General features: G+C 43.1%; 1 protein-coding gene across 5 annotated transcripts; it reads left to right on the top strand.

The window, feature by feature from the left end:
- The first annotated feature begins 24,539 nt into the window (after positions 1-24,539).
- Positions 24,540-70,310, top strand: FAM124A (family with sequence similarity 124 member A). Of its 5 annotated transcripts, none has more exons than XM_075421318.1 (5): positions 24,540-24,594; positions 34,023-34,117; positions 35,275-35,306; positions 53,082-53,821; positions 66,305-70,310. In XM_075421318.1, exons 3-5 carry the CDS (start codon positions 35,291-35,293, stop codon positions 67,106-67,108), a joined length of 1,560 nt encoding a protein of 519 aa, XP_075277433.1. In that variant the 5' UTR covers positions 24,540-24,594; positions 34,023-34,117; positions 35,275-35,290; the 3' UTR covers positions 67,109-70,310. The 5 variants fall into 5 exon arrangements, with proteins under 5 accessions (XP_075277433.1, XP_075277405.1, XP_075277415.1 ...); XM_075421300.1 differs by lacking the exon at positions 24,540-24,594 and adding an exon at positions 24,905-24,994; XM_075421310.1 differs by lacking the exon at positions 24,540-24,594 and adding an exon at positions 25,474-25,673.
- The last annotated feature ends 1,608 nt before the right edge of the window (positions 70,311-71,918 follow it).

Here is a 71,918-nt window from a genome sequence, read left to right as displayed (position 1 = left end):
TGGAGAAATCGGTTTCCCAAGAATGAAGATGAAGATTTTTGTTTGAGTTGATTTAGATGTAAATACAGTGAAACATAGAGGTGTTGCCCATGTCAGATTTAACAGTGACCTTTTTTTCTAAGGGTACACTCTTGAGCTGTGCTGTCACCCAGGCAACACTGAGCTGCAAAACCAGCTGAGTCAGAAAATTGAGGCTCCTGTCAGAATATGAATAGAAATTTTTGTAAATCTGAAACATCATCTTTCAATGTAATCTAAATTTGAATCTAAGTATTTCCATTTGACTTAGACCCTGCATATTCTCCATAAATTTTCACCACATGCAAAATTTGCATTCATTGAACAGGTTTTATTGCAGCATAAGCACTGATTGCTACCAACCACAGCAATGACTGCATTCCCATCAGGCATGAGAAGATAAAGAAATGCCATTCATGTACAGAGAAATGCTTAGGAAATGATTACACAAATGAGATATCAGTCAATTTTTTTTTTATTTTTTATCCTGACATCACCGTTGGGAAAAAGTTTTGTGTGCATCCTATGACAAAGCCATAAAATGCACCCTAGTGAAACACTCCCTGCTTCAGAGCTGTTGCCTGGCAGCATTTTCAGAGGGTGAGAGGTTACCACACTTATCCCCTGCTGCATCTAACCTCCTCTTTCCCTTTGTTTCCTCGAATAACTCTGATGTCATTAAAAACTCCATCTCTGTGACAAGCTTGACAAGGGAACTTTGTCTTGGCTTCTGTCACACAGGGTCAAGGGACAACCTGTTGGCCTTGTTTGTTTCATTGGAAGAATTCATGTCCTTTTAGTAGAAACATTGTTAGGATCTTTCAAAGCTTTGTTAGTCTTTGTTGAATTAGTCATTGTCTCGCCTCTTGAGTCTTTTGTTCCAAAGATGGCCGAAGAATTATTGTGATGTCTAGCTTGTTGCCTGTCGCATCCATCACCCATTGATAAAGTCTTTGCCAGGAGAATGTGATAAATAGCTAAGATTCCTTCATGATAGCTCAATGAGGAATGGATGTTGTAAGCAACAGTTCTTCAAATTAGTTTATAGAAGACAAATGTTTAAATGACCTGTCTGTCTTGATCTTTAACTGGATCATCTGTTTCTCATCTCAGTTAAATTCTAACACACAATCTATCTTTCCCACAAAGGAAGCCCATAGGAGGATTTATGAGAGGACACAGTCTGGATCTTTCAGTAAGTCACAGAGTTGCCAGACCATATCAGTCACCTCCAGGCAAGGCCCACTCGCAATACCTAGAGGCATTTTTGTAGGCACCCTTGAATCCCTACTTCCCATTTTCTATCTCCTTCCTACTCTTCTAAACCAATGACACAGGGCAAAGACTAGTTAAACTGAAGCAGCAAAGAAGGAGCAGTCTGTCTGGGATATCTGAGAGAGACTCTGTACAAGTGAGATATAAGCACTAGGGAGGATGGAAAGAAAGAGAAGAAATAAAGTCTTGAGCACTTCCCAACAGTGTTTTTGAGCATATTAACTATTTTTCTGCTCAGATCACAATGTCCCTGGGGAAAAACATATCTCTTTGCAGCCTAACACACAGTGGTCCTGCCCTGATCCTCCCCATGCTGCCACGATGTAATTAATAAAAAGGAATTAATTTCTTTCCTGCATGTTTCTTGAACATATTTCCTAGTACATCTGTTTCAGCACCTGCAAAAGCAGTTCCCAATTGGAGCAACTCTGGTTGTGCTAAGGAATACAAGGAGCCAGTCACAACCCTTTCCGCATACACCAGCTACAGCCATTATGACACCCTGCAAGGACTGAGTCCTACAACACCATCATTACTGTGACTGCACATCACCCACTGTCTGCTCCAACAACTTCTGTCATCACTCCATGCACTGTCGGAATGGAAAAGGTTTTACTGATAACAAGTAGCTCTCTGAAGGGGAGCAACCAAAATATGCAGGATGATTATTAACCAGGATTGTCAGGAGCAGGGTTTTTTGCCTTTCTCCGAGTGGTCAGCAAACAAGCAAGAGAATTCAAGTTCCACGTTGTTCTTGCTCATTTGCCATTTCTAACAGGAAGTACTGTTGCTGGTAAACATGAATTCTTTCTCCCAGTCTAGTCTGATCTTCTGCTTCTATTCACTTCCCACCTACCCTTCCATTGCCCTTGTAACACAGCCCTGCCAGTCTATAGTCAATAAGACACATTGAAAAGGTGGAGGAAGGAGAAGAATAAGTGGTTATTCAGGCTTGCCTACCATTTTCAAGCTAAACTTCAAAAAGCATTTCCCCTATATCCACTGTGAACAGACAAATCATAGACTCCTTCAAGTTGTGGCTATCTGCCAGAGCAAAGAGAGTTTATTTATGTCCTCTCAGGAATTTTCAATCCATTAACATCATCTTCCATAGTAGTTGATCCACTATGTAGGATATTAAATACAAGGGAAAGAACCATCCTTCTAAAGCTGCGGCTGCACAGTTGTAAAGACTTGCCACCAGCCTGCTGGGCACAGTGTGGTGCTGCTGGAATATCCGGGTTCAAAAACGCTGCATGAAGCCCTTCGGCAACTTGCAAAGGTGGACACTTGGGGTGTCCCAGGACTAGACATTGCTTGCAGTGGTTTCAGAAGTTTTAAGAAGCTTTGAGATGGCTCACCAATAATACTAAAGGAAGTAAACCAAAAATAGCTAAACCTTTATCTGCTCATGTTCTTGGAGCAACCTGAAAAGTCTCGGGAAAGGTACCAAGGTAAAACTTAAATCAGGTCAGAAAAAACACTGAGAGAGATAGGTGCAGGTGGGCATGTATGCTGGACTGGGTTTGCAGTAATCTGCAAAGGGCAATGACACTTTCCAGGCTACTCATTAAACTTACAAAGCCTGCAAGTCAACTTAGACTGGGCTCAAAGGAACGTGGAGATTTATGCCTGTACTCTGAAATCAGGCAGAATGCGTGCCTTTGACTCAAGGTGGGAAAAATATGGAGGGGCTAAATATGTTTTTCTCTGAGACATTCAGGTCAGGCAGGAGGGAAGCAAAGCTAGGTTACCTGAAACAGAAGGAATTATTTTTGTGAACTCTCATGAACTGAAACAGCAGAGTCTTACACGCCTGTGATCTGAGCATCAGCACAAACTGAAAATTACCATCAGAATGGAAAGGACTGAGATAGCCAGCATTCCTCTTGTGATTTTTTTCTAAAACCATTATTAAGAAGCATCTCCAGGAAACTGTGGTAGTTACAGAAGTGCACAGGGCAAAATAACAGCTCAAATCCTGGCCAGAGCTTGCAGCAAGCAAAGGTCACTGCATTTCTAAGTCAAAACACAGTCAGCAAGGACTTCGCGGAGGACCTTTAACACATCCGCTGGAGTTAAGTGGATACAACAGGAACATCCAGAAGAATTTCCTGCTATGGAAATGAACTGCAATCTGTCATCCATAATTCTTTCTGCATAAAGAGGAATCCAATTGTCTGAAAACATGAGACAGCAGAAATTGAGTTAATATTTCAATTTAATTCACTTCAGTTCACCTTATTGACTTCAACAGTGTGCAGAACACTATCTTTTATCATTCAGGTGTCACTGTTCTTCATTTTTTTGCATAGTGAATATGGTTATGGCTACTGATGTGTTTATGAAATATGCACTTAGATTCCTCCACAGTGTGTCTGGATTTGTGTCTGTGGATATCAAGAATTGTCTTGTGATGATTGGGTTGTTGCGGATTTTTTTGGGGGGCATTGGGTCGGGGGGAACTGCGGTAGGCTAATCTTGCAAAAGCAACCTCCACAAAGGTCGCAGAACTCTTGCTTTACAGAGTTCAATGCTATTACAGAGCCTATAATGTCATGATAATTTCCAAGAAGGGCTCTATTTGTTCCATTACTTTGGCTTATCCTTGCAGAAGTGATGATGAGCCAGTTTACAATTCTAAACCTTGTGAGAGAAAAGAGATTATCAAGAGCTCTTGATGGGATGATCATAACCTGGATAATGTCATTCTCCTCACCCTCCATGACAGACACTTTTATTCTGAAAAATGAAATCTGAAAATATAGATTACTATGCAGAGACCCGGCTTTGCCTTCTGCCATGCCTGAGGCTGTGGATCTGGCTCGCAGCTCATGTAGTAGACCCGACTACTGCTGCTACACCTGCAGAATGGCCTGCCTGGCTTGAAGTAAACAACAACACCCACGCTGGTGAATTGTCCTCCCGTCCTGCCCGACTTACACTGCTCCTCCCAAATCTTGGCGATGTTCTGGGTCGCCTGGCTTTTTTTTTCTCCTTTCATTTTCTTGCTCTTCTCCTTAGTCAGCTATGGTTTGGAACAAGAAGGAAGATGCTCGCAAGGACCTCAGCCGTTCTCATTCCCATCATCTGCTCCTTTTGCACCTTTTAGTTTTACCACTAGATGGAAGTCTTGACCTCCAGAGTTACTCCTTTAGATTCCTGACCATTCCATTGCAAACCCGAGCTGCTTGGTGAGCTCTGTATCTTCACGGACTCAGATTTTTAAGTAACAATTCGCTCGGCTCAGGCATATCTGTAGCTCACTGATTCATACACGGAAAGTATAAAACAGTAGGGACCTCCCACGTGTAGTGGCATTCTCCGATAAAACTAGAGATTAACTAGGGCTACGTAAATCTTTACTAACGATATGGAGCTACATTTCATCGGCCATGGATAAGCAAAGGGAAGAGAACCGGATCGCTGCTTCTCACCAGTCTCAGCACAGGGAGTAGCAACCAGTGGTATATAGTTGGGGTTGCAAAGCCTGTTGAAGGCTACTCCCTTCCACAGCACTGAGCTCCCCAGCACAGTACTGATGTCCCAGGACATAACATAAACAGTGGCTATATACTCTTAGTTTCTTATAACATTTCTGGTTGCAAGCACCACATGACTGAGGAGTAACTTTTCAATTGTTACTGTAAGAAATTGCTCACCAAATACTTCCTATGAATGAATATTTTTTAATATCTTATTTCTGAGCAGCTCAATGTGAATTTTTATGATCAGAATTCAAGGTGTTTAGGACATACACTCTCATGGGATCATTCTCTGACTGAGGAAGTAGCTCTCAGTAATGAGCACCTGCTGAATACTCAAGATTATGAACTCAGAGTTTACTTTTGGAGAAAACTCATGTTGGCTGTTAGCCAACATCAATGAGATCAATGAGAGATATTTCTGCTCCCAAGTGCCAAGTCAAATGCTGAGAACTCTACTGTTTTAGCAGACAGCAAATTCATTTCAATACTTAGACAAAGCAAACAGGAAATACAATTTATAGAAATTTGCTTAGAAACTCAGAAGAACTCATGTATCGTTAGTCCTTACTTTTATAAGCCTATAGAAAGCTCCAAGGGCAAAGGGGTGAAGTTTCTTGTTTCTTGGTGTTCAATTATTTCTTTAATAGAAGTGCAAACATCTAATCTTGCTGTTTATCCCTGTGATTGTTCTCACAATGACACTTCAGAACATGGTTTAGCAGACATGGTGGTGATGCATTGATGGTTGGACTTGATGATCTTGGAGGTCCTTTCCAACCTTAATGATTCTATGATTCTATGATTCTAACAGTAATACTACAACTGTTACTTCTGTAGTGCCACTAAACTGCAGAACAGTTTAGATTAGACAGTGTGCATGTCAAACAGTGGCATGTGAAGGTACATCAGTGCGCGTACACCAAATAGTGAAAGGTCAGACCTCTGGCTTTGAGGGCAACAGAGACAGCATGGATCTACCTAAATAAATTCGTTTTTTTCCCCCAGAATATCTGGCTTTGTCTTTAATGCCAGCTGGAAATATTGTGCTGTTGCCCAAATTGTGATGGGCACTGTTTGATGAAGCACTGGTTGATGCAAGGTAAAACTGCGGAAAAGCATGTAGTCAGTGTGGACAATCACAGGCTAGTCATGATTCCATAATTCCTGTTTCATCTACCACGATATGCATAGCTCTTAAAGTCTAGGCCCTGAGCTGGTATAGATCAGCTAATTCAAAGAATTTGCACACATTCACTCTAGTCAAGGATTTGGGACACACTAGCACAGATCAGTACAGGTTAGAAAAAAAAACTTGTCTAGGCTTGTTTTCATCATTGAATTTCACATTGACATTTACCATTGCAAATGCTTTACGTGGAACACAGATAGTAAAACCAGCCCTCTCACGGGCTTCACAGGCAGCTCTTTTCTCTTGGGCTCTGCTTGGTGTTAGAATGGTGCTGTCATTACTCTAGATGCCTTTAATCTCTTCTGTTCGTTTGAGTCAATCTGTTTCATAGTCCTGCTTCGTTTTATTGGGTGTCTTTTTTGTGGATTGGGGCAGGAAGGGGAAGATGTACCATCTCTGTGAAGAAATTGCATTGTAACAAGCAATACTACTGCTTACTACAAGAAGGATTATGCCTTATGTCTATGAGGTAGTCCACACCATATACATGTTATCTCAGAGGGACAAATGAATCAAAGTCCAAACGTAGTATGTCTGAATCTCAAAAAGACACTGTAAAAAAATTACTGTTCCAGGAAAATTGTTTGTTTAGTGTTATCACAAGTAACACTAGGGATTATTGTAATTGAAAGAGACAGAAAATCTTGGGCTTGGGCATGGTTTCTTTGTGTACCTGTTCCCTGTTCATTCCTTGTGGAGCATACTGCATGGGTTAGGGCATGGTCCTGCAGCAGCTCGAGTTTCTGGCTAAGCTTACCTCAACTTCAGCATTGCAGGACTGTAGCCTGAACTAACAATATTCAGCTTGTATGCACCCCTTATATAATAATGAAGAGGGGAAGAAGCTATAGCTGAATGCAAAAAAACCCAACAAAAGTACCAACTGGCAGGAATCATGAGTGGCTGTACTATCTGAAAATACTTTGAATTCATTTCTGAAGCCAAATACATTTCAGGTGGCCAGTGTCCCTTTAAGAAGTGTCATTTAATGTGAAAGCCATTTGGAGAAAAGAAGCAAAAGTCTCATTGATAATGGTATCAGCATGGAATGAAGGGTGATGTCACTGTATTTCATCACTGCATTCTGTGGTAAAGCTTGTGTTTACTGAATGGAGAACAGTAAATAATAAATATGTGGTAAGCTTCTATAAATAGCACCTTTTTGTTATACTAACATTTTCCATGATTTGCAGATACCTTGGATTTTGTAAGCAGAAAATGCATGTACACAGAGTGGACCCTGCTGTATGGGAAGAGGTAAGAATGCCAGTCTGATGACTAAAATTTGAATTAATGATTGATTTCAGTTTTATTTTAATCCATCGTTAGAACACAGTCATGTGAACATTCATTTTATGGGCCGAACGGCTTAAAGCTTTTCTTCCATTAATAAGCCAGCTGCTGCTGAGACATTCACCAAATTCAATAGATTCACAATCTGTTCCTTAATCTAATTACTAATAAAGGTGCCCACAGAAAACTTTTTTTGGATTGCTCAATTTTACAAAGTTTAATGTAGTTTTACCAGTGAGAGATAGAAGTCAAAGGCTGCACTGGCTCCAGTGTCTGGTACAATAAGGTTAATGGCATGAAGCCACTGAAGTGTGGAGATGCAGGCAGACTGCTCCATGCCCATGAGTCAGAGCTATGGTCATATTTGCCCTTGCTGTCAAAGAGAGGAGAACAGCAGTGACAACAGTGGCTAGCAGGATTTTTATAGAAATAAAAACTGTCAGGCTCTCCTTGTATTCTCATGCCTGTAGGCAGCTGTCCTACAAAGTACTTCAACTTCCTAGAAATTTCAGTAGGTTTTTCTGGACATGGACAGAGAACTTATCACAAAAACCCTGAAGCACTTGCTCTAATGAAGGATGTGAACTGCTGCGCTCCTCAGGTCTGAGTCTTTCCTTACTTAGGCAGTAGCATGAGAACATAAGGAGAGATCAGAATGAGTTCTCCCTGCAAGTGAGAACTCATCTCAAATGACTTGAACATCGCTGGAAAAGCCCCTAACATGTTAAACTTCTTGCAGCAGCCTTCCTAAGTACAGGAGTTTTCTCCCCATTTTCTTCCCGCTTCTTGCCTCCCTTCTTCTGTTTTTCTTTCCTAGTTTTTATCAGCCTGTTTCCAAGTTGTGTTTAGTTCAGCTGTAATAAATTCAACATTGGAATGAGCAGCATACTGTCCTCCTTGGTCATCGTTCTGGCTAGATAATGGCTTACCTCACTCACCCTTGAAGTTTGTGATCGCAATCAAAGATGCCAAGTTTGATGTCACATCTATGCACTCCTCCCACAACTGTTTCTTTTCTGCAGAGGTATAGATACAGGCAATTTCCACATTGAACAATACCCTCTGTCATGGACTTGCCTGTGTACTATGTGGAAATCATTACTAAGTATTACTGAGAAAGAACCTAGTTTATACAGACATGAAACCTACTTTCATTAGGGCAGCCAGATTTCAGTTATTTATAGACTGGCTCTAGCTTTTTGTTTTCTCCTCAGAAAAAAAAATTACTCTCAATCACAATCCTGTTCTTGTTTCATGTGGAAAAGGAGGTGACTGGGAGGGATTAGAAAAGACAGAGCAGATTAGGTGGAACATTCTCATTAGTGAGACGGATGATCACCGTATGACCACCCATGCAAGAGTCAGACTCTGATTTCCCCCTGGGCCTGAGGGCCAGATTATCTGGTCTGTTAAAGATGTGCTACGCTGCATAAGCATGATAAAACCTCAGTCAGAGCCTTAAAGGAGCTAGAGACTCCTGGAGATAACCCCTTAATATGAACCAGAAGTGCTGTGCAGGTGGAAGGAAGGCATCTGGATATGATGCTGCTCAGGTCCAAAAGCAGTCTGTGTTCACGGGGCACTGCACCCAGCTTCACAACCCTAGTTTCAGATGCACCGTTATGCAAATTCATTCAGCATAATTTGGGACTTGAACTGGCAAGTCCACCTGGCTTGGGAGCATCCCCACAAGTTGGGGAATCACTATTGTGCTTCATTCCCAGGTAAAGACATCCCTTCTGACAAGTCCCCTCTACAGAGACAAGGACATCTGCCAGAACCACAGGAGTGGAGGTCACACTAAGGACATTTAATTGTGGAGTGGGAAAGAAAGTGCTTGATAGTTTTTTAGCACATAGGCCAAGGCTCCCACTAAGAAACAAAAGCTAGAGTGGATTTCTAAAGCTCTACAAGCAGTCCCTTGCCTATGTGTAGATTCAAAGCAATGGAAAGAAAAAGTCCATCACAGAAAGAGAGATATTCTTACAAAAGAGCTCTTGAGCTTCTGGAAACTTCTACTGTAACTTGAGTGTCTCCAGGAGTCCTGAGGCACAAAACTTCTAGAGATTTTATTGTCAAATGGAATTCAGATAAACACCAGTAGCACCTCGCCTTCCTTGCGGCTGCTTTCTGTCTACCCTGACCATGCTGCCAGAACTGATCGGTGACCCATAAAGAGTCAATGAAGGATCAGGAATAAGAGTACACACACTCACAGCTTGGTATCCCAGCAAATTGCTTGTTTGGTCATTTTCACCTAGATCACATTAATAATGTGAATTTTCTGGTTCAAGGCACGAAATCTGCCTTGCAAGTACATATATGGGCTACTGATTTCACTAACTCGCAGCAGTGAAATTTGGTGTTTAAGATACCAGCTACTTGCAAAAAGTGTGCTGCCTAGTACTTGGAAGGGAACAAATTCCTCTGGAGGTTACTCAGAGGACCTATTTCTCTTCACTGGCTTTGAAGGGAGTCCAGAGACAAAAGTTTCCAGGAGTCTAAACTTCAGCAATCTGACCACTTGCCCACAAATCTTCTCCAAGAACCTCTGCTACATGGGAGTGAAGGAGATCTCCCAGAGCACAGCCACAGTCATCCAGCACCTTGGCACCTGTGCAGGGCAGCAGACAGGCATCCCATGGCCAAGGGCCTTACTGCCACATCTGTAGCAATACCTGATCCCCTGTCCCCTAGGCAGGGCACTCAAAATCAGGGGAGCTCCTTTCTGTGCGAGGGCTTTTGCTAACCGGCGATACAGAGGAGTAAGGTCTGGTCTTCGTGCATTTCTTAACTGCATGGGAAAAAAAAAAAGCAAGCCAAGTTGTAAGTGAGGAGCAGCCCTAAAATTAGCTCATAAAAACCAATGCGACAAATATCATGGAAAGGTTTCCTCTTATAAGCAGATCTGTACAAATAGTGAGAAAAGCAAATAGCAATGTCTCTCTGATACACACTAAAATATTCTGCTACTGAGGATGCTGCTGAAAGTAGAACTTGCACTTGGCAATTAAAGATTAGATTAGCAGAACGATTCGTAACCTTTTAGATTTACTAACATACGCAAAATAACAAAGACAACACTCTTACAGCACTTCATACCTTCATAGCATTGTGTAAACATCAGCTAGACATATACCCCAACAAACCCCTGTATCTTCTCAGTGCCCCAGCAAGACCTAGCTTTAACCAGACACTTGCCCCGTGGGAAGATTAGCTTCCCTATGCGTCAAGCCTTTTGCCTCCCCTACAAGATGGCTAGACATGGCTGTGGCGTTCTGTCACTCACACTAGAACAGAAACCTACAGCAGATTAATCACTATACAGTTATTGGACTGTAAACCACTGCTATTTTTTGTTGGCTTGTGAAATGATCCAGAGCCCACATTCAGCTCCCTGAGCCATCTAATACCCTTTCCACAGCCATTGCAAAATTGGTCACAAGCTATACCATAAGCTTCCACCATTATCACCCATTAAAATTCTTCCTTACAGAATGTTTAAACATATGTTATTATATCATGGCTGATACGATCATGGCTGACGATGTGGGTGGGGAGGTGAATAAGCCTTTTTTGGTCCATTTACTTCTTCCAGTGCCCACAAGGTTTGCCAAAAATGTAAGAAAGGAAGCAATCACTCAAACAATCCAATAAACATTTTCTTCATGTGGGTGATCTCACGATACAGCAACCACAGTAACAATAATAGTTACTAAAAGAAACTTTCTACCCCAGATAAATGATCTTATCCCACAAGAAAGGTTTCTCTAGCAGAAATAGGCAGTACGCTAAGACAGTTACAATAACTGCAGTTTATTGGTTAGTATTATAAAGCTCCTTCAAGACTTTGGAAGAATCTGGAGAATACTATCTTAAGCCTGGACAGTTTCCCTGCCACCCACGTGTAGGCTTCTTCTCTAAGAAGAGAAGATGGAAAGTAGATGACTAGGTCAGCTAATCTCCTCACCTAACAGTGCTCAGAAGAGTGCCTAATATTAAGCAAAGTTCATCCTGTCTGATACCTGTTTGGTATGGTTGCTGTTCCCCAGGAATACAAAATGGAGCTGCACACAGGTTTTCACTCAATGAACTTGCTCCCTGCTTTGACATAGAGACAATCTCCATTCTTCTCTTTCAAATCTTCTTTCAGACAAATCACCTGCTTTAAACTTTTCCCCAAGTGGAGACTTTCCCCCTAGACTTGTATGCTGGCCTGGTGACTAATACATCTGGCTTTTTTTACCTATCAGTTAACACTACGAAGTTCTCTGAACAAAGATCTGTTTCTCTCATACATTCATCACAGACTTCTGAAGCGTGAGAGTGGAAAGGGAAGATGACATAGCCCCTGTTTATAGCAGTACAGATTTTCCTGTACTCCTGCACCCCATTATATGAAATATTCTACAAACTTCAGCTAACTGTCTGAGGACAGTAAACAGATGCTGGAACTCATAGTAAGAGGTATTTTCGATGAGGTTTCCTAATAGCACCAGGAAAAAAGTGGATTTTTGAGGAAAATGAACAAATAGGCTAGGGATCCTGAAGAGAAGCCAAAGGAGGTCAAGCTGTGGCAGTTAAAACAAAAGATACTTCTAAGAAAAGTAATCCCCTTAGGAGTATGAGCCAAAAGACAGGGTGAAAGATGGCAATTTATATGAAAATTGGAGGAAAATAAAGGGATGGTGTAAACCTTGGGTGGGATGAGAGGATCTTCTGCTTTCCTATTAATCACTCCATCCCTTTCTTACATGCTCGAGAGCTTCATTATCCTCTGGAACCAAGATTTGAATTAATGAGTCAGATTCAGAGCAGTAACAGAGATGCAGATTTTGAAGAGTGCTGAGCATCTGCATTGTCCGTGGACAGTAAGCTCTGAAAATCTTGTCAGTTATTATGCGGGAATCTAAACACAGATGTAGATACCTAACTTTAAATGGACAGGCTTGCTAGTGATTGTCTAAATGTGGGATGAGTTTTTATTTGATAAATCCCAGGTGAAAAAACTTGGCACCTGAACCATTACTCCATGCACAGAACCTCTGGAGAGTAGTTATGGGAGCAACTTCTGGGCAAGCAGAAGTAACTTATAAAACTTCTTCTCACATTCTTTGAGGAAAGGCAAGTGCTTAAAATCATGTATTTTCTTCTTGCTTAGACAGTCTTGGAATAAAAGTTTTACAAGTTTTTAGGCCGTTTTTTTTTTCCTCTTCAGTTTTTCTACAGGGTTTTTGTGGCTCTTATAGCTATAGCATTATCGTGGAAAATAACTGAAAAGGAACTATTTATGAGATCAGCCCTGCAAATACAGAATACTGCCCATAGCGCATACTCCAAAAATACTGTGTAGATCCATACATACTATGCAGTAACAGGCCACAGTAAATAGTCCCAGAAATGCCAACATGCACAGACACATAGAAAGGTATAAAGGATGTACATATTCAGAATGAAATTTAACATTTTTACATAGTAGTGCCATTTGCTGAACAGATAAAAATAATGAATAGGGTTGCCTTAGAGTTAAGATTAACAGTGCATTTTCAATGAACACAACTGTTCTATTGGTTTCACGCATTTTTATTTTGCCCAGAACCCATATCTAAACCATTTCATGAAAGTCACACACCATTTCTTAGAACATAAACAACATTCCTCACTCACAGACAAGAACATGCTGATCAGCTTCCTTGAATAGCTGGTTAAAGGAGAGATGATGAATTTATTCCCCATTCTCTGTGGAGCGGCATTTTTTTACATGCTGACATGCTGTGATGAGCATTTTATGATGCATAGCTGACTGGCTCTAATACCTGTTGATCCTTTATCAATTAGGAGGCAAGAGGCTGCAGCCTACCATGTCACTCCATTACTGGGATTTGGATTAAGAGTGTCTTGCGCATGTTATTGTCTTTCTTTTTGTTACTACGTCAGGTGCCTTGAGAATAGCTTTTGGAAATCTCTTTCTCAAGTTGCCCTTTTACTGCCCATCTGGGCCCTCTGAAAGCATCTATTTGCCACTGAGCTGCATGGGACCAAGTCTGGGGGAAAATCCAGCAATCGACAGAGACAAAGAGTAAGTTTAGAAAGAAATGTTTCGATTTCAATTCCATCTGCATTGCAAAACCTGATCCTGGCCACAAGAATAAATGCTTTTGTTTGGAAAATTATTTCTATGTTCACCTTAAAAAGATTTTCCCTGTTATACTGTGGCAATGACCGTTTTCCCAAGGTATCTGTTGTAGTAGGTATAGCAGCAGGTAGAATAGCAGTTAGGCCTTTTCCTTTCATCTTCAAGAGTTGGTGGGTTTTTAAAGCTTAAAGACAGTTTGCTTGCTCCTGTGTTCTCCAGGGGTATGGGGCTTTCTACTGCAGCACACCCTTTCCGCCCCAAGTCACACAGCCCTTGTATATCCAGCAGATAGGTCACGTGGAATTTTATGGGAAAGAGTATCAGTAACTGGGAGGAGGGAAATGAGAGTTTAGACCTCCTCTTCCCCTCTGCCACAACAGAGAAGCCAGACTGATGCCATTATTCCAGCTGTGACCCAAGGGAAACAAGGCAGAGGGCCAGTGGGACTCGACAGGGCTGTGCAGGTCCAGGCCAAATCTTGTAGCATGATGGAGAGAAGATACATTTCAGACTTATTGTCATAAGGACATCACCAGGACCTTCTGCTTCCTGAAAGGCAGAATGTTTAAATCCAACTGGGTTTCTTCACACTTGCAAGCAGCTTGGCTTGGTTTGTGCATCAAATAGCTTGGAGCTAAGCATTGCAATTAGCAACTTTGATAGTTGGACATTGTCTCTTGACACGTCTTCCATGATGTTTAATCCTGTTACCTTTATTTTTCCAGACAATCCTTTTCTTCTGTATTGGGTTTGCGTGGCATGCAAACCCAACTGATCCCCCACTAAATCAAACCAGCATACTCAGAGAGGATATAACCACCCAGCTGTGCACAAGATAACACCTATAAATCACAAGAGGCCAGCTCCAGGCAGTAGCACTGCCAGCCACTAGTGTGGAGCTCTTGGCAGATTCACCAAGAAGCTTTTGCTGCATTACAAAAGTCTGACTGAGGCATATCAGAGCTGCGGACAATAACCGCTCTGTCACCTACACAGCACAGCTTTCCAGGGGCAATGAAATTAGAGTGTAACTTCTTCCAAGACACCTTTCCCACTTGTTTTAAGATTTTTTTACCCATCACTAGCTATGTGATGCTACTACAATGCTACCAGAATGTGTAGCATTCACAAAATCATACACATATTCTCATAGCCAAACTGTCACCACAGCCAGACAGAGGTGGGCTAAGTGTACTTACGCTCTGCTTCGCTTCATACACTCTTATGATCCCTGGCCTTCTTAAATATCAAAGCTGCATCTTGAGATAAATCAGGGAAGTATCATTAGATGTTTGTCCTGTCTTTATGCTTTTCTTAAACATCTGCTTTTGGCCACTGAATTAGACTGATACTGGGCTAGATGGATCCTGGATATGACCTAGTACAACCATTCTTACAGTCTCTAACAAATGAAAATTGCAGAGCAGCCAAGGATTCCAGGAGGCACTGCTGTGCAAAGGGAAGACACTCCCACGCTCCAGTGATGGGCAGCCATCCAAAACGCTAAGGTAGATGGATGGCAATAAACTCCAGAGATAAGCAGATGGCTCCCCAGCTACAGGACAAGTTCACAACAACAAATACTAATGATCTTAAGCCATTTTACGAACTTCTCGCAAAATGCCAGAGCCAGCTATTATATATCTGAGCTTCTTAAATATCAAAGCTATTTTCTTAAAGATGATTTATGCAAGTCAAAAGAAGTTATGTAATTTTCAGTTAAAACTTGCAGACCACAGAAACAGCATCCAAACTTTTTTCCTAATAATCTTTTCTGGCTAATGGATTTTTGGGCCACATTTCTACCCTTCATACTTTTATATAGCCCAGTTATAGTTTTGCGACTCTTTCAATGCAGTTTGAGAACAGCAGCTGAAGTTAAATTGAATCCGGGCTGCTGCAGTCCTGTCCTCTGCCCTGGAGGAGCCATGCACTGCCAGCTGTGCTGTTCTGTCCCTATCTGTTGTCTCACTGCTGGTATTTGTGCAAGCAGAAGGTGAGTCTCTCCAGGAAACTAATTCGGTTGAAGATCATAGAATCATAGAATGCTTTGGGTTGGAAGGGACCTTTATAGGTCGTCTAGCCCAACCCCCCTGCAGTAAGCAGGGATATCTTCAACCAGACCAGGTTGCTCAGAGCGTCATCCAATCTGGCCTTGAATGGTTCCAGGGATGGGACCTCCACTACTCCTCTGGGCAACCTGTCCCAGTATTTCACCACCCTCATGGTAAAAAATTTCTTCCTTACATCTAGTGTAAATGTACCCTCCCTTAGTTTAAAGCCCTTACTCCTTGTCCTGTTGCAACATGCCCTGCTGAAAATATTTTCCCCACCTTTCCTATAGGCCCCTTCAGGTACTGAAAGGCTGCCACAAGGTCTCCCCGGAGCCTTCTCTTCTCCAGGCTGAACAGCCCCAACTCTCTCAGCCTTTCCTCACAGGAGAGGTGCTCCAGCCCTTGGATCATCTTTGTGGCCCTCCTCTGCACCCACTCCAACAGCTCCATGTCCTTCTTGACCTGGGGGCTCCAGAGCTGGGCGCAGGACTCCAGGTGGGGTCTCACCAGAGAGGAGCAGAGAGGCAGAATCCCCTCCCTCGCCCTGCTGGCCACAATTCTCTTGATGCAGCCCAGGATACGGTTGCCCTGCTGGGTTGTGAGCGCACACTGGTAGCTCATGTCAAGCCTTTCATCCACCAGTACCCCCAGGTCCTACTTGGCAGGGCTGCTCTCAATCTCCTCATCCCCCAGCCTGTATTGATAGTGGGGGTTGTCCCGACTCAGATGCAAGACCTTGCACTTCACTTTGTTGAACCTCAGGAAGTTCACACAGGCCCACAGACCCAAGATGAACCACTTATTTCTTTTTCTGGGCTGGTTTTCAGTTTGCTCAGTTGCTTTAGATTCTCCATGTAGTGTGGAGATAAGGAGGTGGACATGCGTGGTCAGGGACAGGAGAGAAGGGCAGATTTTGCACCCCCACTTTAGCTGAGTATTAGCCGCTGAGGAGCTCTGCTGCTAGCAAGAGTGTGAGACACCCTGGTTCTGCAGGTCATTGGATGATGCAGTTTACAGGTTTAGTTGAGACCTTTAATGTGATCCATAAGCTCTCAGAAAAGGCAGCCCTGGTACAAATCGATCATCCAGAAAACTGGGATGGTTTACATTCTTTCAGTGATTTCCCTGCTGTGAAAGGATGTTAAAGAACTGCTTGGCCCATATGTCAGGGCAGAGTGTTCCTCCTCCTTTTAAGTCCCAGTGATGTTCTTTCTATGGTTCCTGTACAAGACTCTGCTTTCATTCCTTGCCAATTTTTAACTGAAGCGCACATTTATATCAAGCACAATTTCTCTCTCTCACCTGCCTGTCCCCATGCTGACCATCAGCGATGATGCCTCTGAAGCAAACCACTCTTGACTCACACTTCACTGGCAATCATTGCCTCCTAATACTTCCAGCACAGGTAGAGACATCACGTATAAAAGTTTGCTCCCAATACAAGAGAAAGAATATTTTAACATTTCTTCTCTCACCATAGCAGCAAAAGGAGTGGTTATTACCTCAGTCTAATGAGGGAGGAGAAAGGAAGGCTGGACACAGAGGCTCCTACACCACACAGAGCAAATGGGAGATTAATATCTCCCTCTAAACCAGTAAATCTACTCTTATTTAGAGATATCAGAAGTGGAAACAGAAACAAATATCTTCTAGCAAAAATTATTTAAGTTTTAGTTCTGTGATCTACTTCAGTATGTTTACCATTGTTTAGATTGTGCATAAAAAAGGCAATCCTGCTGTTCGCTTGATAAATCAGTTGCTACCACTCAAAACTACCGGATGAAGAGTTGTAGTAAAAATATTTAAACCTAATAGGACCATCTGATTGTCAATATTATGATTAAAAACTTATATTGCAGGTAATTCAAAACTGGATTTTTAAAAATGTGGTAGAACAATTAAGAAATAAAATCTCCCTTGGAGATCCAACAGTGTGTTTTAAATGTAGCTGCTTTCCAGAGTAAAATGTTTTACTGTCACGATCAGCTGCAAAGGAAAAATCCTGAAGACCATTTTCCCCTTCAGAAGAGTGTACACATAAAAGCTGCTATAACGTTTACTGCTGCTGCCATAGGAGTTTAATCCTTCCTCTTTGAACATCAGTGGGTACAGGATTGGTCCTCAAAAATAAATGTTTCCTCTGCCCTGTAAAGCACACTATTTCACAAAAACTTCATTTAATAGGAGTTGCCATGGCTACTATCATAGAAGTGCTTTTGTGACTATGATGCTCATTCACTGGATGTATGTGAAGGGCTCAAGATGATCACAAGAAACCAGAACTGTCTCACTGACCTCAGAAAAGTGACACCAAGACCATTGTCTGCTTTCCTGGTAAACTTTTCACACGTGGCACCACATGACACTTGCTAGCACTCCTAAAGTGACAACCGAAACATTTCTACTGTGCTTTAATAGATGTGTGCCAATACACTCTTAACGCTTCCATCAAGGGAGAAATCAAACAGAACTTTCAGCATCACCTAACCCCAACTCCGACTCAAGCGTTGCCTCCCCACCTCAACAAGTCCACAGAAGACAACTACATTCTCTATCCATTGGCCAGCACAAATCCGAGTAGCCTCTAGCCAAGCGGACTAAGAGTACCTGGAAACAGGTGCAAATATGTAGGTGTACATCCAGCCATTGAGATCATGAAAGCACCTCTCCAGTCCCAGTGGTGTCCTAGATAGCCTTGTTTGGATTGTGCAGGTGCACTCTCTTGCAGGGCACCAAAGGAGAGGTGCAGTGTGACACCAGCAGCTGGTGACCAGAAAAAAGAGGAATTCACCTGCATGACCTCCACATCCCATCACGTCATAGTGGCATGTAGCTCTTGTACACCAGGCTTTCCACATTCAGAGCTGCCCAAACTGTCCAAACTCTTCTAGGTTCTCTCACACCAGTGAGGGCTGGATCACCTTTTATACTTTGTCTGGGATGTCAGTACCAATCAGTCCACTCACAGAGCCTGGGGACTGATTCATTATTGCTTGGCACAGAGCCACGGCCCTAAAGGCCAAGCCTGGGTGATGATCCTGACACCCACATGCAGCAAACCCACTGATTACATTCACTGAAAAGATCTGACTGAAAGGGATCATTTGCAATGTGAGGGTAAGAGGAATTATTCAAGTCCATGATAGGGAGTCACCTTGACTTTATGTCCACTGAGAAGGACTTTTCATTGCCCAGCTTAGTCAAACCTCCAACTAGATGGTTGCATAGAGATGGGGTGCAGTTCTGCTCACCCTGATACTCCCATTGAGTTCCGGGCTTCAAGATGATACAGAATGGGACTCCAAATACTCAAGGTTTTATAGCAGTTGTTACTGAGTGCTAGAAGTTTTCAATAAAAAATTTAATATACTAGAATTCAAGTAAAAAAAAGATCAATTTGCTTATAAAATACATATTTGTTGCACTGTACCATGAACTTTGGTAGGAGTGTACATGCTAGGGTTTTCAAACGAAACTTAAAAGAGTGGGACCTGGGAATCAAAATCCCTGAAACTCCACTGAAAACCATTGCCTCAGTGCTTTGAAGAAACAGCTTTTTATTGCATAGTTGTATTTTACCTCAAAATTGTAGAATTTTAGGAGGTTGGGTGTCTGGCTTGAGACCTACCACAAATGAAACTGACCTCATCGTAACCCTTAAAAAAACCCAACAACCCAACAGTCTATGTGAGAAACTGCCACAAATATTTTGGCAACATTTACCAGTCTGAAAGTCAGCCTTTTAGGGCTGACCTAGCATGAAGACTGAAACACATGCCAAGCCGTAACTCCCCTCCGCTTTCCAAAACTGCAATTGTCTCAATTTTTTGTAATCCACAACCCAGTGTCTTAAGTCCAGTAGTGAATGTTAACGAAGTCTTGACCTGCAGAGTGCTAATTTCCTCCGGGACCACTAAGGGAATAAACCTCTTCTATAAACGCCAGATCCTGTAAACTGAGAAGTTCATCACTGCAACACCTAGAGTGGGACAGAAAGTGCCAGGAACGGAATCCAGAAACCCTTAGTAGGGGTGAAATTCTGCCTCCAGAGTCAGGAAACAGAGGATGGAGACAGTGTGATTATAGTCCGTTTTGAGAAGTTTTGGTTGGGCATGAAAAATCCCATCCTTTAACATCTTTGTCTTTTCTTTGTCTACAGTCCTGAATCCTCTGCTAAGCTAGGTCTGTCTTCTGTCTCTCAAAAACCAGCAGGACTCCTTAATTTACATTATAATGCCAGAAGGAACTGCAGTGGCATCTATCCTCTTTTCTTCTACAATTGCACAGAAAAAGGGAGAGATCCAAAATACTGCATGAAAAGAACTGAATTGAGTACTCTTTTTCCCAGCAGCGCAACCTTATCACCAGAATTGCTGTTACGTAAAAAGGGACATATTTTTCTCCTCTCTCCCTACCCTACAGTGAAGTTCTGCCACTGCATAGACAGAAATATAGGGGGGAGGATAGAAATATCCTGTAAGTGACACCAGAATCTGTAGGACATTCACATGGGGCAATGATCCAAAGAGCCACTTCTTTTCGCTCACTCCCCTTTGGGCTGGAGAGCCAAACTCACAATCTTCAGCTGGTGCAGGAAAGATGATAGCCCAGCAGGCAGAACTCAGGGAGCAGAAAAGAGATTGAAATTTGAGCCCAGGTGTGGATTCACCAGGGAAATTGATGCGTTTGCTTCCTCTTCTGTTTTAGCACACATATGATCTGATGCGGTTCGGCTTTCAGCTTTCCGCTCTGCCTTTCTTCAGCGCGAGGCTGCAGCTATCGCCCTGCTGCACCATGTTCTCAGTTACTCAGACCATTGGGCAAGGCATGAGGAGGGGGTTCTGCTGCCTGTGTTTCCTTCTGCGAGGACAGAAGTTACAGCACCTGGAGGCTGCAGTTAGGTGGTGCTTAACCTTGCTGACATGAGCTAAGACGGTTAACCTTGTGCAGTCTGGACATACAGCACTAGGCATATTGAAAGTTTCCTTTGGGAGGGAGACACCTCCCAGTTAGCCACTCTGTGGGATTTATCAGGCTAAAAGATTTGAACACAGTCATAAAAATTCACTTTACATCCTCTTTTAAACTACCTTAAGTCCTATGTGAGATCTGGCCCAAGGCAACTAGAAGCAAGAGAAGTTTCTGCAGAACTAGGATTAATTTAATGTTCTCAGTGTTAGTTTGTTTTCGGCAACAAAGTAGTTTGCTAGTTTGGCTTCTTTGAAGAAGTCTCCTGCTACTTTTGTGTCCGACAGTCTTTGTGACCACTGCTATGAAAAACTATTTAAGGAAAGGCTTGAAATTCTGGGAAATTTAACCTATGAATATTTTCGCTATATCGTTATCTTTAAACCAGTATCACAGCCTCATAAGCATAAGAAAGGAATTAAAACTTGCCTTCTCTTTTCAATAAACCCTATAGAGGAGCTAATGTGAAGCACAGGTAACAGAGATAACCTTAGTAAATGCCTGAACTTAACACCTCATTCATTGAAATCTCTGAAATGCTTGGAATTTAACACAGCGAAGTCTCCTTGTCACCATAATTATGCAAAAGACCAGAACAAAACAGAGTCAAATGAGACAAATATATAAAAAGAGCCTAGAGTTTGTGGTAGCTTTACTTACTATCTTAATTATATATTTCCTTCAAATGTTTCTTTTTTCCCTCCCTGGGACAGATGGAATAAATTAATCTTAAATGCAGCATAAAATCTATTCCAGATCCTCTCATATGCCAGTGCTTAAACATAACTAACCAGAATAATAAAAGTCAGAGATGGAAAAGATCTATTAGCTGACCACCTAAAAATTTACATACAGAAATGTATCAATTTAACTAAACCTATTTCTAAATGTTTAAGGAGGTTTGGTTACATCTTAAATCAGTTCAACAGCAGCTAGAGGCAATTTATTTCACTTTGAAATTGCACTTAAAAGCAAATGGAAGTGACTTGCTTTTAAGCACAGTTGCGCTAACTAAATAAATGCCTGTGGGTAAACTAAGAATCAGAGAGGCAGCAAGGTCTGCCCAGTCCCAGTAACACATACCACCAGTACCAACTTTGGGGGGCTCAGGGTCCTCCGTGGCCATCACGGTTGATGGAGAATAAATATTGACTCAGAGGTCCAAGCTAGGAATCAAGATATACTGAATTGTTGCCGCAGTTTTGCCTCTCCTTAGCCTTGGATGAATCTCTTAATGACACAACGATGTCTGAAGACATGTTAATGCCCCTTACCTGAATACAACGATTCAAATATGAGCAAGCTGAGAACCAGCTCATGCCATGGTCACTTTCACAGCCAGATACAGCATTTTTTGGTCCCGGTCCTAAAAGAAATCATATGCATTTAATTTTGTGAGTAAATTGATTTGAATGACAGTTTATCAGTCACAAAGGACAGAAGAGTTTGTTTCCGTGTATGTATATTTCCGAGGGAAGCGATCGTGCCCCTGCTCTCTGCACTGCTGAGGCCGCACCTCGAGTACTGTGTTCAGTTTTGGGCCCCTCACTACAAGAAGGACATTGAGGTGTCCAATGAAGGGCAACAAGGCTGGTGAAGGGTCTAGAGAACAAGTCTTTTGAGGAGCAGCTGAGGGAACTTGGGTTGTTTAGTCTGGAGAAGAGGAGGCTGAAGGGGGACCTTACTGCTCTCTACAACTACCTGAAAGGAGGTTATAGTGAGGCAGGTGTTGGTCTCTTCTCCCAGGTAACTAGTGGTAAGATGGGAGGCAATGGCCTCAAGCTGTGTCAGGGGAGGTTTAGATTGGATATTTGGAAAAATTTCTTTACTGAAAGAGTGGTCAGGCAGTGGAACAGGCTGCCCAGGGATGGGGCCAAGCTCTTTTCAGTGGTGCCCAGTGACAGGACAAGGGGCAATGGGCACAAACTGAGGCACAGGAAGTTCCGTCTGAACATGAGGAAGAACTTCTTCCTTCTGAGGGTGACGGAGCACTGGAACAGGCTGTCCAGGGAGGTTGTGGAGTCTCCTTCTCTGGAGATATTCAAGACCCGCCTGGACAAGGTCCTGTGCAGCCTGCTGTAGGTGACCCTACTTCAGCAGGAGGGTTGGACTAGATGACCCACAGAGGTCCCTTCCAACCCCTACTATTCCGTGATTCTGTGATTCTGTGGTGGAGTCTCCATCCCTGGAGGTGTTCAAAAAACGTGTAGCTGTGGCACTTTGGGACATGGTTTAGCAGGCATGGTGGTGTTGGGTTAACGGTTGGACTTGATGATCTTAGAGGTCTTTTCCAACCTCACTGGTTCTATGATTCTGAACTACTGTGTAGGTGCCTGTACAAGGACTGTTCCGTGTGAGCAGTTTTTATAGAATTTTTTCCAAACTGGCATTTAGCAACTTGCTGGGGGAAAAAATGGAAAAGGGATTGTAATTAAAGGGGCTTATTCCATACCTAAAGCCTTATATTTATGGTAATGTTTATGTGTAATCCTCCACATAAATTGAAAAATCATTTATACTGCTTACAAAATGACATGCATGCAAACCTAGCCAGATATTCAAAACAGATTAAATACTTGTACTTTCCCATACAATGATTTTTTTCTAATTCTTCGTGAATAGTACAGGCTGAAACATTCTTCTAAAGATCACTGGAGACAAATCGTGGATGGACTTCCTGTGACGCCGAGAGGCCGCAGGACTGCACACAAGCCCGGCATCTCTTCACAACAGAGTGGTGGGAATTCACCAGTTTCATAGTAAGAATTTCTGGCTTTGGTGCCCAATTGTTGTTCCTACAATATGCTAACAACACCTTGACAGCTCTTCCCAAGGCATTCTCCTTTCCTTTGATTTTACAAGTGTCCTACCACCGCCAGATTATTGCAGAGAACTGGGGCCATACACTGTTCGAGACAACAGTGCCATGAGCTACACCCAGAGTGAGCCTGTCAAACAGTGTTAGATGTTACTATTAATTTGTGTTCCTGTATGCCTGCATATGGGTTAACATACCACCAACAAGCATGAATATATCTTGAAATGAAGGACGTCAATGCCATGCAATATAAACACTGCTAAAAAAGTACTGGTGGCAAACTAAACCTCTTCAGCACTTCTTAGGTCATTGTAAGATTTTCTTCTGTAGTGCATTTTATGTCTCAAATATTGAGGTATTCACTATTTTTCTTCTGTCTTGCAAGGCACAAATAAAAAAAAGTAGAAGAAAATAATTATTTTTTAAAAAAACTTTTTTTTTTTTACTTCTGATCGCTTTCTGCAAGTGGCCATCTCCTGCAGCTGACAGTAATTTGGTAGGTGGAGAATTTTGAAGAGAAAATTTCAATTCCTCAAACCTGGTATTTTCCACAAAGCATTCATGGATGAGGTTTCCCAGTTCTGGGGTTGATTTATTTTTCTAAGTGTCCCACAATACCCAGAGCGTGGGGGACACAGAAGATCACCTCCCAGTTCTGTGCTTGAATCTGATCCAGAAGAGGCAGGGGTGCTTGTCTTCCAGCTTGGAGACACAAGCTAACAAACCAGTTCGGCCACCTCCGCTTGTCATCTGCTACAGCCCAAATGACCAAGTGGATTAAAGAAAGACTCATGTTTTGTCAGAGTGAGAGACTGGTTCACACCTATGTGGGTGAATGTTTGCATGTATGGAAGTGATGGAGAAACAGAGAGGTGTTCACCTCCAGATACAAAACACACGGGCACACGTGATGCGCAGAATACAGGAGCTCACCCACAACTTTTCCCCTCACTCCCACGTTATTGAATACGACTGCCCTGCTACCGGTACGCTTTCCTACACCAGCATTTCTTCACAGGCAGCATTCAAAAGGCTCCTTTCGCGTCACATCGTTTTTTGTCATCACTATAGAAATTCTCGTGAGGTTGGAAAACCATCCCCTGCCCACTTCTGCGCGTAGTTTTGAAATTACTCTATTGGATGTAATGAGCAAGTGCTAGGAGGCACTAAGGGAGGCTGGAGAAGGCTCAGCACAGCGAAAGACTTCCCGTAACAAGCTGTGACAGCGGATACTCCAGAGCCACGCGGGTGGTGAGGACCCCCACCCAAGAGGCTCTCTTAACTGCCACTGGGTACGGGGCACTGCACCGCTCAGCCCTCCTTCCAGCTGGGAAGCCAGCAGCGATGCTATGAAGGTGCTGGAGCGCTGTCACCCGAACGCGGTGGCCCGTCGCCGAGAGCGGGACGGGGGTGTTTGGGGGGGGCACCGGACGATGCAGGGGGTCCCTTTCCCCTCCGACCGGGCGGCGGCGGCAGAGGGGAGGGGGGGCTCGGCGCCCGCCGCGGGCGGGGAGGGGGAGGCCGGGCCGGGGGAGCGGCTCCGAGTCCCGGGCGGGAGGGCTGGGGCGGGCCGGGGGCCGCGGCCGGCCCTGTCAGAGGGCGGAGGAGCGGCGGGGGGAGGTGGCGGCAGCCGCTGCTCCCCCGCGGGAGGGACCGAGGGAAGCAGGGCGGGGGAGCGCGGAGCTCCGCCGCCGCCATGGAGAAGCAGCCCGGCGGCGAGGACGACTGCGTGGACTCGGGAGCCGAGACGGGCGGGTGAGTGGCCGGGCACGGGCGGGGGGCTCGCCCCGTGTCCCCCGGGCCGGGCCGTGGCGGCGGAGCGCTGGGGAGCTCCCTCCGGGGCCGGAGGGCTGCACTTGTTGCCGGGGGTGCGGCTGCGTGTCCCGGGCTGAGCCTCCCCCCGCCCCGCGGCACCGCAGCCGGGCAGCTCCCGGCTCAGCGCGGTGCTGGCTGCCCCCCTCCCACCCCGGGGGTCCCGTGTGATCCCCCCGGGAGGGGACCTCTCCTGCCGCCGGCATCTCCGTGCTTGGGCGGCGCCGGCCAGTTCGCCTCCTCCTCCGGCTGGGCAGGGGGAATCACGGAATCACAGCATGGTAGGGGTTGGAAGGGACCTCTGGGGGTCATCTCGTCCAACCCCCCTGCCGAAGCTCCCCATCATCCTCCTTCTGCACACGGGGAGGAAGATGCGAAGAGGCGGTGGCTTGAAGCTGGAGCTCCAAAGCACGTTGTGCTGCCTCAGCGGTGGGGCCCAGCGCTGGGCTCGGTGGGCTGTAGGCACGTCGGTCGGGGCTTGGTGCCGCACCATCCCTGTGTCCCAGGACAGGCTGGAAGCGTGCCCAGCTACCTACGCCGTCCCAGTGGCGGGGACACCCAGGCAACATGAGGCAGACGGAGCTGACTCCTTAGAAGGACCATCAGAGAGCCACAGAAGCAGGTTGGATTTGTAGGCATGCTGGAGCTGGGTTGCTGGTGTCATGGCATTTATCGTTCTGACCTGTGGAGTGCTGTAAACTTTGCTGGTGATTGTCCAACCTCTAAGTGTCGTATCGGAGTCAAGGAGAATGCCATTTTTTCTGTCGTTGTGTCCCTGCTGCCAGAGGTGTGCTACGTTCGTTGGCTGGATGATTTCTCCTAAGGTCATGGAGCTGCAAGGGAGATCCATGGGATCCTCCGTTCAGCTCCCACCTTCAGCTCATCTCTGTGGAAGAGGGCGAGAAGTGCTTTCCAGCCTGACATGCTGCTGCTGTGTCGTCTTGGCTGGAATGACAGTGTGCCTTTGCTACTTCTCGGGCTCCAGAGGGACAAAAGCAGGTTGCCCACCCCTCTTAGCACTGTTGTCTCCTAGGTCTTTGTGCTCCTCTTTGCTTTCCCAACTGTATCCCTCCCTGCTCCTTGCCTGGTGTATTTCCTGTGGTCTCTAGTCTGGCTGTTGCATGGGCACGAGGTTGTACACACGGACAGAAGCTTCGCTTTGCAACAAGGTCAGCATTCCTGTTCTTGCTTGGACTCTTTGCCTTCTTCCTACCACAAGAGCACGTACTGAGGTTCAGGGAGAAAGACAGTACCCTAATCTCAGACCGACACTGGTGAAGAATAGCACCTGCTGTTGCATCAAGGCACCGCGCTGGTGCGTGAGACTGAGAGCATAACAAAACTGTAAAGGCAGTTCTTTTTTGCAAAGTGGTGTCAGGTGCACGGAACCAAAACTAAAGGAGCAATATTACAAATTTTTTTTAAAAAAAGTTGACATGCAATATAGCAATCTTTTTTCATACATCCAGCTATTAATTCAAGTTGGTATTTTTATCTCTTCTGTGCTCTGGGAAGTTAAGGACTTTTTCTGTCACCTTAAGTAGTTGTAGTATTGTGGACATGCCTAATAGGGAGAGTTTTAAAATGTTTTGTGTGACATGAGCTTAAAGGAAAAAAGCCAGATCTCTTTCCAGATAATGAGATAACAGGGTTTTAGTTCATCTTTGGGGAATGTAGGTAAAAGGAAGACAAAATAACTAGTGAATTCATGGCTGGTTCAAAGCTCAGAAAATCCTTGATGGGTCAAGTCACTATTAATTTGCTGTGTTTATCTGGAACAGAAAAACCTGGGTTTCCTTGGGAGGGGCACTTGGAAAGGTTTGCCCCAGCTAGTGACATTAGCCTTTAGGCCTCAGCGACCAGCGTGACAGCTGCTTGTGTCTGGTGTCGGTGAGGTGCTAAAGCTGATGGTTTTATGCAGCATCCCTGTCCCAGGCTTGACACTGGAAAGTGCAGGTCAGCGGAAGAGTCTGTCTGAGGAATGTGAACAACGACATATGGCAGTTAATAACTGCGGTGCTTTGCACTGAAGTTTATTTTGAAAAGCAAAGGGTCTCTGCATTTCAATTATTATTTTTAGTTCTGTTTAGCAGCTATTTCAGTCTGATAAGCACGTTGCGTATGTCTCTTTCACAATGTTTATATTTCAGCTTTCTCACCAAACCAACTGTTCACAGCACTTGCTTTTCCCTCTTACCAGATCTGCTTTTTGCTTTGTCTCGGTCCCCTCGTAGCTGTTGCTAAATTGAGCTGTTTTCCTTTTTCTTCAGTTGCTCAATGGTAAAAAAAAATTAATTAACTATTTTGAAGTTCAGCCATCATCCTCTGAAAGCATAAGGAGAGACAACCGTCAGAGTAATTCAGTAGCAGTTCTACATCGAGTGGTTCCTTACTGTCACTCAAGGAACAGTAGTGGATAGTGGCTGTAGTAAATCCAGGCGCTGCAAGCACTTGTCATCATGATGATCGTGTGTAATGATGTGTGAGCTTTTATACAGAGCCTGGACCGCTGAAGCTGCTTATAGCAGCTAACCAATCGAACACACCGAGTACTCTATGGGGCATATGGTCCGTAAGGTTTTGTTGCAGCTTCCAACTACAAGAGCAGGCAAAACTCGGTGCTACTGGCAGGGTCGGTTACAGTTTGAAGCCTTCATTTTTCTAATCCGTTGGGAAATACTTTCCTCTTACTGCATTTGCCTCAGTAAATAGGGTTGGCAAACAGGCTGCTGAACAAAAATAGTGTATTCTGAGTTCCTGAATCCAATAAGAATGGATTGAGCTGGGGTTGTCAAGTGCCTAAATAAAGGGAGTAGAACATATAAGCCAATTAGTTTATATTGGCTATTTATTAATGAGATTTGAAAGAGTTTGACCATCCTTGGTCTGAGAGACTTTGCCTGTACAAATTGTATCTTCTCGGGAAATGTATTTTTTAGGCTTTTTAGTATAAAAACCTTATTTCATCTGCTACTGCAATCTTTTAGCCCAGAAGTATGGGAGACAGAGAGCTTTCTCTGGTAATAATTTCAGTAGTGGATTTGTACTATAAAACCTGACATTTAGGAAGAAGAAAGTGGTTTTAATTTGGTCTTTGATTAGAAAGCAAACAGAGGAAAAACAAATGGAAGAAAGAAATTGAAGGGAGGAGAAATATGTATGTTTAAAGAACTGTAGATAAATGGTAAAGAAAAACAAAAAAGCTAGAAAAATTAATATGAAGTTACTTAAAATTAGTTGTAGAAATGTTCATTTTCATATTTTCTTGGTTTTACAAGCCATGCAAATGCTGTTACTTCACTATCCTTACTCTGAATAGCAAAGCAAAGTTTTTTGGGGTTGAAACTCCCAAGATGACAAACTGAAACAATTTTAGAATGTCAGGCATGTAATTTGGAAGCGATGAGACAGTTTCTTGCTGCCACTGATGTCAGTGGTGAAGCATCAGTTGAATTCATTGTATTCAGGACTGATATCCAGAGACGCGTAGTGAGTGTGGAAAACAGGTAGTTGCTTAGACCTGAAGTCTTAAATTTTTGATTACTGTCTTTTATTTGGTCCTGTTAGCTGTCTTCAAACATAACTTCTGTAGGAATGCTCTCTGCTATCTATCAAGTGTAGATACCTGAACCGAGCATAACACTTCAGTGAGACAGCTGGCATTAATGAAGATTTCAAGGTATGTGACAATTCCCAGCAGAACATCGCTTGTTCTCTTAGGCAGCTGTGAGACCCCATGTCTTCAGAGGTTCACACTTTAATCATGAGCTTACTGATAATATCAAAGTTTGCCTAAACAGTTTTCTCCTTCCTCACTTAGAAGTCATTCAAAGTTTTGAGAAGTTGTAACTTCTAACTTGAATGATTTGAATTTTCATCTTTTCCACTTACCTTTGAAATAATATGTTAATCTTTTTAGGGAAAGTGGGAGACGTTATTGAAGTACAAGTTTGGGTTTTCTTTCTATAGAATAGGTTAAAAACCTTAATACTGAAAATGCAAGCTGAATTCATGAGTAGTTAATTGCTGAGTATTTGATGAATTTTAGGAAGAAGGAAAATTATGCTGTCTCTTTGGTAGCAGACAGCTGCCAAAGAACAGTTCAATGATATATTGAGAAACCTATTGCAAAACAAATAAACAAAAGATGCTTGAAGTTTAGGGCACTGTACCATGCAGCATCTATTTTTCACATTTGTTTAGCAAAATCTGTTACTCTTTGATGACAATTATATTCAGGGGAGTTATTCTCTTCTTCTCATTTTCTCCTGTGGTTCTATCCCTCAATTTTGCAGAGATTATATTAATTTTTTGACTGTGCTATATTTGTTTGTTGGTTTTCCTTGTGGCTCTCACCAGCTGCATGTGTGACTCTGGCCAAATCACAAATTCCTGGAGCCTTTGCTAACTTCTCTGTTCAGCAGACAAAAAAATTATTTCTTCCTTTGCTGCAGTTCTGTAAAATGTGTGAGACTTTGAAACAGAAAATACAATTGCTAATAGGAGACAAGGCAGCCTAGAAAAAAGAGTTTGTACTCCACTTAAAGGAAGAAGTATTAAGAAAATTGGAATTCATGTGTTTCCTCAGTTAGAATGGGTTGCTTAAATTATCAAATGAATAGTTGAATGGTTTATTGGGGTGAGAGTTTGTTTTCATGTCAGATGTTTCTAGCTTAAAGGGATTAAACATTTATGACTTTGTATCTGTATGGTAGTCCTTCAATATGACATGTCAGTCTCTTGTCACATATATCATCCATCTATGAGAAACTCTCAGGAATAGAAATCACTGCTGCTGAAACCTATTTTAAGGCCTGTTTTTGCCTTGGGGTTTCTTTTTTTTTGCTGAGACTTTCACTTCCTATATATCCATCATTCCAGATGTGCCAAGGTAGACAACTTGTCTCTGATTTGACATTCAAGTAATATAAAGTTAAGCTATTTGTCACAAATTGGAGTTGAGGCACCATTTCTAACCAGATTTAGTCAGTGGAGCGAAGCTGTTTGGTTGAACCTCAGGGTATGCAGACCTGCTAGCGCATGGCACTGGGGCTAGGCACCAAAATTGAGCTTGAAACAGATTTTAAATCACATGCTGCTGGCCAGGAGGTCTGTGCTGATACCCATGATGGCCAGGTCCCAGGAAGCAGTGAGGTTCCCCTCAGCTAACTGTAGCTGTGTGAAAGTTAGGCAATTGGTATAGATTAGGCTTCTTCTGTTGTTAGTTAAAAGCACCAGGACCTCGGGAAGGTGAGGATCCCCTGGCTTTGGATGGGCGGGTATGTGCCACCCGAGTCCCGATGGGTCCCTCTGGGGAGTGCTCTGCGAATGGAATGAGTGGTGAGCAGGGTGTGCAGGCAGGTGTGCTTACTAAAGCCCCACGAGATGCTTTTTGAAAGATTACAAACAACCCTTCATCCTTCTACAATGATGATAATGATAATGTCTCTCACATGGGGCCTCAAGCACTGTTGGTAATAAGCTCTTGAGTGCGGTAGTTGCAGCTGAGGGATGGGAATCCATCATCTGACTTCATCACTCCACTAGAAATCCAGTGCAGAGTGTTTCAAGACAAAATGCTCTGAATTACTCCATTGCAGTTGTCTTGATTACAGAAGTAGAAGTACAGTGAAGGTAATGGATTTGCATTGGACTGGTATTAGTGAAGCAGATTGTAATCTGACCCACAGGAATTTGGTGAGAAGAAACCCAAGACAGAGCTACAGAGCTAAATCTTCTGACTCACACATTCTGCTTTAACTGCTATTGAATCCTCCCGAGTGCCCCGTGGAGCACTTTCTGGGGGTGGGAAGGCAAAGAAGCTGTTAAATACAGCTCTTAATATGAAACAGTGAAATTTGAAACAGTAGGTAGAAAAGGCGGGGGAAATGTGAAGCCAGCTGATGCTGTTCCATCAGTCCTAGGCAAGTTACAGCCACACCAGTGCATTAAATGGCATGTGGGGGTGTCCCTGAGCACCAGGACAGAGTTGTCCATATTGTTGAATGCTTACAATGGCTGATGGCACCAGTTTGGATGAGGTCATCTCGCTCTCTCCCATGTGAATCTTGGGTGTGTTTTACCATGGGCCAGGGATACTTTTTTTACCACGTTAGCATGGCCCAGGGACCACTTGCCAATCTGTTTTGGAAGGCAAGAGGTTTTAATGGTACAGGTGCAGATGGTTTCATGGCCGTTGGCCTGAGTCCCAGATGGTTCTCTTGAGCACATTTGTTTATTGACGTAGATGTCACCGCTGTAGCTCTGCTAACATGATGCTGTGCCATGGCTGATAAGCGTGCTGAAGTAACCCAAGCACAGCATGATGCTGGTGTAGCTACATTGCTTGTGTGATTCAGAGGTGCAATGTAGTTGTGCTTCTTATCCGAAGAAACAGGTTTAGAGTGCTTTTATATACCATACTCAATAACTGCAAGTTGTGCTAGCAGTTACTGGTATTCAGTGGGCTGTTTCCCTTTCTTGGGTGTTTTGAGGCTCTGTATTACTAATCAGCAGTGCGTACTGCAGGCTGATCTCAGAGGATTGCTCAGGATTGTTTGTGCTCGTGATGGTTTTAGGCTCTCCAATAACGCACAGTCCTGATCCTTCAACGGCACTAGTGGGAATTGAGGTCCCACATTTATCTCAAGCTTCTGGATTCCTATTTTAATGTTTCTTGACATCTTCACAGCTCCTCTTTGCTGGTGGGCTGACCGTTGAGCACAAATTCTTTGCAGGCTGATGTGTCTTTTGACTGAGTGATAAGCCCTCCTTTTCAGTACCTCCCATTGCTTCAATACCCTTTTTGATCATTATTTTTCCTCATTAGGTGCCTATAAAGGGAACAGTCCTCCATTTGTTCAGTTTCTGTACTGAATATCTCTTTGCTTTTATCTATAATGTAGTATCTATCAGGGGAAATAACTTGCTGCAAGATAATGTAATTGGCCTGGAACCTCAAAGCCCCAGTATGGCCCCAGTCTGTCACCATTAAAGCCCACAAGTGCTTTGCTCTTGAGTTATCCTAATGGGAAAATTCTCTTGCAAGGGAACTGATAGAAGCCAACACTTGGGTTTTTTAGAAATACGGATGGAAAGAACAGGAAGGAGCAAAGTTGCTTGATGTCCAGAAAGTCTACATTACCTAGGAGATGTTTATTTAGGTACTTAATTTTTCTAATGCATGATCTTATCAAAGGGAATGTTTGTTGTGTGTACTAGTCTAAAAAGCTTAAAAGACTTATAGAATCTTCAGAATTTAGTATGCTAAGTAGCTGACTGTAAGGAAAAAAAACGCATTTTTTAAGCCGCTTACCACCACGTCCTGATTCTGAACGGTTTGCGCTAAGGTTTTGAAAATATGAAGCATTTTACTAACACTGTTATTTTTGTTCTGAAGGACTAGATTCAAGACAAATTCTAGGAAAGAAAAGCAGTCAGAGGTAGGGCAAAAGGTAATTCAGGATGGCCCTGAGAGCACATAGAGAGACTCCTATTCATCCTATTTGGTTTTAGGCATGTAGCTGAGGGTCCTACATTAAGAATGTGGTTTCTGTAGGCTTCATCTCTGGACACCAGCTAGGGAGAAACACACTTCAGCCCTCTCTTTTTATTGACTGAAGAGGGAGCTTAGGGAGGGTACAGTCTTCATTTTGGCATCTGAGGTTGACATGAGCCTGTGAGCTTAATTACCCTTTTTTTAATTCTGTATGTAAGTTATGCAACAAACATGAATTTAATATTAGCTTGAACCATATTAGAATTACAAAAAAAACCCAATACAATTCTAAAGCCTATTAAAGTGTGTCTGTGCAATTAGTCTCCAAGAACACTGTTGTCTCCTCCTTTCTCACTCCTCATCTTTTTATTTTTCCTCTTGTCTCACTTTTCATGTCCTGCCTGTACAAAGACTGCCACTTCCTCAGTTCAGGACTCATTAATTCTCTGTGTCCTATAACGTGCCTACAGCACTTTGGGATAATAAAATAACAGTGTGAAGCAAGAGAAAGCTGCTGCTACTTGCAGTAAGCAAAAGGCGAAATGTTCTCTTGCTTCTATCTGAAATGCAAGCAGTGCAGATTCGTACTGAATTAGCCGCCAACTGCTGAACACAGATATATTGAAGGACAGCCCCGGGCTGTTTTCAAACAGAAGTGCAGACTAAATGAATCCTTGCTTGGGATGCTTGGGGGCAGCTGGATGTATATTGCTTGCCTCTGGGCCTGTGAAGAGTGACATGTTGCACAGTTTCAACACTTTCCAGATACACGTGGTGCTAAATGATACCAGCGTGACTTGCTGCTGAAAAGACCATGCAGCTTTAAGGCCCGCACAGCACTCAGCCAGCCGCTGGGATCTCTTCCCCTTGGTCCATGCCCAGAGCCGGACCGGTGCTGTGGACATGGCCCAGCAGCAGGAAGAAGGAGGTCTCTTCCTCTGCCTGTGTTCTTACTGCCTCTGCCTTTCTCAGCTACACAAGGTCCTGGGGGAGGTTGGTTGAGTGACAGCATTTTATTCATGGAGGAGGTGCTATGTAGCAGGTATATATGGGGCGACTGAGAGGGGCTGCTAATGCCCAAATCCTGTGGTCTCTGCCATGTGTGACATAAAGATGTTTCCTTGCTCCCTGGCGTTATCAAAGTGGCTGGGGGTGCAGGATTTAGTAAAGGAGAGAGAGCAAGAGAGAGCTGCAAGCCTCCATCAGCAGCTCTCTCCCCAGCGTTGCACAGAACTCTTTCAAAAGCTTTGATAACCTCATGGTACTTGATGGTGGATTTTTTTTCATCATCTGAAAAATGCAGATTGCGTCATCTTTCACTGGTCCAGCAGGATTGGCAAGAGCTGGGGGTATTTCCTCATGGTCTTTCTCACCTAAACCAGCAGTCTTAGCATCTGATCTGCAGGATAGTGAGTGCTAAGCACAGAGCTGTGAAATATTGGGATGACTGTAATTTCTTTGTTTCTTCTGCAGAGATATGTCCATATTAAAATCGAAAGCAGCCACTGTAGTTATGTGAAGTTGATGTCCTTTATTCCCTTGGATGCTTGAGAGCCAAGAGCACGAAGGTATCCTGAGAATATGCTTAGATGGTATCTATTTCCAGACAAATATCTTAGGAGTCAAGGCTCGCATGTTTTCGTAATTGAAAGCAATATTGCAAACTTGTTGCAATTATTTATATAAAACAAGCATTGAAATTTGGAACTGTGTTAGGGCTCCACAAACAGTTTGCCTGTTATTTTCAGGGCACTGCAGGGCGTACGTGCAAGATGGTAGTTGTGGCAGAGAGCTCTGCCAAGTGGGGTCTGTTTTGGGGACCCAGAGAATAGGGGAATGGAGACTGTGTGACTGTGAACTCCAAAACCAAACACTCAGAAGTCATAGGTAGAGCCTCAGAAGTGGTAACGAATTATTTTGTTTTTAAGAAAGAGTAGTCAGTGTTGGCATATTTATTTTACCGTAGTGTTTCTGAGTGTTTAGGACATAAATGGGCCATGTTTATGAGCGTTAATCAGCCTGGAATGGGGTTTTGAGGAGTACAGGATTATATGCAGCTGCAAAATTAATTGTACTCTTACTCAAAATACTTAACTGCCCTGACTTTCTCACGGGTAATCCAGTATGCACTGAAGTAGAACCGGTGGGTGTATAGTTTTACTGAGAGAAGTCTTGAAGCAGAAAAGAGGAAACCCCAAAGCAAACAGCTTTGTCATCTAAATGTTTATGTTTTGGTACTCATTATGTGTCTTCTCTGCCAGCTGTGACCAAAGAACAATAAAAATTCTGCTTTTTGAATGGAGTTCTCTTAAAAAAAGAAAATAATCTGCAAAGCAGCATTTTGAGGTTATAAGGTGAGGAACATAAGAAGCAGAGTCAAGACCTAGTAGACTTCTGCTCCTAATCTGTGTCTGAAGCAGCCTATTTTTTCCTTATAGAGAGCTTTCTGAGCTTTAATTTTTACACCTGAAGTTAAGTAGTGTGAATAGCCCCTAGATAAAACCCTAGTTGCTTTACTCACTCTGCGTAGGTGTTTTCAAAATTCATGTGAGATGTCAGTTTTTCTGAGGCCATGTTCTAAACCTGTTCCAGTTATGATCTGAGCACAGAAATAATGCTAAAGGGGTGTTAAACTATTTTGATATGCAGTGTGAATTAGATTTGTTATATTTTTCATTATCTCTTTTAGATGCAGTAAGGTCTAACTAAAATCTTTCTCTTGCAGGTCTGAGTACAGCCGTATGTCCTCTACCAGCAGTAAGTATAACTTTGAGAATTTTTTAAAATGGATTCTCATATTTTCTTTTTTCTGGTTGCTAATATTTATTAACATCAACCTAGTGTTATGATGGGCTTCACTTTGACACAGTAAAGCCGACGTTCCTTCTCTTCTTGGATCTATATCTAGAAAAAGTATAGAAAATTAAACTGATAGGATGTTTACAACCAAAATATGAGCCATGTGTAAGGTCATAAATATTGGAACTCACAAGGATGCAAGGCAAAATGAGAACAAAATCTGTAGACACGGTGTGGTGAGTGTCAGTGGGTCCTCCAGCCAAATAAATGAGTTTGCAGTGGTGAACGTTATTAGAGCTGGAGTATGCAGGAATAACTGAATGTTTATTGTAAGCTGATGCCAAGGAAGCACTTGAAAGCAAATTCTGTGAAGCACTTCTTTGATTTCAAAGATGTAGGTGCTATAGTGAGTGTCACAGTCTTTCTAGATGTTGACAATAGCCAGTTGAATTTCAGGTTATCCAACTGATAGAAGATGAATCCTGGTGTCCAGATTATTTTTTCTTTCTTTTTCACCAATGCAAAATGAAAATGTTTCAAGTAACAAGGAGCACTTTTCCAGTCCTCTATCTACCCACTCCAACCATTTACTTAGCTGTAGAACATACTGTACCCACAGCACTTTGGGAGGCAATAATGCTTATTCATGCACAGCTACTAGTATCTCTCTCTTGTCAAAGTGCAAGGTGATGCCTGTCTCCCTGATTCACATGTAGACGTGAGCTTTATTTATGCCAAGCAAGCAGACCAAAATTCACAGATGACAAATTATGTTTTATGATCTGGATCTTTAAGCACCATGAAAATCGGCGGGGAGGAAAGCTGTCAGTTTTTTCTCATTCACACATTCTGGCTGAAGCGTGGAGAGGGTTATTTTCCATCTCCCATGGTCTTCAGTAGAGGGCTTTCATTGATTTCAACAAGAGCTAGATCAGACAGTGTTCGTAATGTCTGGCTCCTGAGCTGATGTGACTAGCAGGGAGCTTGCTGTCTTTCCTCCATCTGCTCAGTTTGTGTGTTTGTATCTGAGAAAGACAGAATTCAGTGCAGCTAAATTCTGTTGTTTAAATAGATTTTTGGTTTCCCGCTGTTGGACGTGATTCTTGAAATGGCTGGGAGGCAAAATCCAGGCAATCAACCTTTCTGTGATAGTGAAATCATATTGGATTTCACTGGTTACACCAGATGTGTGCCCTACCACCCCCTCAGCTCACAATTTTGGGTGATGGCTTGGGGAACATGCTGCCAGCTTCCTCCGCTTTTAGGGTGGTGACTCATAATTATTTGCCTAGCAGAAGTGCTGATTTGGCAGATAAGTTCAGAAGACAACGTGTAAGTAAAGTATTTCTCATCTAAAAATATGGGGTTGATCCCTTACCAACTTTGCATGACAGCTGCACGTTTTACAAATAAAAGTAACGATTTACATTTGTAAGTCTTTGTTTTTATTAAAGGAGCTGTTTGCAAGGGTAATTTTTGGTTGTGTGGCAGCCACAGTGTGTCATGTTAACTGTGGTCACCTCAGTGTCTTGCTGGCCACGGCTGTCCAGAATATGTGGGGTTTACAGTTGTATTTCAGCACCAGTAATTTGTTGGTACAAGAAGGTATTACCATTCCAGCAAAGACACAAAAGTTCAGGAGACAGAACAGTCTCCAGCTTTCTCTTTTCTGCTTCCAGGGGAAATTATATTGATACGGCTTCACGAGTAGCAGTATTTAACTTTGCATTCTGTGGGGTTTGTGTGGTTGGTTTGGTCAGACACTGCGAGAGTAACAGGAACAGCTACACAAAAGAATTTCAGTAAAACATAAATGCTTTCATGTCGGAGGCTGGCAATCAAGGGGTGCATAATGCATCTGAAGAAAAGATTATTGGGGAACAGATATTAGGAAAAAAAGGTGATTTGGCCATTTTAATTTCTTTGGGGAAAAGATTCAGCAAGTGGTATCATTCATAGTACAGAAAGCAGTCTGATCAATGATGCTGTTGGGCTCTAAGATAATAAAAAGTAAGCTGTTGTAAATTAAAAAGCAAAGGATCTCCATTATCTAAAGCTGCTTCATCTGGAGCTCCTGTTCTAATGAAGTAGAGTTTATCTAAACCAGAATGATTACAGGCTAATTTGGGTTTACAGGGGTGTTATTCGGTGGTACCCATGAGGCTCCAATTTCAGTGTTTCATAAATGAATAATCTTCTAAATTTCTGGATGAACTCTACCGGACAGCAGTTTTCCACAGACATGCCAAGAAAAGGGTAAGAAAGATTTAGCAGGTGAATTAACTGCAGCTGGCTGTATCTACTCGCTGTGATGACGGCAGCTGAACAAACTGCAGGGCTTTGCACCAGTGCGAAAGTATACAGGAACCCTAGGCCTCCCGTGTCAGAAATAAAATCTCATCAGCTGCTCTACAGCAATGGAAGGATTGTTGTGTACATGCGTTATTTCTAGCACTTTTTTTCCCTGGGCATATGGCAGCAGTTATCGTGGGCGATGTACTGCTTCAGCAGTTCAAAGCCCTGCCTGGTGGATTGGTTGGACCTTGGGTCTTCTGCGGCATCTCAATTGTTTTCTTCTTCTTTGCCCTTGTCTCCTGGCTTCGGGTAACCCAAAAATGCTTTTTACTGGCAGCGTTTGTCTAACATTAGTGGTTTTGCACAGCAAGTACTTTGGGAAAGAGTACCCAAGTTTGCAGAGTGTGTTTATTTCTGCAAGAAAATGCAGCAGTTATCAGCTGCGCGGGCTCTGGCTGTTGTCAGGGTGACTGTGTGCCACTTTGCCTTTTCTTACAGAGCAGAATGAACAGGCCACGCAAACCTGTCTGCTGGATGCTGGGTTTTGAGGTATTACAGCTTTGAAAGGTCCAGCAGTGGGATTTCAAGGATGAGAAATGCTAAATTAATGTTGACTTTTTTTTTTTTTCCTGAATTCCAGTGTGTATAGCCACTTTCTCCTTTGTTCTTCAGCAAGCAGTGTGCTTTGTCTTATTAGGGTGTTTTGCCCACTGATGTTTCTTCATTAATCTAGAGAATGTATGAAGCTTCCTTTTGCTCATATTTTCAATTACCTTGTCAATTACAGTTTTCAATTACCATTAGGAGTCCCTAATCATAAATGAGAGGGAATTGTGCTAGGCACTTTACATACACAGAGGACACCTTTACCCAAAGTACATACTACCAAAATATGAAGACCATAGGTGGCATACGGATACAGACAGTTGGAATCACAAAGAAATAATTAATAAACATTGGTCAGCACAATAAGCAACAGTCTCTGCACATCGACATTTTAATTATCTTCAAATTGCTTTGAGCTATGTGTTTCAGGGATGATTTTCGATCAGGGAGGAGGAGTTTTGGTGGGGGCTGCTCATTTCCTGCTCTGCATAATCTTTGCGTTTATCATAATGGCCCTTCAGAAAGGCTCAAACCAGAAGCGGGCGTTTCGAAGCAAGACTTTTGTAATTTGTAACATTTGAAATATTCTATACCTAGTCAGCTCTGGCGCCAATTTAACTAGGTTGGCTTAGAAATAATTGTGGAAGTGAGGGAATTTTTTTTCTGTGACATTTTTCAGCTAGTTAATCAGTAGGGAGCTGCCTGGATACATGTTTGTACCCTTCCAGCTAAGTCAGTAAATGAAACGTAAAACTGGCCCTATGGGAGAACATACAAGTTAGCGGAAGATTTTAGAGCATTTGAGATAGTAAAACCCTGCAGCACGCGGTGGTTCATGTTGTGCTTCTCAATGAGGTAAAGGGCTTGTCACTCATCTGCTTTGCAGTTGGAAAGCTGGTAATTCACCTTCCCCTGCTCCCCTGGCTTTCATTTAGCAGTTGGGAAATGACTGAGTCCTTCTGGGGTGTTTTTAGCTTGTATTCTTCCAGGGTAAACCTGAGAGCTGGGTTATTAAAATTTTATTTCCGTGTTGTGCGTACTTCCCAACCACTTTCTGGTTCTAAAAATTAAGCACAGGACAGTTTCTTTTGGCAGATTTACAGATATGTGGGTTACAAACCGTGTTTCTTTTTTAATAAAACTTACCTTTAAGTTATTTTCTGTTTGGTATTCTGTCCTTATGCTAGTATAAATTCAGATCTTTGTTTTGGGATTTGGTCAATGTTTAGTCAGTGTCATCTGCATCGGCTCCCTTGGGCTGATTTTGGACTCTATTTTCTCTATAAGTGGCAAGAGTCCTCTCTTTATGGAGGGCTAGTAAGGGCAAGGCTCCTCTGATTCTTAATTCCGGAGGCAGGGTGAGGTGCTAAGGCTGTACCTTACCTCCATGCACCAGCTGTATGTTGAAATAAGCTGCCCTAATGGCACTTTGGATGGTAGATTTTATTTCCTGAGTGATGTTTGCTTTTTGTGCTGGAGCTGGCCATGGGGAACGGGAAATCACCAGCACTGGCGTACTCGCTGTTTATGAAAAGCCCCTTGACACCTCGTGTTTGTGTATGCACTCTGAACTAGTCCAAGGTGACATACCCTAATCGACGTCCTTTTTCTTTCAGACTTATTCCTAGTCTTTTTAGACACCTAGCAATTCTCATTAAAGACAGTTAGGGTAAGTTAATGGCATGTAGTCCAGTCACAATATTCAAATAAGAAACAAAATGGTTGCCCAAAAGACAATGCTCTCCTGAATTTGGGGTAAACCTTTGTTTTCCTGAAGCTGCGTTATCTTTCTTTGCTATTCAGTGCTGTATTTATCTGCTCTCATTTTGAGTGACTGTGTTTACTTTGAAGCCAGCTGTGAGGTGAGGGCCTCATTAGAAGTAGAAATTATGTATTTGTATGCAATGTCATTGTGAGGACCCATCAAAAGCTACTCAGGTGCTGACGTAGTCCATCAGGTAGGTTGTAGGTTGTGAGGGGTCAGTGTTAGGCCACCTGTGCCACCCCTGCCAAGGCACACGTACATAACAGTTTACACACCACTTTGATACCTTGTGTGTGTAACAATATTCTGCCTCTCTTTTGCTCTCTGGTTTGTCTCTTTTTCTCTTCTTCCCCACCTCCCTGCCCCACCATGACATCGCTTCTTGATGTTACCTGGCAAGAATCTTGCTCATCCCTTTCTGTTTGAGTTATTAGATTATAAGCATTGTTGGAAGGAAATGAGAAGAGAAAAATGTATCCCTGAATAAAAGAGAGAGATCTGGCCTGAGCACTAGGTCCTTTATAGAGGAGAGTGAAGTCAGTGTCTCCTGAAGTGCTCCCCTTTCTAATTCTTAAGAATTTTTGTTACCAAACATTCCAGAAAACAAGGGATGGGCAAAATGGGCACTAATGGAGCTTTTGACAACAAACAGAAGATGTAACCTTCCTGGTTGAAGAGATAACAGGAGCTGTAGGAACATAAGGATCTATAGTATTATGCAGATGCATAGGTGCCTTGTAACAATAGCATAAGGAGAAATGTCTGCTCATTACTTCTGTATCATTTCAAAACCTGGCTGCCTTCACTTTAACTGTTAAAGGTGATGAAAACCAGTCAGGAGCAGGAGGGGGTCTGGTTTTGATTTGGCATTTTAAAAATCTGTCACAAAGCTAAAATTTCATAATATGGTTGCCTACTTTAAGTTAGGTTAGTTCAGACTAGTTCTGACCCGGGCACTGCTGGGCTGGGTATCTTCTAAGTATATTGCTCCAAGCAATGTGATTTAATAGGTGTAAGGATCTAATTATATTCTTTTACTGCAATACGAAGACATACTGTAGTATATTGTTTATTACTTCCATAGAGAATTGAGATGCTTTTACAATGGCTGGCAATGAGCTGTATTAAACACAATTGTAAAAACGATTTATAGTGGGCTTGCCAGCATTATGCTGCATCTCCAGAAGGTGTTATTATAAAAGAAAAGCTAATTAAAGTATGAGGAAAAATGGAAGAGGAAATTGGACCCATATCATGTAGAGCTCTTAGCCTGCAGCATCTGTCAATGTTGCAAATTCAGGTGTTTGATATAGCAGTCAAATCTGAAGTGTCAGCTCCTGTGGAAAATGCAGCGAGCATCTTCTGCATATCTTCCCTGGCCTGTGTTATGCTGCTAAAGAGAAAGCAATGCTGTTTCCCACTGTGGATGTGTGAAGAAGGAAAATGCCATTGCTACATGCCACCTAGCAGTCTGTGGCTGTGCAAAACACGTTTATGTAGCTGCTTGTCATCAGATTCCACCACGACGAAGGAGCAAAAGCTTGCATACAGGATATAAATGTATAGTACTGAGCAACAGAAAGCTGAGGTTGGAAAACACCTCTGGAGATCGTCTAGTCCAAGCCCTCTGCTGAAAGCAGGGGCAATGAGAGCAGGTTGCTCAGGGCAATGTCCCATCATGTTTTAAATATCCCCACAGCCTCTCTGGGCAACCTCTTCCAGTGAGTGACCACCCTCACTGTAAAAAAGTATTTTCTTATGTTTAAACAGAATTTCCTGTATTTCAGTTTGAATCATCAGCCCAGAGCAACATCAGCAGTCCCTGCTGCTCTCCAGTCCCTAATCTGCCCTCTCAGTTGCATAATTTTTAACCACCTTCTTCCTGGTTTGCTATAGTATTTGATCACACAGCACCATCGCCCCTCCCAGCCCCAGCAGCATCCAAGTCTCATCCACAAGCATCCACAGATGATACCTCCTGGTTTTCAGGAGCTGCAAATGGACACTTGCCGATGTCAGGAACGGCATGGAGTTATCACTGCTGCTGAGCACCATCGCCTGGAAACCATGCTGGAGATGTCGATATTGAGTTAATGTTATTATTTGCACTTTCACCTGTCGAGAAGCTGAGGTTAGGATGCTATTCTAGTAGGGAGATAGCATGTGGAGGTTGGTCTTACTGCACATGGTTATTTAGAAGCATAATGAGTAGAGAGGAAAAATACCCTTTAAGACATGACAAAAGATGCCCAGTGGCTGGAAAGAGAAGGTAAAAAAGAACTGAGGCAGTCACGTGTAAGGACACGCACAAACAAATGTGTAACTGTGCTTGAAATAAAATCTCGGTTTGATTTTTGCAGGTCAAGCATGTGGTGTTAACCACAAGCATGCCCTTCCCCTTCTGAAGACTGAAGTTCCTGTTTAAACGTATTTAGCTTAGAGTAACCCATGTATTTCTGTTGTTTGTTAAAATCAGAGTTGCATTCTGTGGGATCATTTAGCATGAACCAAACTGTGTGTCTCGTGGTTAAATTACTTACTGCTGTGTTAGCGCTAGCTTGGGATTTCTGTACCAAAAGTATTGGACCAAAGCTAACAAAATTCTATTTTTGTTGGTTTTGTTGTTCGTATGATCGTTGTATATTGTTTTCTGACCACATCCAGTCAGGTTTTTTTCCTATCATATAGATACCGCAGATAAAAAAAATCAGACAAGAATGACAATCTGAAGGTTTTTCTAGCTCCTGTTTTAAGCACATATAGTCATAATCAAAACCACATAAGCGAATATTTCCTCTTTCTTATTACCAAGCATGATTCAGAAGTGTAGGAAACCTTTGATAATCCCTGAGCTATCGAGTGCTACACAATTCTTGTAAAAATTTACAGGTAAGATCTCAGAGAAAGTTGAATTGGATTATTAGGTGATGTAGATTGAATTTCTCTCTGTGGAAGTGTTACTGCTGCTGTCCCAGAAAACCACGAGGAGCTAGGCAGCCCTTTAGGGGGTCTTTTACCCTGAGCAGTGGGTTTCAGGAAAGAGCTGGACATTCCAAGTTCAGCTGGTACAGTGATGAGAAAGATCTGGAAATTGTTGAGACGTCTGTCTGAATTGTTAAAGCCCAGAGAGGGAAGCTGAAAAATTAAATCTGTTCCATGGCAACTCCTGACTCATAGGCAACTCCTGACTCCAAGTTATGGTAGAACGGGAAAAGCCATCTGACTCCCCGAGTCAAATGAGAAAACACTTGTGCAGGCTGAAGCTATTAAGGCAGTTTCTACTAAATACATGCTGTTTTGACAATGCCAGCAATTACTTTCCTCATTTAATGGCTGCAGTACATTATCGTGGTGTATTTTCTTTAATTTGAACTTTTAAAAATAAATACGTAATGTTGATTCATGCAAGCTTGGTGGGGAGCTGGGACATTCGGTAATCTGTGCGTGCCACATTCTAGAGTAGTAGATGACCACTGCCTGCCTCATTTTTGTTGGTACTACATATTTGTTCATTAATAGTTTCAGAAAGAAATGTTGTATCTGTAATTTCTAAAAGGTTTGTGAAATGTTTGCCAGGTGACTCCTGGCTGCCACCATATGGGATCAGGATGAAGCCGTGACAACACAGCATGCTTGCTATTACTGCGTCCCTTTTCCATCAGCTGCTATGGGGGAGTTCTTTTGAACTGCACACTGCTATCGGCTGAAAGGATTATGAGGTTCAAAATAGTTTTCCGCTACTGTCAGGTCCAGCTGGCTGGTTTGCTGTGATGCTAATATTGTTGACTGTCTGCAGAGACACAAACCTAGCAATGCTTGACCATGCCTCAGGGGTTCATCCCATCTTTTCTTTAGACGTGTCTTGAGTGTAGATGCTTTGCTGTGGCTTCTGGGTTCCCCTCCCACCTCTTTGTGATACCAGGAAGGTTTGTGCAAAAGCACGAACTGATTAAAAGAAGAGGTCTGCCATAAAATCAACATTTTTAGCCAGATCGGTTCTCTGACTGCCACCAGAAGGCACAATCCTGATCACTCCTTGTCTGAGGGCTTTTTTTCAGTCTCCTCAGCAAGCTGTTTCAACTTGCACCTAGAACTGACACATGGGAAGCACTGGAAACGCTTAGCTGGGAATAGCAGGGGGAAGAGTGCCAGCAGTGAAGTCTTAAATTGTCTTAAGCCCACCATAAAATCACACTCTCAGTTAACTAGAGTACATTGTGTGAGGTATGGAGCTCATTGTTGGACCAAATTTGTCAGCTGCTCAAGTGTACTGTGTTTCTTTGTTTTTTTAAAGGCAATGTTCTTTCTGCCCTTTTATAAAAGACATATTTTTGAGAATCTAAGCTTTACATAGGAGTCAGACTTTAAGAAAATACAATGCCTGCAATCAAAAGACTTTGAACAGTATGGTGTTGGACACCGTTTGAATGCTGACGTACATTGTACAGCTTTTGATTTACTGGTGATTGCTGATGGGAGTTTTACTGAATTACTACATATTGCAGCTCTGTACAGCATCTGATATTAATGCCAAAGATCGGTGTCTGGGTTCTTGCCAAGTGTAATGATCCATATCTTTCTTTAGGAACATTTTATGATTGGGTAGGACATGCGTCTTTGCAAAGCTTAACTCTTCGGAAGTGGAAATCTGCAGCCATTTGGAATACTGCTCTCTCCGTGTTCCAGTTTCAGGCCTGCTTCCTTACCCCCCCTAAAAAATGAGGTGACATTTTTTTAAATTCTACATACAATATAAAATAACAATAAACCAAATTAATGTAATAGCTGAGCATTAATAATTAATGCACCTTCCCTGTGTTTCTCCATTGGACTGAACTTAGCAGCAATATAGGCTGTGACGTAAAGTCCCGCGTCTTACCCTGGTGGCCCAGGCTCATTTGTGCCAGTAGCGTCACCAAACTCACGGGCCAAATCCTCCCCATTGTGCTGCAGTTCCCGCTTAGGGGTTTCTGATTACTGTTTCTTCTTCTGCTTTTCTGAAAGACACAGAATGATAACTGCCAGCTGTTTTCCACCGATCAGGAAGACTTTCCAGTGTATCAAGAAATTTTTCCATACTGTTTTTCTTATGGGTGTTGGGTCTCCTGTGAGAATTAATCTCTGTGTGATGACACCATTTGAGCCCCTAGATGGGCAAATAGAGGTAGATTGTGGCTTTTGAGTGGAGACAGCTAAGACAGTGAAGACAGTTGTGAAGGTGCCAGATCATGTGAATCTATTTTGTGGCATGGACACGTGTGCAGACTGAGACACCATGACAGCTCTCGAATTGTGGTGAACACTGTAGGAGGGAAGAGGGGAAATGACAGCCATTGACATCCAGCAGAATATGCCTGAAGGTGTGCGAGTACACCAGCATTTTGGGGTTCTTGCTTTTCAGCAAGTCAGTAGCTAAATCTGTGGTTGAGGAGAGTGTTGAAGTAAGACTCCAGTGCTCTCCACAGGATAAGCGGATGATAAGGATGTGTTTTTTTTTTAAATTGAAGTTCTGATTATTTCTAACACTACTGTTGCCAATGTAACATATGGTATCAGCAGCAGATTTTGAGAGAGGAGAACACCAGGTTGGAAGAGCACGATGGAGCAAGAGTAAAGAGCTGCTGGAGAAGACCACAGCATTACCGGAAGAGTCGTTATCTTGGGGGCTGTTTGTGAGGAATTGCCAAGCAGTCTGGTTGCTTTTAATCAAGGTGTGAAAGCACGCACTGTGGGTTCCTACAATTTGTCTGCATGATAAAGCCATGCACCTTTTTCTCAGAGTCAGGAGTCTTTTTTTGCTGGATGCTTAATATATAGTAAAGCACAGTCTCTGCTTTGACATGCCTACAGGCTCCATAAAGCCGAGGTAGAACACACAGCAAGGAGAAGGCTTCAGTGTCAGGGACATGGGATTACACAGCCAGAAGCACAATGTGGCACTCCCCTCCCTTTATTTTTAGGCTATTTTTGAAGGGAAACATGATGTGAGCATGTGCCATCTTTCCTCACGGAGACACTAACTTCCCACAGGTTTCATCAGAACTGAATGAAAGGCAGTGGGACAAACTTTTGTCCCCAAGGAGAAAAAAAGCTCTACTGTCAGTTCAAGTTACCTCTTCTCCTAACCTGCAGCTGGACAGTCAGCCCACAGGCAACACACACGTACCTTTATAGCAAGTGTGAACTGCTTCTTGTCTGCCAGATAGTCAGGGGATAAGTGAGAAAGCTGCGAAAGCTGTGAATGGGGAGATGAGAGAAATAGGGACTGAGAGTTCTGTGACCTAAGTAGTCGCTGACTCTTTGCCTTGCTATGAGTAGTCAGCAGCCTGACTAACGGAGTCAGAGAGGTTGATTTGGGGTGATGTAATGGAAGACGTGACAATCACATAGCTCAAGAGCATTTGTTCCTTAACACTCATCACAAAAACAGGTTATTTGTTGACAATGTGATACAGAAAGATAAGATACTAGATCAAGAATGAACTGCAAGATAAGCATGTAGGCCCACAAATTTTCCCTCCAATTTTAGTTGCATGGTTGAGACGCCCAAGACAGAAGCAGAGTTACCTGGCTTCCACTACACTTGTGGACAGTGGAAAGTGATGGGCCTTATCTGAGGTTTGATTCTGTCTCTCACCATGGACTACAAAGGGAGCCCTGGACAGCCAGCCTCCTGCTGGAGGGACATCTGTCAGGTACCTAACCTTCCATGGGATGACTCTGGGCCACAATGGTTGTGTTTCCTACAAAGAAGATGAGGGTCATAGCATTCTGAAGGCAAGCTGAGATGGTGATCTTAGTGCCATAGACCATAACACTGCGAACAGGAGAGTGAGTGTCAGCGTGCAGTTGCATGATCAGCTGAAGATGTGTAGCTACACAAGTACCCGGGCCAACATGAGGGAGTGGGCAGGAGTGCACAGAGAGGTGAAGGATGGGAGATGGAGTGAGATGGCCCCTTCAACAGCAGCTTAAGGTGATCATGAAAGGTTGCCCTTAGGCAGTTCAGGGGAATGTAGCTGGTGGGAGAAGGATGAGAATTCAACGCTGGCTGCAGCGCAGTGGGGAGTTTCAGCAACTGCCGCACCATCTAACAGCAAAGGTACCACATGATGGGATCTGCCATTGCCTTTGCTTGATCATGCAGGGCCTCTATGGGCATTAAGTATAATTTTATATAAGATTCATTCCTGCAGGATTGGCTGCATGCTGTACACTAAGGACAATGACACCCCAGAAGACTGTTCGTATTAATTTACCAGAGAAAACATTTTATCTCCATCAGGCAGATAATGAGCTTAATTTGCCATCTTTATTTTTGCTCAATACTTTCTTTTTTTTTTGGTTCTACAGCAACTGGGTAACAGCACAGAGAGTCTATATCATGTGCTCATCTGGAGGAGCAGATTGACCATTTTGCCATGCTTGTCAGTGTGCTGGCCTGCAGTGCCTTGCCTATACTAGCTTAGTACGGGTGGAGGAGTGAGCATCCTGGCACCGTTGTCTCCATCAGAGAACATTCAACTGCAGCTCCGCAGGAAAATGCTGCTCTGAAGGGAGCGTGAAAGAGGTTTCTCCTCTTGTCGCTGTGCTGTGCAGAATATCCCCTTTTCTTATTGCTTCTGAACATGCTTCACGAGTTTGAGGTGGTGTGCAAAGCAGGGCATGCTGAGAAGCACATTATCCTGCAGCCCTGCATTTGTCAGATGCTGTTAAACAGCGGGGAAAGAGAATGGAGGAGCCGGTGAATCTGTCACATCCTGCTTGTTCAAAAGATTATTGATGGTGCACAATGTGTCAAAGCATGACCTAGTAGTGGGTTCTGCTGCCAGAGATGTCCAGTAGCCACTTCTTTTGCAGCTGCCTATAAAGTGATGCTACCTGTTTATGAAAATAGTCTCTGTCTTTGTATCTGCCCGTGAGCCTTTCAGTTAATACGCCTGAAACGGTCAGTCTTGCCTTGGACTCAGACAAAATGTGAAGGTCCTGTTCAGTGAGAAATGCTACCATTTTGACATTTCTTTGTGTTTTGGAATGGGATTGAAATAGGGAAATATTGACATTTACAACAGAAATCCCAGGAAGTTTCAATTAGGAAATATTATAGTGCACTTTTTTCCTGACTTTATCTATGCAGTGATTTTTTTTTTTTTTTACATTCTCACAGTTGAAATATTTTTATTTGTTCACAATGAACAAGACGTGCTGATCTGTAGTGTTCAGTTTTAAATTTTTTCATTACTTTCTGTTAGCAATTATTTCCTGATAATGAAGTACTGCTTGACGAGAACTGCAGTTCAGAAGCTTGGTGAATTCACTCTGACCCTCTCCCGTTGCCTGATTTACATCTCCTGTAGTGTATCATGCAGTTTGGTCAGAATGAAATGTGGAATCTTACTGCCTGATGTCGTGATAAAGGAATCTGGTCTGTATGGTGTAAGAGAGGTTCAGGCGTTGGTTCCCATGAAGCAGCGTGCTGCAGCAGGAAAATGGAAGTTTGTGTTCCAGTGTTCAGATTCTCAATGCAATATTGCGGACCAGCTAAAAAAATATTTATGTCAAGTATGTATAGGTTAAATACTTCCTCTGAATTTCCTGGACAGAAGATTGAAAATGTGGGTGGCTAGAAAATTGAAAATATCTGCCACAGTTTGGAAATTCACTCTCCCATGCACAAACTGGGGCCGGGATCCAGTCCGCCTGAAAACTCTCTTTGCTGTAGACTCCATCCACTGCATACTTACCAGGTTTGCCTAACCCTGTAGGTAACTCTTCATTAAATATCTCCTGGTGAGTCTGAGAGGTCTTTAGGTCCATGCCTTGATTCACCAACACAGAGCTAGGAGAGACATTTCGGGGAGACAGGTACTTATCTCCTTCCGAAGCTCTGCTGTGGGCTGGTTTTAGGCACTCAGTGAATTTCCACCCAAGTCCGCTGGAGAAGTCTGGAAACTCAGATGCCATGAAGACTGCTGAAGGTGGTCACTTCTCCCGAAATCAAAAAGTGATTGGAGCACTGCCCTGAGAAAGAACAGGTCTTCGTGCAGGGCACCTCTGGGAGGATGCAATCTGGGTCTCTCGCAGTATAAAAGAGGGACTGGACTGCCAGATCGTGGCCAGATAACCCAGTAACCATTCTGCTGGAGCCAGGTGTGCAAGAGTCCTGGGGCCAAAAAGTAGACGCAAGAGGGAGACTTCTCTAACCTAGGGTTCTTGGGGCAGCATGGAAGAAAACTCTGCTCATTTCTTCTAGGGACATTTTGCCTCTTGTGTGGTTTAATGTAAAATGCATACATACTCCAGGGAGAAGGAGTTGTAGCTGCATTTCTCCCTATCTCCACATGAACCTACCTGCCTCTCAGCTGCTGGAATCCCTGGCCTGAAGTTGCACCAGTTTGTGCCTGCTTTGGGCCAGGAGCTCTGCCTTCCTGGCCAGCTGCAACAAGGACAGCGTTACCAGGTACCCGAGTCTTTACATCACCTCGAAGGGGTGCTGGCTGCTGCCTCCCCTGCCCTCCATCGCAAGGGAGCAGAGCACTTAGACATGGCTTCCTGCTTCACCCACAGGTGTTTGTGCCACTAGATCATCACTGTTGTCATAGCCATCCCACTAGGCACCTCTGGACAGGGGAGAGCTGGGCAGCTCTGGGTGCCAAGAGTGTTGTCCTCTGCAGGCATTGCAGTTCCCTGCAGCGTGGAATTAGGAGGAGAGGAATTAGGAAGGCAAGATTATCCTCCGCAGGTTTTTCAGAGGTGGCAGCCTCTCTCCATGCACTCAGCAGGGGACGTAAGCAACTGGGCTAGGCAGGCAGGTACCTGTCCTGTCTGTCCCCAAGACAAGGCAGCTTGAATTTCAGTGAAGACATAGCGAAATGAGGTAGCTGGCACAGACAGATGTGACAGCACCCGCTGCTTTCTGTCAGATTGTCTTTCTGATGAAAAGATGCTGGTTTCTGGGCAGGGAAAGGAAGGGAGGACCACGGGGCAAGACTGCTGTTCTGCTTTGCAGCACTTTTTTCTCCGCTCAGCAGTATCGCATCAGCGACAAAATAAAAATAATACGTAGAGAAGGATCCATCGAAAGCTCACTCATAAAACATCAGGCCACCTTTAGCTCTCAGCTTTAGGACATCGAATGTGACAGCCCCTCTGCATTTGGGCTGACTGCTTTAACCTCTCTTGGGTGGTTAATACTACCTAACAGAGGAGTAAAGGTTTAGAATTGTAAAATACTCTTTCAATCCTGGTAGTAATTACCTCTTAGCAATGTTAGTGCTTTGCCGACTCAAAGAGAACTAATCCCGTTCTGTCATCGGCAAGAAAAAAATGTAATAGCTGTGAGAACTGTGGAGCTTATTTTCAAATAGATGCCTCAGCATTTTGGTATTTTCTGTGGGATTAACTAGTAACACAGGAAGGCTCATACTTATGCAGAGCTTTCATTTGCTTCTGTGACAATTTGCCATGGGGAAAATGAATGGTGTCAGGAGAAGTGGTGCCGTTTCCCACTCTTCCTTGTCAGCTGAAGAAAAAAGACTTATTAGTAACATAGAAACAATTGGCAACTTATCACCAGTTCAGGGGAAGTTTCTCTGAGCTCCTTGCCTCATATTTCTGGTTTTCTTATGTTTCTCTGTTTCTTGCAAAAACAGAAGGGGCTGCCATTTTACAAGCACAGAAGCCACATAATGAAAGCTGTAGAACTTTTGCAGTAAAAGCATCTTTGCTACCATAGAATAGATACTGAAGCTCTTTTTGTACTGATTTGTTACACTTTTCCGCCCTTCCACATAGTTAGCTGCTTCTAGCTCAAAAAAAGATGATTTGCTCTGCTGTACGTATAACCCCAGCTCCTAACGATGGCTTTGTGCCGTGCTTTGGTGGTCTTCTGAGGCTGGCTCTGCGAGCAGCTGGTGCTGATGGGCACAGGCAGCGATGGCTGCAGAATACTAATGTTGGGGCTGGCTCCCACAAGGCTCCGCTTTTGAAAAATGCTTTAGCCATTCAGAGTCCGTGCACCATGCTGAGCAACAGGAGGGCAGAAAAGCTGTGCTCGCGGAATTTTTTTTTTCAATGCAGAGCAAAAAGCCGACAGGAACGATGGCTCTTTGCTTCACATTGTTGTGCCCAGGCTTCTTTCAGAGCTGCAGTCATTTATATGCATAAATATCAAGCCTGTCACTTGTTGCAGGCTTTGATAACATTTGTGTAACAAAGGAAACAGAAGGAGAAAAGAGCTGAACATCTTCTATTCCAGTCTTATAAAATGAATGACTCTGTAGTTATGGTGATTACTTTCTTTCTGGTTTTATTAGATCACTGTCCTCTGCAATTTGTTTTCCTTCCTGCCCTGCTGTCCCATGTAAAAGACCATGAGAGGACCTCCCCCCACACCTCCTTTGTCTTTCTCCCACACTGTGACTATCCACAGGGGATAGCTCGAAGAATTACCTACCAGTAGCAATTGCCACAGCAAAGCCTCTTGCCATATACTGACACAAACTTTTTTTTTGCTTCAGTTTTTGTCTTCCATTAACCGTCTGACAAAGTCACTCCACATCACCCATTTCATGCAGAGATACAAGAACTCTGCTGTAATTATATTGCATTTTTGATTATTTACTTGGTTTCTCTGTATCTCCCCTAGGCAAAATGCGTGCTTGCTATTTGCTCTACATATCATATCTTTCCACAGCTTCTAAACTGAGGCTGACGGTAGGTTGACTGCTCATCTCTGGAAAGGTGTGCAGTTGCATCTAGCTTTTCTCTGGGTTTTGCAGCTATTCTGTATTGAAAGACAACTAAAATACACTACTTCTATAATCCTTGTTTGCCATTAAAGCAATTGCTGAAGTATCACAGGAATGTTATTCTGATGCCAGGAAGGAGGAGGGAGAGGTTTGTACTGATTGCCAATAGGAGGGGAAACGGCCTGCAAGACAGTCCCCCTATTAAATGTGGTCTGCACAATGAAAAACTTGGGAAGCCTTTCTAAGGCTTCACACGTTTAGGCTTTGTGCCCAGGCTCGGGGTCTCAGACATGGAGGTGGTTTCAGAACACCACAGAGGGGGAACCATTTCAGCAAAAATATCCAGATTACCTGGATAATTTATTAAACTGTCTTGGATCTCCATTCACATGCATTTTTACTGGCGTGCAACTCCAGCAATTTCTCTCCTGCCCTCCAACCAGTCATTGCTCTGCTTCTGAGCTATCAAAGAGGTTTCAGGGACAAGAACAGATAGAGCTCCTGTGAACATTCCCAAGGCAAACTAGAGGGTTGGGTGTTTTTTTTCCCTAAGTAAATGCAATTTTTTGTGCTTCCTGCTTTTACCAGTCTTCCCTAATCTTATAAAAACCTTGAAGCAGTAGTATTATAGTCTTGATGGTCTGAACATATAAACAGGGCAGGATTTGTAGGGACAAGTAATATCTTTTCCTGAAGAAGTACTTGTGTGCCTGAAGGCTTGTCTGGTTTTTTCCCCAGCTGTATCAGTTGGTCTAATAAAAGATATTACCTCTCCCTACAAACTTTGCCTTACTTATTAAAACAGTTGCCTCCAGGACACAGAACACACTTAACTGTGTGGAAAACTCCAATGTCAAGGTGATAAAGTGGAGTTCAGTGGTGTGATTTCCATGCCCCAAGCCAACTGGCACAAACTAAAACAAGGTGGGATGAACACTGTCCACCCTGATCATTCTGCACATCGTTAGTGACCCTTTCACCCCAACACTGTCAGTATTTTTGTCTTTCCTAGCTCTCAGCTGTATGGGGCAGCTCTTTTCTAACAGAGGGACACACGTTGGGTAATGTCTTTTGGATGCTGCCTCAGTAGAAACAGCAACTCTTACAGTATGCTTGATGAAACTTCTCTGTCTTCTGATTATATTCTCGGTTACTATATCTCTGTACATTATTTTTAGTTTGCTGCAGGTGAACTTGACAGAGATGGGGAAAAAAGCCCAGGGTGACTGAGTAGACCATTTATCCTTTAAGCATCACCTAAATGTTGACAACTTGGTTACAAATATTAACGGATATTTTTTCTTTTTGTACTCTCAGGTGAACTTTCTGTGGAAGGCATACAAGACCCATTCCTCGTTAGTGTACATATTATCACAGACCCAGGTGAATCCAAGACTCTTCAGCAGGCCATCGATAAGCTTCTAGCTTGGATCCATCCAGACCTCCAGCTGTTCCGAGTCTCAGAAAGACGAGTGCCCAAGAAGCGCAGGAAGCCAGGTAAGGCTGGTGCTTCTCAGCCAGCCCTTGCCATCATTCTGTTTCTGCAGGAGGAATATGGAGAAGAACCAATCCTGCAGCTCCACGAAACCTTTCAGCGGCCGCCTTGGCATTACCACCACACAGAGCGAGTGCATGGGAAGTTCCTCCCCTACATGCCATGCAGCCAGGACTTCTACACTTTGGCTCCAGAGACTCCTCTATGGGCCATTCGCCCCGTGCACTACGGGAGAGAAATTATCCGCTTCACTATATACTGCAGGAGTGAAAACTTTGTTGACATTTTGAAATTGTACGAGTTAATACTGAAAAGACCAGTATGTCAGAAAAAACCAGACTTTTGTGTTTTTCCCATCTATTCTAACATGGAAATAGACATTCAGTTTTCTTTAAAAAAACTTCCCAAGGGCCAGGTGCCAATGCCGACAGAGTCAGCGGTGCTGGAGTTCAGAGTAAAAGATGTGGGGCAGCTTGTGCCTCTCTTGCCCAACCCTTGCAGCCCCATCAGTGAAGGCAGGTGGCAGACAGAAGACCACGATGGAAATAGGATCCTTTTGCAGGTAAGTTCAGTACGCAGGGAAACAGAAGCACATTTATTGGTTTTGTGCAGGAAAGCTTAACCTGCAATGGCAACCAGAAAAGGAGGCTTTGTTTTTCGCTCTGTCCTAGGAGAAAGAGCCAGGACAGTACCACTGAAGAAAGAACTGGAAACCCCTTGCTGTGTGTGTAACTAATCAGGAAAGCAGTGGATGATACTACCCAGATATCAGTCAACCTCAGTTTATGCAGAGTGATGTGAGATGAGATAGCTGTTTAAAAGAATTAGGAGACAAGGAATTATGAGCCCAAGTGGAGAAAGGATGGCTGATGGGTGTAGTTTTATAAGAAATATGGGCACAGAACTGACAAGAGTTTATAAAATAGCTCTCAGTTGTGAGATTTTTATGGAAGACAAGCAGAATTCCTGATGGTATTCATTATTTCCTAGCATCACGGGGTGACAAACTGCATCTCTCTTTTGCGCAGTGATTATCAGGATGGTGAGAGAGGTGGTGAAGGAAATGCACCCTGAAGAGCAGCCTAAGACACATTCCCACAGACTCTCTTCTTGAACTAACCTCAAGCGCTCGTAACCAAGTCATGAAAGAGAGTTTATTTGTTAAGACATCTGTAGGCACCATATCTGGGCAATGTATCAGCATGCTGTGCTTCACTACACCACATCCGAGGGAGATAAAGGGGATAACGAGCAGCAAGCTTTTAACAGCTGTCTGCCCTGCAGAGGGGGTATCTGTGGCAACCCAGAGCCAGGTTAATGTGCATTCCTGCACTGCAGAGGTATTTATTGCTGCTTAGCATTCAAATCAAGGAGCACAGACCCTCACCTTTAGAAGACTGTTGTTCAGATTTTGAAGCAGGGTATTTTTTTTAGAGTGAATTGCATTCATGAAGCTTGTCCAGTTGTCTGGTCTTGTTTCTGTGGAAGAGGCACTGTGGGTGCCATCGTTCCACTGTGCGGACCTCCCAGCGTGCAGAGAGTGCCTGCAGCACAGTGCCTCTGGGTTTGTAGCTCCTGGGACTGACAATCTGGGTGCACAGGGCATCTGTGCTCTGGTGAGTCACATCCAGGTGGTGGTGAAACCTTTTGATGCTGCTTTGCAGATGCCGCCCAGAGAGACACCCCTTGCCAGAGCGGAACAGCACACATGGAGGGCTCAGGAGGCAATTCAGCTTCCCTGGCCATCTGCCAGGACAGCCACCAATTTGTCAGGGTTACTGCTTGCACCGTAGGCATATCTGTGTTAGCCTGAGATAACTTGTAAACTTCAGCTTACAAGCACTATCATGAAACTTCTGCACAGCAGCCATACTCACCTACGTCCGCTTTTCCTTGTTCTTTTTCAGGAGGTTTTTGCTATGGGATAAAGCTTTGGTTTATGGGCTTTTGCAGCGGTTTCAAGTAAATTGAAGGGAAGGGTAAAAAAACCTAAACAATAGGACTTCTAAATAAGGCTTTTGATTTCCAAACAGTAAATTTTCAGTAAGTCTTGCCAAACAGAAGGCTGAGGTAAACCCCGCAAAGAAAGTTAAAACAAGATTTTAGCCATATGCAACAAAATAGAAGGGCGAGAGCCTGCTAAGCATGGCCTCCAAGTGCAATTAATTTTCATTTCTGTTTTCAGTGAAGATGATGGTGCTGAAGAGGAGGGCAAAATGACAAATGGGAATGAAGTTACAGAAATGGAAATCATCATATTAGAAGTGTGGTGAAGCACAAGAAATTTAATAGATGCAAAATGGGGAGAAAACAGAGACTTTGGGTCTAACTTATGTGATTCTAAATTCATGAAGTGTAGGTCCTTGTGTATAGGTTTTAAACAATTCTATAAAATCAGAAGTGGAGCTCCATAATTAAACCGAAGGGAAAATGTCCTGTTTGCATTCAAATGACTACAAGCCACCAGTACAACATGGCCATGAAAAGAGAAGTGCAGTCTCCCATGTGTACCAGAGTTAGTGTCCCCTAAGGAGTGTGCTTGTGCACAAAGTCCCATGGGCCCCACCTGCGTTCAGCCCTGGGCTCCAGACAGGTGACTTCAGAGAGGTGTGGGTACAGGGAAGGGCTCTCACCCTGTGCAGAGGAATGGATTTACTGTCTTACAGATGGGAACTGGAAAAGTAGGGTCATCTGTTGGAAGGTAGCTCTGACTATGCTCAGAAAACATACCAGAAGATGAACGGTAGGAATAGGAAAAGGCTATTTCACTAATTACTTTCCTGGCACAGGAACAAGAAAATGTTGATAAATAGATGTAAGATGGCAGTTGTCCATACTGATGGCCTACTACATGACAGCCACTGAGCAGCTGCAAACAGGTTAATACCCTAATTCAGGACAGGATGGTCAGTTAAGGAAAAGAGATTGTATGATGGATCATGGGTTATAGGAAACACTGGATTTGGTGATCCATGGACTCCTTATGCTCTTTTAACTCATTCTGAGTTCAAAACAAATTACAGTATCTACCTTTTAAAGTAACAGGACTAAGTTTTGATTTTTCATAGAGTGCTGCTATTAACAATACTATCAGTGCCACAGCATTGGCAATAACTTCACTTCTTCACAGTTATGTGAACCCAAACAATGACAGACATCCTGGTATTTTTGAGCCTGCACATCAGTTGGTACTTAGTAATCATCAGAACATTTTTATTTACTTCATATTGATACTGTACCATTTTACAGACTAAAATTACCAATCATACCCAAAATGGTGGATTAACATCCCTGTTAATAACAGGTACAATGTTTGAAGTTTGAATATACCTCCATGGTTACACTAACAAGATGTGACCTCTGTGTTTCTCTTGGGGTGCTTACAGGGACTTGGATACTTGCCATCCAGATTGATCCACATTCTTAACCCATTTTGCAAATGCAATTACCAAGGGGCTTAGACAAAGTCAGTGCAAGAGAAAACGAAGTTATTCATGTGCAGGATAAGTCTGGTTAATACCACAGAAACTATTCCTTCATTTGCAAGGAAGCCCTTCAAAATTATTTTGTCACAGTAGCTTTTCCACATTGGCAAGCTAGCTCCAGGGGTGCAGCTACATACCAGCTGAGGCAAAGGGTAAGCTTCAGTTGGCTTTAGCCGGAGCAAGGCTTAAGAGCACGTTTGCATCCTGCACTGCTGCATCAGTGCTAAGCCCAGAAGCAGGAGCTCTAGGGAGCTCTTGTCAGAGCAGTGGAAATCACAGAATCACAGAATGGTAGGGGTTGGAAGGGACCTCTATGGGTCATACAAGAGTATGTAAATAATACAGCTAAGAATATACTATATACTGGTATACTGAATATACTGCCAGTTTTATAGGTTTTGTCCAAATTCCTGGCTGCCTCTGGGCATAATCCACACAAAGACAGCTGAGATGCTAATGAACTCGCACGGCTGGCAGTGCAAGGTGGGAAGCAGGCGAGGTTGGTAACTTGGCCATTCATGTTTGGGAAGCGGGGGTAGTGAGCAGAGGGAATAAAGTGCACAGATGGCTTCTTTAAATTATGAGAATGCCTTTGGATAGGATAGGAAAGGTAACACAGCATTTTGGCAGAATTTCCTAGCTACTCTGCATGAGGGGGGGCATGCAGGCATACTTGGGAGGAAGGTGGGTGACAGCAAATTAATATCTCATCTAGGTAGTGACTCAGTGCTTAAGCATAAGACCTACTGCCATTTTACTTGCCAAAGGATTCCTGAGCCACTGAGAAGAGGTGTCCTGGCAGATCAGACTCAGGACCTACAGGAGGGCAGTGCGCTCCTGGAAAGCCAGGCAGGCACTCCAGGAGATACCAAAATGGACCAAACACCTATGTTAAGGCACCTGATTCACCCTGTAATAACTAATTTCTTGCTAAAATCCCTCCCCCTCCACTGTCTTTGGCACCAAGAAGCAAACAACATTGCCAGAAAGCCAAGACAAATAAAAATCCCAAGAAATGTGTGGTTTGTTACCAGTCTGTGCTAATCCTGACTGAAGCAAGGTAGTCAGATCTGGCATTGTAAGGCTTTTATGCCAGTTATTGTGCTAGTGAACCTATACTCTTTATGGGGTGGCTATTTTCTGCCTAGTGTTGCTTTATAGAGCATCCTTGAAATAACAGTGCAAATGTTAACTGATCACAGCTTTTAGTTAGAGAGATTTTTTTAGCTGATTTGCTGAGTTAATCAGCCAATGTTCTTCTTGCCTATACTGGGTGATCATACTCTGGAGTTCAGAAGTGGTATAGTCATATTTAGGAAACATGGTTTATTACCTGAAGCTTTGGTTATAAGAACAGATTGCTTATGGACCCAACCATTAAGAATTATTAACCTGCTGCTGTGCTAGCTGCAAGCTCAGGTCTCTGCTACCTTGGACATTTCTCCCTTGCTTGGTGTACAAAATGAGTAGTCTAGATCTATGGTCAGGCAGTACTCATCCCCTCATCGTTTCATGAGGTCAGCTGAAGTCATCTATGTACAAGATCACTACGTTATTGTTGAATGCACCCTTGGAGTTGCCAGAAGTCCATCTGGGGGTGCAGATGTCTGCCAGCTGCATGCATAAAGGTGTTCTGTGCTAGGCATTTGCAGTGCAGAATGCCTGAAGATGGGAAGCAGCATGAAGGTTACATGCCTACACAGACATTGGCAAATACGTTATGCAGAAAAAAGAATCAAAAGCTTATAGCTGAAAGCATCTTTGTTTATTCAGTGTATTATATACAGGTGTCTCATGAACTCATCTCTTCATCCCCTTTTATCTGGAGCCACGAGAACAAAAGTGTCTGTATTTCCCTCAGGTTATTTAAAACATACGTATCTGCATGAAAAGTATGGTTGTAGTCAAACCTCACAAGACAGCTGAATGCAGAAATCAGGGAGAGAGATTCTTCCATGACACACAGCTGACCTGATACGTTTTAGGGAGCAGAGACGGTGTCTGCTTACAGAATGCTGGAGACTGGCCGTAACTGAGGCAAGGAGCTGGGACAAGAGGACTCAGACAATGCAGAAAATACGCTGTCTTAGATATATGGGCAGCAAGGGTGGGTATTGCTGAGCTGCTGAGGTCAAAATAATTACAAGATCTGGGGTTAGGACAAAGCTTTTCCTTTTGCCCTCCCAGCCTCAACTGAGACTGAAAGAGACACTTTACTCTCCTCTGCAGCATGAGGAATGGTTTGCTTTCAAGCTTATCTTGGCCAAGGAAAGACAAATCTTGGAGGCTCAGTGTCCACTTCTGTTTCTGTTGAGAAGTTTAGGACACAATGAGTGTGGTCACAGTTGCATTTACTTCAAAATCCACCAAACCCCTCAAGGCCAGGTTGGATGGGGCTTTGAGCAACCTGATCCAGTGGAAGGTGACCCTGTCCATGGCAGGGGGGTTGGAAGTAGATGATCTTTAAGGTCCCTTCTAACCCAAACCATTCTGTAATTCCAGACCTCACCTGACTCTGTATTTCCTCTCTCCAACACAAAGCAGTGTTCCCTCTCCTTCCCTTAATTTCCAGTTTGGGTGCCTTGGTGGTCATCCAACATTTGTATGATCTCGATAAAAAATGTAAATAGTCTAGGAGCATTAGTCAATCTGCTACCATTTTAGGGACCTTGGGCTTTTGTGGCACCTCTGTCTTATGCCCCTGCCTGAATCATACGGCAGTTTAGTCTCCTGAAAACTGAAGTGCTTTTGTCTGCCTGAAGTGTCCACAGGCTCAGAAAAGAAATGGCTTAATGATTTGTAAAATGATGAACACAAGGTCAGACTGGATGATATGTACCCCTGTAGTCTTAAATACAGTTAAATCATCTTGTCCCTGTTACTCGAAGCATTACCAACTACGGACTCTGGGAAATAAAGGAAAGAATGTGCAGTCCCACTACTGCAGTCTTGAGTTGCTACAGTTAAGTACAAGTAGAAGAGAGAAAAATGAGGAAGTAAACCAGGAAGAGAAGGTAAAAAGGAAAGGCAAAAACAGGCAAAGAGAGGGCACTTTTGCAGAGAACAGTTTGATCTGCAAGAAGGAAAATGGAGGTGAGAAAAGAACTTCAAGCTTGCTTGAATTAATAATGCAGATAGAGCACATCTGAACACAAAGAGGGAGAAAAGCAGAAAAGCATCAAGTAAAAGCAAGGATGCATACAAGGCATCTTACAAAAATTACTTTTAGTTTCTGTTGAAACTGGTGAAAAGGATAGACCTTTGGAGTGAAAAATGACTCAGTCAAGGGAGATGCCGTAAGCTGATTTAATTAATCTGGAAGTCTAATACGAGCTTCTTGTTTTGAAAAATCTTCTACTCTATTTTTCCTTTCCTTTTAGTGCTGTAGGTGTTCGGTTCTTCTTAGTGCTAATCATTGGTTTTGGGGGGCACACAGCGAATCAGTCACTAATTTGACTAGGCGGAGATTTCTTAGTTGTTTTTCTTTATCCTAAGGTACTTTCTCTCTGTCTTTTCAGTTAGTGCAGTCATGTTGCATGGCACCGTAAGATCTCTGATGACTCTATACACCCAGTGAAAACTCTTGAGAGTGAATATATTTAGCGTCACAAGACACCCCCTGTTCTAGTTTTGTAAACACAGTATCTGCCACTTTTCAAATACTTTCGATTTTCAATCAAATTTGTGCATTTTGCCTTTTGGTATGCTGCCCTTCTGAATACATTTTGCCTTTCAAGTAAGACTTGCTATGGTGATAGTGAGGACTAACCTCTGCCACTTTTCCTTGTGTTGATTTTTTTTTCCTGGATCAATCCCACTGGTTTTAATACAATTAAACAAACACTGCCGTGCTCCCATTGAGCAAGGCAGGCAAAATGTGGGCTCAAGATGGTGATGTCATTGCCGTGCTGGCTGTTTGGCTGGGTTCTGACCTCAGTGGAGCCTTGCTGCCAGTGCCTAATACAGCTAATGCGTAATGAGATCACTATCTGCTTTCTGAAAAAGCAGACAACTTAAAATAGACTGCAGGAGCACTCGTGGATTTTTTCTGTCGGGTATAGGCAGCCCAAGTGAAATCTAAAGTGCGTTTCTGCAATGTTCATCCCAAGTTGTTTATGACATTCCCGGATATTCATCATGAAATTCTTCTGCAGCCCATTGTAATACACAAAGACTCTAAATCCCTCTAGGCTTCACAAAGATTTGTGCAGAGATTATGAATGAGTAGCAGATTAGCACCAGATGAAAAAATCTGTTCTGTTAGAGAGCTAATCTCAGTCAGTTTAGTCAATGGCCGGGTTTGTTGTGTGCCTTTATGGCGAGGTCTGACAGATCTCTCTCCCTGTATTTGGAATTTCAGTCAAAATCAATGTTTTGGTTTGGATCGAGTCTTTGTCCTCTCGGATGGCTGACCCCCTCTCCAGCATCTCAGCCGCGCTTGTGCCTGCCGCAGGCAGCATGGCTGTACCAGGCAGGGCTCTGCCAGGCTGCAGCCAGCTAACAGGCAGTGCAGAAAGCAAGCTGTGAGAAGGCTGAAGATAATGAATTAAAAGAGAAAAGAATTCAGAAAAATTAAAGCAGATGCAATGGCTTCCAAAGCCAAGGGAAGAACTGGGGAGGAGGGAGAAGGCTGTTCTGCTGAAAAGAGCAGCTGCATGTGCATCACGCTGTACTCAAGGCACAAAAATAGGTCTTGCTGTTTTCAGCGTGCCCTGGCCGAAAGGGCAGTGGAAGATCAGCATCTCCCGCTTGCTTGTCATAGTTTCTTAAAGGAGGTTATAGTGAGGCAGGTGTTGGTCTCTTCTCCCCAGTAACTAGAGATAGGATGAGAAGCAATGGCCTCAAGTTGCGCCAGGGAAGGTTTGGGTGGGATATTAGGAGAAATTTTTTACTTAAAGAGCGGTCAGGCATTGGAATAGGCTGCCCAGGGAAGTAAGTGGTGGATTCACCGTCCCTGGAGGTGTTTAAAAAAGGTGTAGATGTGGCACTTCAGGACATGGTTTAGCAGACATGGTGTTGTTAGGTGGATGATTGGACTTCAGGATCTTAGAGGTCTCTTCCAACCTTAATGATTCTCTGATTCTATTTATTTTCCCGAGAGTAGTCACACGTGGAAATCCAGTCTGAACTTTGTGGGACTGTCAGGCACCGTAAGGTTAAAACAAAGAGGAGCGATCACATGAACACACAGGCTGCATGCAGCTCTCCCTGTGCCATGCCAGGGTGGTACAAGGGTGCACGGTCAGCGGCCTTGGCGCAGGACTAGGAGCTAGTTTTGCCCGAGTTTTAATCCTGGTTAAATCATCGAATCCTCTCTGTGATCTCTGACAAGCTACAGAATGTAGGTATAGAAAAGTCTTATTAGTCCACATAATCCAGTTCTCTACAATACAGGATTAGCCTGTAATCTTTATTCACTAGTATTTCATGAGATGGAGCTTCTGACACACTACCTGTAGCACAGTTGCACAGTCTGCTATTCTCACAGTCAGGAAGGTTTTCAGTTATGTTGCTTTAAGATGAAAGTATTAAAAAAATCTCCCCCTATTATTTCCCTTTTTGCCCATATCATGAAGAGCAGCATTAGAAAATTGGTATTCTAAATCATAACACATCTAAACAAAAAAGGATCAAGGTAAACAATTCTTCCTACAAACAGAGCTGTTCAGAAATAAGGTGCTTTAGTGATGTCTCTTGGCCTGCCCTGCAAGCAGACGTCCTAAGGGCAGGCTGTACTTGTCCCCTTCTCCTCGCTGATCCACCATTGCCTCCTAACACCCCAACTGGGCATGACCAGGAGCTGTGACCCAGTAGCAGGAATAACAGCAAATACCCTGTATAAAATGAAATGCTCTCATCTGTCCACGGAAATGTTAAAAGAGCTAGGAAAAATGTTAAGAATTACAAAATCTTAAAACTAAGATCTTACCTAAAGTAGATTTTTCTTGTTAGTGTAAGTATGTTCCAGTTAGGCCAGGTACTTAAAGCTGTTTGGCTGAGTGGGGTAGGTTGCCCTTTCCAAATGATCCCACTTAGAAGTGCATTTCCCCTTGCCTTTGAGTCTCTAATTTTAATCTGCATTTTGGTTAGAAAGTTCCTACATGAGACCCCTTGGGGTTTCTAGCAGGGGTGTTTCATCTCACCTCATCCATTTATCTTGACATTGCCCTCCGCACCGCACCCTCGTAGGTGATGCCTTGGGTGAGCATCCATTTCAGTGCTGGTAGTTTGGTTGCACTTGTAGTCATTGCGTTGCACATCTAACTTCCAAAACTAACATCAGCTGATTTAAACTGGAAGGTTTGTAAATATTAGAAAGAGTGTGAAAAAGCTATTCTTATGTCTGTGTTTTATTCCTAAAATTCTTAAGACTTTACTTGTATTAATAAATTAAACATGCCCAGGAACATTCCCAGGCACTGGAATCCCTGATTGTGTCCAATGTGCCCCATGCGTGTGCTTGCAGGCCAGGCAGGATACAGTGGGTAACTACAATTACACAGCTGAATCAGACCCAGCGTCTCTTACCAGTAGTGACCTGAGAGACCAAATTAAATTACTTTTTCTGTGGAACACATCAAAAGTTATGTCAATAAATAAGAATAACAAGTTATTACCATCATCTGAATGCATGAGACTTTTACTAGTGTGCAATATATCTCGTCTGTACAACAAAGCAAAATGAACACATGGGAGTTATCTCTGCAGGATTTGGTTCAGCTCCAGAATGTAGACACCTAAAACTGGTGCCTAACTGCAGGTATTTTTGTGTGAGCTACAGTCTGTGTTCCTACTGTAGTCGATGGATATGTGCTCAGTACAGCTCAAAGATCTAGAGAGCAATTCAGCTAACCAGATTCAGGAATTTCCTTTAGGGAAAACTGAATTGCTCTCCAGACTCCTTTGGCTGCATTAACTAGACAACTAAATCCTACCTGTGATGTCTGTGGGCTCTGCTTTATATATGTAGACAGATGGTATGGTCTGCGCAAGGCTTTTTTACTGCCCACACAGCTCTCCCCAGTGCAAGTGTCGGATCTGTCCCTGGTATTTTCAGGTACAGTTTTGTCTGGGTTATTACCAGCACTTGTGGTCCCAAGGGCCTCCTTACCTTTTCACAGACAAGAAGACTGCACTTGCTTCGATCTTTGGTTTCTTTAGTTTCTTTGGGTGCTTGATCTGCCAAATTATCAACTAAGTCTATGAAAACACAAGAATACAGCAAAAAAACTAGCCATGGTCAGGCAATCCACCATCTTCTTCTCTCTGAGAGGTGGGAGAAGTGTTCTGGAGGTGTTTCTGTTGATTCAGCAAGTGTGGTGGTTGAGTCCATGTAGTGTATCTGATATCAAAGAGCAGAAAAAAAATAGTACCTTTGGTTAGTGCAAACAGCAATATAATTAGTGTTTTTTTGAAAAAACTCATCAAAAGAGTGTGGTGATTTGATTGTATACTTTTAGCATGTCACATTGTTATTGCTGGGTTATCCAAAAACGTCTTCAGTTAGGAAACAGCTGGTATTGTCTTCATGGACACACGCTTTTTACCTTGCCGAGTAATTTTTTAAACAAATTAGCTCATCTATTGCATAAATAAAATAATGTTGCCTGTAGAGGTCTAAAGTGTTTTCTGGTTAATGTTTTGTTGGCAGTTTGACTTACTTTATTTGACTCTTTTGTACTCAATTTCTTATCAGTTAATGAAAATATTACACTACTGTTGTTAATGTACCCATTAATTCATTTAATTCTTTTAGACATTAAGGAAAACAGCTTATTATATTATACAGAAATAGGTTATGAATTAACATAACTCATTACATATACATTGGTGTATATATAGATATTAATCTACAACGCCTAAGTGTACTCCTGTGGTTTGGCTGTCCTATAAATTGCCTCTAGCTATATGATCACGAATGAGCAAAACATTTTTTGCAGATGTGAAGATCATTTTTTGCCTATAAAATCACTGCAACAAAAAAGCAGAAGATGGTTATGACAGATCTGGGTCACTAAGACAATGTGATGTGCAAAAGCAAGATGTTAGAAGCAGCGATGTATGGAGTTCTTTTAGAGACAGCAGATACAAAGGACCTCCTTGCTTGCCAGGTCTCATCCCTTTCTGTCATGTCGTATAGTCTCTTTGGTAAAATGATCAAGCTCCATCTTTATGCATTACTCACCCCAGAAGACTATTCTAGTTCTGTTGCGATTAGAAACCTTTTAGTAGTTTGTGGTTCAGTTTTTTTGATGGATAGTTAATATTTTCTCCTTTTTTCTTGTGGCTGCATCTTTTTCAGTTTGTATTTATTCTTTTTCGCATAGGTATGATTTGAGTCCTGTGCAGAATGGACGAGGCCATAGCAGTATTGTGCACAGCACATTAATACTTTTTTAACTCACCTGAATCTGACTGCCCAGAATCATGTTTGTCTCAGCTGTGTCACTTTAATAGCACATAGTGACCAAGACACCTAGTACTTTCTCCTCTGTTGTTTCCAACTGACAAGTCCCACGGCTGAGATTAATGTTTATACTCAAGGGTATGATCTTGCACTTTGTCCTACTGTCCCTTTTGGGACAGAAATCTAGTATTTTGTATTATGTGAGAAATTACAGTAAGAAGAATTTAAATGAAACTTTCAAAAATGTGAACTTCTAAAAGTCTTGCTGAGAAAGTGGGATGATGAAAAATATTCTGATTGCTCAGACACTAGGGGATCAGGTCAGTTACCCACACATCAGTGTATAATCGCATAGGAAGGACACTCGGCCTCCAGCAGCTGCTCGGGAAGAACATTGGCTCCCCATTTGTCACAGCTGCTGTCCCTTTCCACGTGCTCGAGTATCTGGCAGGTAAACAACTGAATCCTGCCCTAGGGATGAGATTCAGGACGAGATTTAGATCATAACCTTCAGGTTAGGTCTTCAGTCTAGGTGTCTACAAGCAAATTAGGTGTCCAAAGCCGTCCTTAAAGTCATTAGGAGCTAGATACTAGAGCAAGTGGTGCACTGATCAACTTACCAGTTGTGAAAAAGAAAATGTGAAAGAGTTGAAAGAAGTAGTTAATTCCCTTTGAGACAACAGAGAATGAGGTTGCTTGCGAAAGGTCTTTTGATGTTTCAGAGGAAAAAATAAAAACATTTGCACCACAGTAAGGAAGAAATGAGAAACAACAATGATGGTAACATACATCTTCCATTTCTTCATTTTTGTTCTTTAGCTGCCCACTAAGGCAGTAATGTTGGAAGACAGAATATGAATGAATCTGAATAAATCAATAGTAAGTGAGAATTTCAAGCTGGTGTAATTCAGCCCGCAAGGCAGGGCTCCTCTACCATTTATTCTTGTTGTCTGCAAGGCTCCTTATGTAAATATTTGGGATTTTGGCAGGGTACTTTCTCTTTGTTATTGAAGTGAAACATTTGCTGCAAGCGTACTGAATGAAGTCTGCTTCATAATTATTTGCAGTAACAACTCGGCAATGGAGACTTATGGTTGTAAGACTGCCAATTCTGTATTAATATGATCTTCTTTTCTCCCTCTCCTGGCTGCAGCAAGCACGAAGTTGGTGTAGGAAGTCTGCAAAGCAGAGCAAGCAACCGTATGCATCTGTGTCAACAGATCCCTGCTTCACCAGTCTGCCAGCCTTTCTTCCTCAGAGCCATCGATCTGTCCCTGAACAACCAAAGGAAATGGGTCAAAACAAGGTACATCACGCAAATGGCCTTGGCCATCATCTTGGTTTCTCCCAGCAGGACTTGAGACACAGTGATCAAGGAGACTTCACACGCAGATCTAGCAGTGCTTCCAGCATTTCATGGTCATTTCAACGAAGCAAGTCTCTGTTCTGCTTGCCCACAGTGAAATCCTCCTCAGCCTCAGAGACTTTTCATTTCAGTGAACCATCTCAGTTTTTAAATACTGGGTCACCTGCAACCAGGTTAAAAACATGGAGATGCAGCCCCAGGCTTAACATTGACGACTTGGACGGTGCCCAGGAGACTGATGTAGACACAGGGATGAAGCTGTCCTTTTCAGACCTGTCTGTGGTCTCTGCATACTCTGCCCTTAATGGGTTTTGCAATGACTTGGAAACCTCTCTTCCCTCACAGAAGCAAACTGTTGGTAAGACTAAACAAACAGCCACCAGTGGAAGGCCTGTATCAGCCATGTGCAATACCTTTGAGTCAGTTGACGGTTCACTGCCTTCTCTCTCTGAATGGTCTTCCAGCTCATTCACGTCAGCATCTCTCTCCAAGCAGCCCAAACAGTCCTCGAGAGCAGCTCCTTGTTCTCTGGGTGATCGTGGTGGTGTTTGCCCAGCTTCACCAGCTAACGAAGAAGAATTTTACATCTGAGGTTTCTCTATGCTACATCTTCCAGGGAAAACATGTTCTACTTGTGAATGACAGCAGTGGGCCCACCTTGAGCTCGGAGAAGGTTCCTCACTGAGGAGAAGGTGATGCAGCAGAGCATGCTAGATATTTGAAGAAAGCATTTGGATCCCTCAGAGATAGGTGTCCCCAAACTGTGTATACTAAAGCAGTCTGAGCTTGCACCCTGTACATTTGTGCAGGAGGGGATGATCAGAAGCTTGTCCATGGCAGTGCAAGGTGGCTGGTTTCAATGACTGACCCTTGGACTTGTGGTGAAGGAAACGCCAGAAGAGGCACATAATGCAGTTTCTTTGACAGAAAATGAAGAGTCATTTGTGACACAGAACTGCTTTGAATTCTCTGAGAAATTCCCTTAACTCAGGAAAGATGGGAGGAGAAAGAGGTCTTCTTTCCCTTTCACAGGTTCCAAAGGCAGTTCTAAGCACCGCAGGTCCCAGTAACACATCTCCAGCAGAGTCAGGCAAGAGGTTTCCTGTGAGGACACACACGGTTCCTTCTAACTTCTGAGAGCTGGCAGTGCTGAGGTGAGGAGAAGCTTTGCTCCCTCTTCAGGGATGAGGAAGCTCTGCTGTATCTGTTACTTTGACAGTCCAGGAGACAGAAAGTGCCAAAAGGGAAACCTTGCAGAACATTTTCAACCCATGCCCTCAAAAAGCCCATCCTTTCCAACTGAAAGGGAGCCATCTGGGCTGTGGTCTGACCCATTCATGGAGACAGTGGTAAACCCAAGTAAACCGTGTTTGCTACTTCTAACTCAGGCAATGCAGAGCTTACCTTTTTGGAATACAAAACAAGGAAGATAACCCAGCCTTTTTATATATTGCTACACCACTAGTCCCAAATATATGGCAGCTCCCTATATTTTAAGGGGTTGCTATTTTTCTGTTAAAAATAATTGATGCAGAAACTTACTCTTCATATTTCCATTGCAAGCATACTTTTTTCAGAGTAGAACACATTTCTTCTCAAATATCTCTCTCCAGAGGGAGAAGAAGTCAAATTTTGCTGGCTTTTCAAGTGATGTTTTTAAAATATGCATTCTTGATAACCTGTTTTTCTCCAATTCATTTGGTATTAAAAAAAAGTAAGTAAAAAGCTGTTAATATGACAGCTAAGTACCTTCACCAGGATTTAAGTTATATATCATATTGCATCATGCATGTTCTGAAAAGTTACATTTTTGGCAGAGAAGTGGCGCTGATTGCAGCTCTGGTCTATCCAGCAATAAAATTACCATGTGTGTAAAAAAAGGTGTATGTATAATGTTGTATGTAACCTATATACAGGTACAGATGCTGAAGACCTACCATGACGGTGTTGTGGTGAATGCAATAGAAACACATTTTGTGGAGAAAAAGGTTGGCTATATTAGCTGGTAGTTTTGCTCAGAAGAGTTGCTGCTTTGAAAAAAAAAAACACCAACAAGCACACAGCTACTCTAAATAATATTTATAAAAAGTGGAACAGCTCTCCTGGCACATTTAAGTAAATGCACAGTTCGTACAAACAATTCTGGAAGAAAGCCTAGGGAAAATTGAGTACAGGTTTATAGGGGAGGAGCAGGGTTTCCGTTAAACCTGCATCCCCAGTTCAGAAGAGACCAGAAGGATAGTCAAGAGTCAGGATGCTACTTCTCAAGGCTTTTTACTTTAGCTGTTATTTTCTCCATATGGGGAAAGAGGCATGAGGCTGAAGTCCAAGTCTCCTCTTTGTGAGATGCCATCGTAGCATGTACCAGAGGTAGACCTTGTCTTTTGTGCTAAACACAATGTATAAATAGGAAAATCTATTCAAGCCCTAAGAGCACAGGAGATTATTGTGCTCCTCCTGCCCTCCAAACTGTTTAGGCTTACTGCAGTTTTGGGTAAACCGTTCTCTTAAGAAATGTCTGGGACCAGAAGTACCACCAATGAAGGATTTGTCATGGTGTGCGTGTGTTTACCTGCTCTGTGCTCCTTCAGAGTCCATGTAGTCTTTCCTCTGACTTCTGTGGCCTTTAGATCACAGCAGACCCAATTTATCCAAAGTTGTGCTCCATGTTATTGTTTGTACCCTGTCAAAATACTTGGAAACCACTATGAGGTCAGTTTTTTCCATCAGCTTGCAATTCCCTATATGAGCAGCAATGGCTAGGACAGTCAGGCTCCACAGGTTTAATTTATGATTCATCATTTTCTGTCATATTTGTGGTAGTACAAAAATAAATCATGAAATAGCATTGTATATTTATGGGACAGCCATTTTATCAACACTAGCCACTTCCAGATATGACAACCAACATGACAAATTTGTTCTAATCTGTTAAAAATTTTAGTATTCATTGTTTGGAACATGGGGGAAAAAAAAAAAAGCCTTTTCACAATATTTTAATAATATAGGTAACATTTGATCTGAACATGAAATCAAAAACCGGTTTGAGCTGATGTGTCTGTCTGATCCTGGAGTCAGGCCAACATCCAGACAGAAGCTGATTGGGGCTTTTAACGAAGAGGAGACTTTGAAACATCTTTCCGCCTGGGGAGTGCCTTCCCGAGAAGGAGTTCAGCGCATCGGGGGGTTGTCCCCTGACATGGCAGGACACGCTGGTACTGGTGGTCTACAGACCAGCACAGGACAGCTCAAGCATCAATCATGAGGCTCATGTGCATTCTTAACCAGCAGCTCTGCAAACATCTCAGCTTCAGATTTAACCACATTAATCCTCATGGGAAGAAAGCCAAATTAGCTCCCATGGACTCTGAATTTGTTCTGTCTCCACTGGTTCTGTCTCCAAATATTTTTGTTCCCCTTACTGATACTTAACCAGAAAGGAAATTTTTAATTGTTTACATTTATGGTGCTTGTAACCAAATTTTGGAACAACTGAGTGTCCTCCTGTCAGGAAAAACAGAGATGATAGTGTACAGAAAACTTTTCGTCTATAATAAAGCAAGTCAGGTTTTGAGGAGTGTTTCACTGAAGGTAGGCCTCATTAATTCTCTTCCCATTATTTAAGAAAGGACTGATCTCTTCAGAGAGTTGAATATGCACAAGTTTCACGGCATTTACTTATGTACTGTATTGTTTTGGTTAAATTATGAACACTGTCATTTGAGAACTGCAGGTTTTCCCTGAACTTTCTCTCCTTCTCAACCCCTGAAATGTGTTGCTTCTGTGAAATAAAATAGAGATGAAAAGTCAGTTGTGCTTAACCTTCTGCGTGTTCATTTATGAAGTATTGCAGACTCACTATTTTAACTGGGCTTCAGAACGAATACAGTGACACAAGCTCTCCAGCTCTTGGCAGTGTGTGTCGGTGGGATAATTACAAAATAAACATAGCAAAAATATTTTTATGTTGGACTGAGCTTTGCCTCTGCAGACCGGATATTTTGATTCACACTGTGTTGTTGTAAATCATTTGCTCCAGTAAAGCTGAATGATAAAATAGGAGCTGTGACACATATTGGTAATCCTGCATGCTTAAATCCCATCTTGGTTTGTTTCATGTACATTGGTCTTCATAATAGTGCTTCCCTATTGTTTCTATCAGTGTGTGGTGATATCTATTATACATTTTTTTATTCCCCTCATGCGATGTGTCTACATGTCAACATTACATTGGATATGCAAAGCTATGTAGGTTTGGCTTCGTTTAGATTTTGTGGTTTAACAAAGTGGGTTTTATATATATTTATAAGGCAGTTGTAGTATCATAGAAACATCAGGAGCTGGAAAAGGCCTCTAGTCCAAAGTGTCTGCTGAAAGGAGACACAAAGCTGTTCAAACTTCAAAGCTTTGAAGTTAAATCAGGTTGTTCAGGTTTGAAAATAGCCAACAGTGGCAAGGTCACAGCATCTCTGGGTAACCTATGCCCGTGCTTAACCACTGTCCTAGTGAAGAATTACTTCCTAATCTGCATCTGCATCTTCCCCATGTTTGAACTTGTGATCTTTCCCTCTTGTTGTTTTGCTGTGTACCTCTGAGAAACTCTGGCTCTGTCTTCTCTATAATTCCCCTTTAGGTGGTGGAAGACTGCCATTGCTCCCACAGCCTCTCCTTACACATCATATACTCCAGCTCCCTCACCATCTTAACGACTCCAACCCCTCTGAACTCTCTCCAGTTTGTCAACATCTCTGTCGTACTGGGGAGCCCAAAACTGTGCGCAGCACTCTGGATATGGTTTGAAGAGTGCTGAGTACGCAGGAATAATTATTTCTTGGGGATAGCAACGCTGTTGCTTATACCACCCAGTATGCTGCTGGTCTTGAACACCGCAAGGGTGCACTGCTTACTCATGTTCAACTTGTTCTTCACTGGGACCCAAAGATGCTTTTCTACAGAGCTGCTCCCCAGCCAGTAGGTGCCTGACCTGTGCTCTTGTACAGGGTTAGTCCAAATGAGGTGCAGGACTTGTGATTGTCCTTATTGTACTTTGTGAGGTTCTCGTTGGCACCTTCTTCCAGCTAGTGAAGGTCTCTGTGAATGGCAGGCCTGCTCTTCAACATATCAGTCACTCGTCCCAGTTGGGGTCATCTGCAAACTTGCTGAGGGTGCATTTCATCCCCTTATGCAAGACATAGACAAAAGCGTTGAACAGCACAGGCCCTGGTGTTGACCTCAGAAGAATGCCACTTGCAGCTGCCTGCCAGTGAGACTTTAAACTGTTGTCCAGTACCCTTCGAGCCTGACAGTCCAGTCAGTTATTCACCCACATTGTAGTCCACCCATCAAGTCCATGTTTCCTTGATTGGTCTGCAAGGATACTGTGGGAGACTACGCTGAAAGC

This window comes from Opisthocomus hoazin, chromosome 1 (assembly GCF_030867145.1).
Source record: "Opisthocomus hoazin isolate bOpiHoa1 chromosome 1, bOpiHoa1.hap1, whole genome shotgun sequence".
NCBI lineage: Eukaryota > Metazoa > Chordata > Aves > Opisthocomiformes > Opisthocomidae > Opisthocomus > Opisthocomus hoazin.
The sequence above is the reverse complement of the archived record's forward strand: the minus strand, read 5'-3'. Positions and strand labels throughout refer to the sequence as shown.

What these genes read in the sequence shown, in the direction of transcription:
- FAM124A (XM_075421290.1), top strand. Translation starts at nt 24,936, where the DNA reads ATGGAGAAGCAGCCCGGCGGCGAGGACGACTGCGTGGACTCGGGAGCC. An exon ending in CCGTATGTCCTCTACCAGCA is followed by an intron (nt 35,307 to 53,081) that starts GTAAGTATAACT and finishes TTGTACTCTCAG; the next exon opens with GTGAACTTTCTGTGGAAGGC. An exon ending in GAAATAGGATCCTTTTGCAG is followed by an intron (nt 53,822 to 66,304) that starts GTAAGTTCAGTA and finishes TCCTGGCTGCAG; the next exon opens with CAAGCACGAAGTTGGTGTAG.